Source organism: Oryza sativa, chromosome 5, assembly GCF_034140825.1.
Source record: "Oryza sativa Japonica Group chromosome 5, ASM3414082v1".
NCBI lineage: Eukaryota > Viridiplantae > Streptophyta > Magnoliopsida > Poales > Poaceae > Oryza > Oryza sativa.
In genome coordinates, this window is record NC_089039.1 from 20,841,548 (window position 1) to 20,911,059 (window position 69,512).

At 46.1% G+C, this 69,512-nt stretch overlaps 6 protein-coding genes, 1 long non-coding RNA gene and 1 other non-coding gene across 12 annotated transcripts; 5 read left to right on the forward strand and 3 right to left on the reverse strand.

Moving 5' to 3' along the window:
• The first annotated feature begins 376 nt into the window (after positions 1-376).
• Positions 377-8,835, forward strand: LOC9271383 (uncharacterized). 2 transcript variants are annotated; one of them, XR_001546219.3, is made up of 6 exons: positions 377-1,308; positions 2,833-2,961; positions 3,287-3,369; positions 5,430-5,512; positions 7,058-7,245; positions 8,522-8,835. It is a non-coding gene; the product is annotated as an uncharacterized lncRNA (long non-coding RNA). The 2 variants fall into 2 exon arrangements; XR_010741431.1 differs by lacking the exons at positions 5,430-5,512; positions 7,058-7,245; positions 8,522-8,835 and having other exon boundaries at positions 3,287-3,531.
• A 2,481-nt stretch (positions 8,836-11,316) lies between these two features.
• On the forward strand, positions 11,317-15,156 carry LOC4338840 (uncharacterized). 2 transcript variants are annotated; one of them, XM_015782066.3, is made up of 5 exons: positions 11,317-11,610; positions 12,462-13,211; positions 13,295-13,526; positions 14,104-14,183; positions 14,673-15,156. In XM_015782066.3, the coding sequence occupies exons 2-5, from the start codon at positions 12,474-12,476 to the stop codon at positions 14,796-14,798; spliced, it is 1,176 nt and encodes a 391-aa protein (XP_015637552.1). In that variant the 5' UTR covers positions 11,317-11,610; positions 12,462-12,473; the 3' UTR covers positions 14,799-15,156. The 2 variants fall into 2 exon arrangements, with proteins under 2 accessions (XP_015637552.1, XP_015637551.1); XM_015782065.3 differs by lacking the exon at positions 11,317-11,610 and adding an exon at positions 11,806-12,310.
• Positions 15,157-15,519: 363 nt separating this feature from the next.
• On the reverse strand, positions 15,520-15,592 carry TRNAR-ACG (transfer RNA arginine (anticodon ACG)). The gene has a single exon. It is a non-coding gene; the product is annotated as a tRNA-Arg (tRNA).
• A 6,113-nt stretch (positions 15,593-21,705) lies between these two features.
• LOC4338842 (MADS-box transcription factor 4-like) lies at positions 21,706-24,435 on the forward strand. Of its 2 annotated transcripts, none has more exons than XM_015785224.3 (7): positions 21,706-22,241; positions 22,393-22,459; positions 22,556-22,617; positions 22,784-22,883; positions 23,011-23,040; positions 23,153-23,194; positions 23,838-24,238. In XM_015785224.3, exons 1-7 carry the CDS (start codon positions 22,054-22,056, stop codon positions 23,976-23,978), a joined length of 630 nt encoding a protein of 209 aa, XP_015640710.1. In that variant the 5' UTR covers positions 21,706-22,053; the 3' UTR covers positions 23,979-24,238. The 2 variants fall into 2 exon arrangements, with proteins under 2 accessions (XP_015640710.1, NP_001407446.1); NM_001420517.1 differs by having other exon boundaries at positions 21,771-22,241; positions 23,153-23,197; positions 23,838-24,435.
• LOC4338843 (probable receptor-like protein kinase At1g11050) lies at positions 24,326-26,613 on the reverse strand. Its single transcript, NM_001420516.1, has one exon. The coding sequence runs from the start codon at positions 26,489-26,491 to the stop codon at positions 24,557-24,559; it is 1,935 nt and encodes a 644-aa protein (NP_001407445.1). The 5' UTR covers positions 26,492-26,613; the 3' UTR covers positions 24,326-24,556.
• Positions 26,614-40,033: 13,420 nt separating this feature from the next.
• Positions 40,034-43,731, forward strand: LOC4338844 (amino acid permease 3). 2 transcript variants are annotated; one of them, XM_026025802.2, is made up of 5 exons: positions 40,034-40,194; positions 41,626-41,757; positions 41,839-42,072; positions 42,149-42,242; positions 42,326-43,731. In XM_026025802.2, exons 1-5 carry the CDS (start codon positions 40,059-40,061, stop codon positions 43,356-43,358), a joined length of 1,629 nt encoding a protein of 542 aa, XP_025881587.1. In that variant the 5' UTR covers positions 40,034-40,058; the 3' UTR covers positions 43,359-43,731. The 2 variants fall into 2 exon arrangements, with proteins under 2 accessions (XP_025881587.1, XP_015637472.1); XM_015781986.3 differs by lacking the exon at positions 40,034-40,194 and having other exon boundaries at positions 41,441-41,757.
• Positions 43,732-54,925: 11,194 nt separating this feature from the next.
• On the reverse strand, positions 54,926-56,698 carry LOC4338845 (cytochrome P450 71A1). Its single transcript, XM_015782172.3, has one exon. The coding sequence runs from the start codon at positions 56,631-56,633 to the stop codon at positions 55,074-55,076; it is 1,560 nt and encodes a 519-aa protein (XP_015637658.3). The 5' UTR covers positions 56,634-56,698; the 3' UTR covers positions 54,926-55,073.
• Positions 56,699-66,462: 9,764 nt separating this feature from the next.
• Positions 66,463-67,337, forward strand: LOC4338846 (copper transporter 2-like). The gene has a single exon (NM_001420417.1). It carries the CDS (start codon positions 66,537-66,539, stop codon positions 66,990-66,992), a length of 456 nt encoding a protein of 151 aa, NP_001407346.1. The 5' UTR covers positions 66,463-66,536; the 3' UTR covers positions 66,993-67,337.
• The last annotated feature ends 2,175 nt before the right edge of the window (positions 67,338-69,512 follow it).

A 69,512-nucleotide genomic window follows, 5' to 3' on the forward strand; every position in this document is an offset into this window, starting at 1 on the left:
GGTCAAAACCGCCAAGGGATCTAGTTTGCACTGGTTTTGTAAGTTGGGAATACATTGTATCCGGTTTTGTGGTTCAAGGACGATTTTGTATCTCGATGATAAGTTGAGGGACCTTCGGTGTACTTTTTCCTTTAGTGTTCCTTCCATGCCACCTAGACTAAGAACACTATTAGCCACCCACAAGTTTCACAGTGCAACTCCACAAGACCACAATCTATCTACCCTATAATTCACCAACTGATGTTTACATCCTTCGTGCTTCATTCATCAAATCCAACGGACAAAAATCATCCACCGCTTCAGATCCGACGAACCATACCTCCCTCAGCTCCCACCGCGCACCATCATCGCCGCACCCTCGCTCTCCCCGCGTCGCGCCGCCCCCCAATCCCAAACCCCGCAGCAGCTCCACCTGCGCCGCCGTCGGATCGACGGGAAAGAACCGCGGACCGCCGCGCTTGCACCAGCATCCAGATCAGCGCCGCCTCGCCGATCTCCTCTGCGCCGCCGCCCACGATTTGCTGCCGGCGCTCACAAATTGTCGTCGTCACGAAATCGCAACCCTAATCTCCCCACACCGCGCCGCCGCCCCTCGCCTCTCCACCGCACCGGTCTCCTCTGCGAGCGCCGTCGCTCCCTGCCTCTCCACCGCGCCGTCGTCCTCGCCGCCACCCTACGGCTCTCCACCACACTGCCATCCACTACGCCACCCTCCGCTCGTCGTGCCGCCCACATCGACGGGAGACTGCCCGTTAAGGGCGAGCCCGTCCTCCGTCGTCTTCCCGTCGCACGCGGAGGCAGCGATATTCTCCTTCGCCCACGATTTTCTTCGTCTTCTTCGTCTCTCTCCCCTTCTCCCACGGCTTGCTGCTGCTGCCCATATCAGCCGGACCCCATCTCCGGCGGCATCCCTCCCCAGGCGGCAGGCGACGGTGTGTGCTGATGCCCCCACGTCGGCGGTGTCCTGGCGGTCGTCTCCCGTGGCGGCGGCGTCCTGTCCTGTCAAGCGGCGTGCTGACAACAGAAACACTTATAGGATTTGGCGCTGAAAATTTTTTATGCCCTTTGAACAACAAAGCATGTTCATTATATTGACATCAACAAAAATTTCTGCTATCAGATGTGCTGCAAAAATCGAGATGTTGAGGTTATATAATTTAGTGCTGAAAAGTTAATGTTCTGTTTCAGGTGCCTGCAATGATTTTATCTAGACATATGCTGGTGCTGAGTCCATTGCTTGCCTTGATGTCGGATCAACTGAGGAAGCTCCCTGCATTTATGCAAGATGGCCTTTTTGCGAGCAGTTAGGTAAGGGCAGAATGTTCACAGTTGCTGCTTGTGCTATTAATTCTAATTTTGATCATTATGTTACACTAATGACTATGGGAGCAGCCGCATTCTGCATCGCACCGTTGGGTCGGATGCTTTCTGCACGCAGCATAGGGGCCCATATGCTTCCAGACAACTTGCTATCACCTAATCCCATTATTCTAGACAACTGCATTATAATTTGACTTTGTGTTGTTTGACAAATTTGTCAGATTTAGGCATGAGTTATGAACTCCTTGTATGGTGCTAAAAAATTTTGGGCATATATATGACGTGCAAAGAGTAGTTTAGACCCAATGAAACTTTGTAGAGTATTATTGTTTATGCCTGCAGTTGCTTCAAAGAGAACAAATTCAATCTATCTCTGTTGATTGTGTTTCTTTTCAAGCCACCTTATAATTTTTAGCACCTAATGAAGCCAACTCTTCTATTGGGTATTTCAAGGAAGATATGTGGATCTAGCTTTCAAAATAGAAATTGTTTCTGGTGGCTGTGCCTGTGTATCCTTAGTTGCTGCTTAGGATAAATAAGTCTGCATGGCTCATATCATCATCTGGAATATTTTTGTTTCATATCATCTGAATTTCAATTAATAAAGTCTGCATCCGGTTCTATTTCACTATTGGTGGTTTCTAACAGTCAATGATACTTGAAATCGAGTTTGTAGTCTGCATCTGGTTCTACATTCTTTGGTGGCCTCAAATTGTTATCACATATGCAGATTCACTATTGGTGGCCTCAAAGTGTTATCACATATGCAGATTCACTATTGAGTCTGTGATAATTAATTATTTGTTATGACATTTCTGTTATATCTTATATACTCCCTTCTTTGTAATTAACAGTAATGGAATTATTGTTAGTTCAATTTGAACCAACCAACATATCATATAATAAAAACAAATGGAGCATGAAAATAGCATTTTTCGAGGTTGTGACTAAATCCCTTGAACAAAGAACTTTAAAATAGAAAGGGAAACAAGAACTAATTCAGCTTATGTGACTGCTTGTTGCAGGCCGTTGATGTTTTGTGAGTAAGAGCTGGAGATAAAATTTGAACTTGTCAGTGCTGTTTTTTCCGTTTTGCTATTTGCCCAGCCAGTGCCCAATGCTGTTAATTGTACTGTTCAATGCTGATTTGTTAAAAACCATAAATTTAACTAACACAATTTTTTTGGAGACAATGATTTTTTTCTAAAGTAGGGGAATGACACCCTAGAGTGAGTTTGTTTTTCTATGTATGACATCACTCACCAGAGTCATCTTATATGATTATGAGTTAATCACGATATCTTTTTTATAGATCAGGAGAACATATTCTTATCATCTCTATGGTTAATCTGTATAGTTATAGATAATAGAGGGTTTGTCCATATTCCACATATAGGAAGTTATTTTTATTTTCATTTTACTTCTCAGTATTAGCTGAAATGTTAATTTATTTGGCTGCTTCAAAGTGAGTCTGACTGGTGTGTACAAATTTACATAAAACTGAATATGAAGGAGCACAAGTGGACTAGGACTGAGCATGCTAATTCAAACAGGCATCCAGTGTGAACTATGTGGGGCTGTGGGCAAATTCAGTAAATAACCTGCTCGTGGCAAATTGAGGACTAAAATTTTGATTTTGAGGTATACGATCTGATCTCTTCGCACCTTCAATTTTGTCTTCTTAGGTGTGTCATGTAAGTACCAGATTAATACGTGATAGATTGAGGTATAGTCATTGACAGTTTGCCACTGAAATGGAGTCTTTTGGGTGATGGCTTGCATTTCAAAATGCACTGGTATAATATGAAAATTGCACAGAACAAGCATTGACATTTTTCATGTACAAACAAGTTTAAAAATGTTATGCAGCTATGTTGTTTCCAAGTTTAGCATATGTATCTAAGAAAGCTATGTTATTACTTATTGTAAATTGTGGAGATAACATGTAATGTTTTGATTTATGCAGCACCATCGGTGCCTTTTTGGTGTGGGCTGTCAAGACCATCGACAGCTTCCTCCCTTGTCCCCACCGGCCATCCGCTCCGCAAGGTGATAGACGTTTTCCTTGTATCGTGACGTTCATGAATAATGTAGTCATGCCATATGAAGCAATTGTATACTTGTATGTGACCTTTTTGGCGGTTGATTGAAAAGTAAATGATTGGATCTGGGTGATTGAATAAAGTGCTTTTAGTATTCAGCTTGATTTCATGAAGCAGACTCATCATGAATTACTATGTGTTCTCCCAATTGCCAAATTCAGTTCTATTTCTCAGTAAAATTTAGATTTCCAAACATTTTCTCATTTTCTTTTCATGCCAGATCAAAGAAGTCATATGAGATATAGATTATAAACTTGAATTTAGCAGATGGTGATGGATGGTTTGGACATGTAAACGAGATAAACTACCTTACCACATCAAATACTCCGACATTAGATAATGCATACTATTATAAACGATATATAGATCAAACATTAGATGATTATATCCGGTTTGGACTTTTTTTATGTCTATGTGTTAATTGTGAAGTTGTACATTACCAATTAGATTTTTACGAAAGATAGAGGTCATGATATTTTACTCACATGGCTAAAGATTAACAATATAATAACTTGCTTTGTCATTCAGTTTTTAAATTTTAACTTGTCTCATTTAATGCTTGATTGGCAAAAAATATATATTCTTTTAATTATTTATTTTGCATTTCTAAATGCTACCGTAGCGTTAGCACGGGCCAATTACTAGTCTACCCTATAATTCACCAACTCACTCTTACACCTACGTACTCATTCATCAAATCCAACGACCGAGAATCATCGAATCCAATGGCTCAGCTCCTCCCACGTATCTCCCCGCAACCTCACACTAATCTCCCGCACGCATTTCCCTCTCCCCCTCCACTCTCGCACAACCTCCTCTCTCTCTCTCTCTCCCCACGCCAACCGCAGCGCCGCCGCCGATGCCGCCGTCGATTCCGACGCGCCGCAATCGCGCCGACGCCGCCCACGTCCCGCCATCGAGCCGCCGTCGACTCCCGCCTTCAGATCGATGCCATTGATGCCCCATCACGCCTTCACATCGACGCCACCGGCGATTCCCGTCTCTCCACCTTGACCCTCACGCCAATCGTCACCGAATCCCGCCTCCATATCGATGTCGCCGACGCCCCAACCAGCACGTCGATTCCCGCCTCCAGATGACACCACCAGCGCCCCTCACGACGATCGTCGTCGATTCCCGCCTCCAGATTGACACCGCCAAAGCCCCCACACAATGCAGATCGTTGTCACGCGCTGTTGATCCCCGGCCCCTCGCGCCGCCACCGGGACTGCTCGCCCACGCGCCCCCTTCTATACCGCGACGCCGCCGCCGACTCCCTCGTGCCATCTGCTCTCCTTTGCGCCTCCACCTTAGCCCTCTCCACCGCGATGCGAACAAGGTAATCATCGCTCGATCCTGTTCCTTCGTTATTACAGTGTCATGGCTATTATGTGTGTACGTGCATAAACCTGTGAGAAAATAAATTATTATGCGAATGTGTGGCAAAGAAAGTGATTATCTTCATATGTTTGTACATGTCAAAAAATAAACTGAGAGGATATTGATTCTTATGTTTGTTGAGCTTGCAGTTTAGTTGAGACCTTGCGACCATAAGAAACTGATGTTTGATGACCAAGTCGTGCTTCACTGTCCAGTTCTGCTCTATCATTTAGGATTTTCATTGCCCAGCCAAATGAAAATGCCATTAGTCTACACATGTTTCCTGTTTTCTTCAAACTTATATTGATGATAGAGGAGACTATGTGAATGCTGTTGGGATTATACAGAACTTTGGGTGGCTGTTGGATAGGACAGGATAAGGTTCATTTGGTTTATGTTTAGCGATAGGACGTACCGGTTCATTTGGGTGCCTGTTGAATGCCTCATTGGGTCAAAAAAATTTCCTTTATTGTGTTCATGGATTTAAAATTCAAATGCCAGTAGCAATATTTATTATGTTTTTTTCGTGAACCTTTCCTAGACAGACGCATTTCTTTCACTGGGAAATTTGCAGGGTATATTTTCATCCCACAAGGTCATGCATGGTCAATTTGTGTTCATTTGTAGGGTCATGTATGGTGGATGCAAGTATGGATTCAGATCATGGTGGATGTATACATCAATTTTAGGTTTTCGTACATGAACCAAAGGTAACAACAGTTAGTTATATACTTTTCAGGAAATAATTTTGAACATGAGCAGATAGACGTAAAATTATATACCCTAAGAGCATATGATGACAATGTAGCTAACTACTAAATTTGGACCATGCTGAATATTATAAGATGGAATATCTTGGTAGTTAGTAGTATTATGCTGAATATTTAGTGGCTTTGATTAATCTCTCTGTCTTCTTGCATGGAGTAGCACAATTATATAAGAGCAGTCCCAACCCATAACACTAGACATTGTTTCCATAAACTCCACATCATGCAGAAACTAGTACTAGACACTACTCTTCCAATGCAAATACCACTATTCCATACTTCAATTTAATGCTACTTATCTCACATGATGTCTTGAATGTTGTGTAGAAACCATGTCTCATACAAGACATGGTTTCCTTCTCTTTCCTCATTTATTCACTTGCCACATCATTTTTTGTCCTAGGTGGCAACTTATTTAATGCTATGGACACCATCCTAGTCATTGGGTTGAGAATGCCCTAACCAGCTGGGTACTTGGTACCTTGTTGCCACCCTAAAAAAATGATGGCACCATAGATAAATTTGCTTGTGTTAAAATGTATTGCCATCATAGCGTTGTAACTTATACCTTGCCTTCATGGAAGATAGTAGTTTATTTTAAATGGAAGAGAGTAAGATGCTTTGTACAAATTGATCTTCAGATGCATAGGTTTATAAAATGCTATGATCTAGATGAATAGGTTTCCTAACTATTGTTGTTCATTTAAAATAGAACCAAATTTGCTGAAACTATTCATCATTGAAAAAGGTCAAACAGAAGAATTCTACTGTCACACTGCACTTTCATAAGTTTCTATTGATACTGGATTTTATTCTCTTTATGTTCCTTCAGCATTTTATCTTATATATCAGAATTAAATAGTTTACAAGAATATGAGTGAGAATTATATTATTATTGATCCGTTTTTGCTGTTTGCCACCGTACCACCTATGCATGCTTGCCTATTCTCTTAATGCAATGGGCTCGATTGCCATTCATCCAAATTAGAAATTAAATGGTGCATTTTTACTTTGGGGTTTGATCATATATTTCCTGTACTAAGAGATGGTGCTGGCTCTATTTGGCCCTTGATCTCTTGGTTTGTTTAATTTTCTTTTTATTCCTTCCTTGCATCTGAACAAAGATGACTCTGAGCTGATCTCTCAGTTTGTTTAAAATGCCTTTAGATTTTTTTTTGTCATGCAAAATTTTTTAGATCCATTTTCTTAACTTATCTCAATATATATGGCCCCTGTTACACTCATATGTTGTCAGAAGGGGTAATGAAATTGGTGTACTAATTCAATCCCGCTTTTTAAAATGGTTGAAATATGAACCAATCCTGTGTAATCTTTGTTTCAAGAAAGGTGGTTAAATTTTCAAGAGTGATCTTTCTAACTTTGTGCATAGGATTATGCCATCAATCCAAATCCCTGATTTCTGAAATCCCTTTTAGATGGCAAGCCACATGACATGGAGTTTATACTTGACTCTCTTTTATATGGCAGGCTGAAATTTTTATGGGACGGGGCAACATCTAATTTTATGGAGACAAGCTCCATCGCCGCCCCATGGAGACACCATTCTCTGCCGCTGGACCACCGTCGCCCTGCCTCGATCGGTGGCACCGACACGTAGCTGTGTCCTCCATCAATGTGCTACTGCCCCCATTGCCTCAAGATCCACCGCTGCCCCTGTATGTCACACTCAAACCGTTCCTTCGACGTCAAAAAGTCCAATGAACATTTCCATTAGTGCAATTATATATTTGCAGTGTTCGTTTTTATTCAACAGGGTCATGCATGGTGGATGTATGTATGGTTTCATATTGTGGTTTTGGAAAAAAAATATTGAGTTTAGGGTTTTTAATGCAACCTTGTATCATGCATGACTGGGGATCGTTGGGTCTTAGGGAATGCACTACAAAATGAATTTTGGTAGAAAAATGGAACAAAACAAACATGCATATTGGAACTTCATGGAAGAGAATATGCGTGTGTGTGTGTGTGTGTGTTAGTTTATCTGGTATGATAAAATGGTAAATGGACCCGGCTAGCTTTGTCAAATCAGTTTATTAAAAACTGATATAAAAATTAGTGTCTTCTACATCTTAATGTGTCATATATGTAACGGTTGTACTTGAGATTCAGGGTTTTCTAATATGGGGTCAATAGGGATTGAGGTTCTGTGAGATGGACCTAACTGATAGCCTGAGCATAGGGTAGGAAGGGGCCACATTTTTTATTAATGATCTCTATATTTTAGGGTCGGCATTTAAGCTTGTAAAAAGCTGAATACTTGAGATAAAGCACCATAGTGGCAATCTGGTTTAATTCAAAAAACAAATCTATATCAGTCATTGACCAGTTTCATGTTGGATTCGGTGAACTGACTTACTCCCTCCGTCTCAAAAAAAGACAAACCCAGACAAACCCAGGGTTTGTCTTTTTTTGGGACGGAGGGAGTATGTGCTTAATTTTGAACATCAGCAGGTTTGGAACACATCTTTCCACACCGCTGGTCCCCTGTCCAAGCCGCTGCCTTGTCGCCGATCCCCCTTCTCCTGAACCACATCGTATCGTTCTTAATTTTCCTGAAATGTCGCATGCATTCTATGGTTTTTTCGGACTGCTTTCTGTGGTGCCTAGCTGTTGGTAGCGTGCAATATTGATGATTTACGCGTCCTGTGTATTCGTAGGGTATAATGAAATTTGATCTGAACATATGAAATTTGACAAATGCATTTCCATGATCCGAAAAGTTTATCTGCAGATTTAACAAAGTATTCATGTTCATTTTACCTTTTTCAACTCATTAACATGAACAAAATTGGAGCCATGTAAAAGCCTATATATTTGCTTTGCTACATATTCTTGCCTTAATAGAAACCGGGATTTTGCCAAATATTTTGGGAGTTAAATTACTAATGCCAAGTGATGAATATGTCTTTATGAGCGTGTGTCTCGTGGTAGGCGAACACATTGTCTTCAATATGGTGCTTCTACTAATATGCGTTCGATAGAGAAGTTCATATGGCTTCTTGAGGTGCTCTATAAGGAGGAAGGTGACCAGTGAGGAGCAGAAGTTGCAGAATGTTTCTAGGCGATGCATGTATTGAAAAAATAACACCTGTAGAACTTGCAGGTGATATTTGTATCTATATGTGGTATAGAAAGTTAGACACCATGAGTTATTGTTTGTGTTTTGAAATGTTAAAATATTGTAGAACTCTATTCATGGCCAACTTTGGGAATTTATTAACAGTATAATAATATTCATGAGAACAATACACATCTCTCTATCGTTATTTTATTCGTGAATCTTAAATATTACCTTTTGGTTTTTGCATTATCGATTATCACCGTTGTGTTAGCACGGGCATAGCGACATAGGTAGAAACGTCCTGGTTCAATTTTCTATTGTGTATAGGTTATTTTATTTTATTCTTTTCATTTGCACGACTCTTAAAGTTATCTAATGCTCACAAATTTAATAGTTTTCGGGGAGAAAAACTGTGCTGTGTTTTCTAGCAATTTCGTTAATAGAAAATGGCCTCTTAAAGAGGAGAAGAAAGATAAACCTGAGACAACTGAACTGAAACGGATGGTAGATAGGAAAAATATATGGTAGAAACTAGTGAAACCCTAAAAACTATCGTTGGATTGAGAATTGATAAATAGATATTTAAGATTCGTCCACATTTTTCTTAAACTTAAACAACCATTAATATAAAACGATAGAGTTCACGGGAATAAATCTACATTGCCAAACAGATAAACTGAAAGCATAAAACCATCCGTTTCTAAAGAATGGGGACTGCACTAAGGCCACAAACTTCCTAATGAAACCACACAACGGAGAAGGTGCAAATCGACAGGGAGGTGCGGCAATGCCGCGACGATTGCGACCTTGGGCCTCCTTTGGCGTGCACAACGCTTGACAAACCAGCAATCCCCTTCGGTTGCCTCCACGATGACGGCACAAAATAGAGGTATGCTACTGAGTCACAAATTTTGGTGTAAGCATCCCCATGCTCAGCAAGAGTTGTCCACGGAGTTCGTCGTTAAATCTAAGGAGAGTAAGCTCAACCCGAACAACAAACTCTGCATGGAACAAGCTGTTAGGAAACACATGGGAAGATGGAGCCCAAATCCAGGTTCCCATAACCACTGAAGAACTCGAATGGTGGCAAACGAACTGTTGTCTTCTTGGATCGACGTACGTGGTTGGGGAAGCGTGTGAATCTTGACTAATGGAACCTTGGCATTGGAAGCTCCCGTTCAGGCACTAGAGAAACCACCGCCACATCCATTGGATGTACCAAGCCATCATCGGGTTGTCATCGCGCATCACGAGCTGCGAGCTCCGGGCGAAAACAAATCCACGACGTCTAAGAAATCGTCGCTGCAACCAGTGAACGCACTAGGACCTATCGGCTTGACATCCGCGAGTAGCAAGCTCCGGGAAATAGTAGGGCGACATGGACATGTGCTGCCAGCGCTAGCCAACGAAGGCCTCGAGAAGCCGCCGCAGCAGCCAATAGGAGCTGGGTGGCGACCTCCCGGGCGAAGACGGTGCTGCAACCAACACTACCACAAGGAGCCATCTCCACCCGTCGATTCGTCCACTGATCTTCGGATCTCGCACCGCCACCACCACCAACCATCACCGCCGCCGTCCACACTGGCATCCGTGGAGACTCACCGGCAAAAGCACCAACTAGCCCTAACTACAGGAAGCACCTAACGACCTAATAACAGACCTAACCACACTACACTAGTAGGGGGAGGTGGCCGGACCCCTCCTCCAACCCTCGCCGGCGGTGAACCGTTGGAATCTGGGGGAAGGAGGGGATGGGAGACGAGGGAGAGAGAGAAGCTACTGTAGAGAGGGGAGGGAGAAGAATATTGTAGCCAAGATTCATCCACGTTACAATGAGTAAAAATTTTACTACATTTATTACTTATGAGTAATGGTGATGTGAACAAGGAGTAAAATTTTTACTCATGGTGATGTGGACGAATCTCATAGGCTCGTTTTTAGATCTAAACAATAGTTTTTAAGTTTTTGCTGTATAAGTGGTTTGCAGTATATATTTTCCTAGGTGGATACTTGGTAATGCACACCCGTGAGTTGGCTACTTTCTCCTCTCCTCAAACAGGTCGTCCGCTGGGTCACCAACCTTCGCTGCCACATCGTCTCTCCTCCTCCTCCTCTTTGCCTGCGGCCACCGCATCCGCTCTCTCCCACTGTAAACCTCTCCCACTGTAAACCCCCACCCATTTCCTGCCAGTCCCCCTCTCTCTCCTCTTCGAGAGATTAGGTTGTTCGACTGTGCTGCTGCTCATGCAGCAAAAGGGATCAAGAACAGGGGCAGGGGTCATGTGGTGGAGGTAATCAATTAATCAATTCAGGTAATGCGGGAGATCATCATCTATCTGGCTAACCTCCGCCGCGTGCATGGCCGAGGCCTACAAGCTGATACTAGTTCTTATTGTGGACTAGTTTTATTGTGCATTTAATTGGTTAACTACAACAGTGTGCCGATTTTTTCGAGAATTTAGAGTATTTACTATCAAATTCAGGTGCCTCAGCTTTTTTACCACTCAGTTCGCATGCCCTCTATAATATATATCATTAGGAGTGCTAATTTATCTATTTGATACCACTTTCTCTGTTTTTCATGTATTTCTCGTTTCTTAATTCCATTTGTATATTTTTTACTGGTTTGTGGACATTTCTACCCCTAGGCCCACCTGTCAGATCCAAAGTGAGAGACTCCTCTGGATCGATCGATCCCTCCAGGCATCGGCGCCGTCGACCGCGACCACCCTGCCGCCGAGCGCCATTACCTCACCACCAAGCGCCGCTGCAGATCGCCGCCGCCGCCAGGGTGCGCAAGCTCGCCGCCCCCGAGCACCGCCCCAACCGCCGAGAGCTGCCGCCGCCGCGGCTGACTCGACGCCCCACCGCCCCCACCGCCGAGCGCCACCACCCCCGCCGCCCCAGCTCGACGGCCCCACCGCCTACACCGCGGGGCGCTGCCGATGGTCTGCAAAGAGTAAGTAGCTTTCCGATTCCTTTTACAGGCAAGAACTGGAAGATGGAGGCGATGAGCAGGGCAGTCCCCAGTAGCAAAGCAGAAACAAGGAGATAAGATGGTGGCAAAGCTGCTGTTTCTCTTTTTCTTCAGTTTTTCAATCGCTCCCAAAATCAATTTGAAGATCATATGGTTGCAGCAGGAATTGGTTGAGGCCATTTTTGCTCATTTGCAACGCCTGATTCCGTAGCAGACATGTATATTGTAGCAAATTATTGTAAACTGTAGACGCCTGACCGGTAAATTGTTACGCCTGAGCGTAATAGACATGTATATGCTGTCGACCTGGGGGCTGGGGCGGCGAGCTTGCTCACCCTGGCGGCGGTGGCGATCTGCGGCGGCGCTTGGTGGTGGGGTAGTGACGCTGCGCAGCGGGGTGGTCGCGGTCGACGGCGCCGATGCCGGTCGGGGGCGCTTGCCTGGAGGGATCGATCGATCCAGAGAGAAATTTCTCTCTTTTGGATCTGACAGGTGGGCCCAGGGGTAGAAATGTCCACAAACCAGTAAAAAAATATACAAATAAAATTAAGAAATGAGAAATACATGAAAAACAGAGAAAACGGTACCAAATAGACAAATTAGCAGTTTAGCACTCCTAATGACATATTATAGAGGGCATACGAATTGAGTGGTAAAAAAGTTGAGGCACGCGAATTTGATGGTAAATACTCTAAATTCTCGATTTTTTTCTCTTCTTTTCTTTTTTCAACACCGTGGTACTACTCTTGATGCAGCTCTCAGTAGGTTGTATCCGTGCTTGTTGCTCTTCGGATTGATGTAGCTGTGGTTTTTTACACTTCTTGGATTTCCAGGGGAGTTGCCAGATGAAGGCCCAGGACATGGTGAGCAGATCATCATGCAGCAAGAACAAAGTGTTTGGTAGTCTACCTGTTGATAGTATCCCAGAAATAGATCCAAGTTACAGGCTTTTCTTGGAACATCTGAGGGAAGATGGGAACGGCTATGTACTTGATGCGCCGAGAGGGGACCATGGCTCGCCTGTTTTTCTAAGATATGCACAAGATCATGCATCCAATGGATATGCTAATGCCAAATCCGGCACAAATATCACAAAAAGTTCATTGCGTAGAAGCCATTGTAATCAAAACAGCGAGGGACCAGGTGTAACATCAGACAAGGCTGGCAGTGCAAATGCGGGGCATTGTTTTTCACTAGGTACATCATTTGCGATGGAGACGTCAGAAATCGATGAGTCATATGCTACATTTCTGAGACTTCTGAAGATCAAGAATGGTCTCATGGTTATTGAGCCAGAACCAGGCGTTACCATTGTATATGGGCAAGCAGAGGAGACACCGGTTGGATATGATGAATTGAGAATAGCCACTTCCACAAATGGAAGAGATTCTTTGATGACTGCATTTGAAAACATGGGTGAAGAGAATGCTATGAATACTGATGGAGATGGGCTTGGGAAGATCAATAATTCTGCATCTGAACGTGAAATGGATGGCCTTGCTTTAGAGAACATGGGTGGTCAGGATCTAGTCTGCATAGATGAGCATGGACTTCCACCTTGTACTGAACTTTCTGATTTGAATGTGAGTCATTTGTCTGCTTAAGTTCCCTTGGCAATATCTTTAATGATGTTTTATTTATTATGTACCTTGCTTTTTGGACCCAGGTATGTGGAGATGAACAAGGAGAACCTCTTGCTCTTAGTTGTGGCATTCCCTCTACATTTGATGAAAAACTTAATGATGTTTTAAGTAAGCCGTATGACCTAAATGAATATAAAGAGCTTTTGAGAAAAGCTACAGATCGGAAGCTTGTGAGTAGACAGAGACACTTGCGAAATGCATCCAAGCCCTATGCCACAAGGGCAGTTGGGTTGTCATTTCTTGATCACTACCCAGGTAATCACTAAATTCTGGTCAGTAATTTCGTAATCCTCATGTCTAACAGTCCAAGGGCTTGATTTTGTCCTAAATTTGAGCGGCGTTGACAAGCTTTGACACTCGTTGTACATTATATGATCTAGTAGCATCACATAATTGATCTGTGCTCCAGCCTGTTGTTGTATCCTACGGATTAACTTTCAAGGCCTTTGTCTTTCGCCAGTTGCAAAGGATCAGTGGAATTTATTTGTTAAGTCAATAGGCTAGACCTCTGACTAGTTCATTACTGCAACCCCTCAATAAAATGAGACATAGGCACATATCACAGGGAAAAGGAATTCTTATTTTTTTTATTAGTAGCTTACCATTGAGGGTTGTATTATATGATGTCAATTTTGAATATAAAATAAATTTACGGCATCCATGCATTTGTGAATAACATTTCCCTGGTAACAATTGCTGAAGTCTGATTTTTATGGCACGATGTATAATTGCATATTTGCAAGTTACTTGGTGCTTCACATAAGCCAGATTAGCAGATTCTGCTTAGTACTTGATTTCTTTTATCAACACTAATGTTTGGTCTCTCATACAGATCTAGCCATACAAATAGATTCTGCTGACTCTGATGAGAGAAAACTTTGCCTCCTGCGAAAATTCTTCTTCTGGTTGGAGGTGATCTCTAAACTACCCTATAAGTGGAATTGAGATTTAATGTTCTTCATTTGACTAATGGCTGAAACTATGTCAAAATATTAGGTGTCTGTCTCTGTGATTCCGTTTCGAAAAAAGAAGAAGATATAAATCACAGTAATTCCTTTTATGGTGCAATGACTAAAATGATTTCACTATAAAATACATTAAACAAGGAACAGTTGTCGCTAGCATTTTTCACCGCATTGACATAGAGGGAACTAGTCCGTCCGATCTTCCTTCTGTGCATGTTACTTCTTTGATTCAGATATTTCACAGGGTACTAATCTTTGAAAGATCTGGCCACTAATCAATGAATGCTCACAACATAACTCTAGGGAACAAGAATGATGTTCTTGATGTACTCCTTATTATGTTCTTCGTTTGGGAATTAAGGATAGCTATGCTGAAGGCATTAATAATAAGTTATTAAATTGTTCCTAAAGCCTAAATTGTTTTAACTGTTTCCAGAACCTGTGCCACGAGGGGGCCTACATGCCATGGATCGACAAGCCACTAGCTTGCAATCCGATCGACGCAGACGACTACGAAACGGATGACCCGACGGCCATTGAGATTATCCAAGACGGAGACTGAGTCAGTCGGCATTTGTCTCCATTGCCAGGTCCCAGTTTGGAGCTGAAGGAACATGAGCTTCCATTCCTCCAGTTGGTCTCTGTTGTGCGAACCCACCTTTGCTTTCTGCTCAGCCCTGCGACTTCACTGCACTACCTGCCTGGTTGTAATTTTTTCTTTTACCTGTAAAACCCTCCTGAAATGCCAGTTTGGGTTTCAGAGATTGCAATCTTGAGTGGCCTGGTTTGGCTGTGCTGCACTGCTACTCTCTGAACTGGTGTTGGGTTGGGATGGGCTGCGGGAGTGGGGTGGAGTTGCGTGGGCAAAATTACGTACAAACTTTATATATATATTTATATAAAAAATATATGTATATAAATCTTATGCGCATACATATTTTGATGTATCATTTTTTTTATACATGCGCGTATAATCGTTTTGAGTATATGTATAAAATTTATATCCATATACATAAACTTTATATGTTACGTATAAACTTTGTATGTACGTGGCTGATTGCTAATTAGCGATTCTGATGACCTATGCTTGGAAGAGACAAGGGAAAAGAGAAATCATCATCATTTGCATGAAGAGGTAATACCTTTTGAACTGTGACCAACGTGAGTGACAAAAAAATGGGAAAAGATTGATTTCGAGCAAGTGGCAGTGTTGGAAGTGAAACCTCCAGGAGTCCAGGTAGTAAAACAGAAACAAAAGACATAGCAAAATTAATATGCTATTTCGACTCCGCTGGGGATCGAACCCAGAATCTCTGGTTCCGTAGACCAGCGCCTTATCCATTGGGCCACGGAGTCGTTGATGCTACAGAAATTAGATTTATTTTGATAACGTAGTTAGTGTACGCTTTTTTATTTTTTAGTTACCAAGCCAAGGAAGTTTCTGTGAATTTCAACCTTTTACGGATAATTTTGTACCGGAGGAATAGTTACATGACTGCAAGAGCAAGACCTCGTAAAGTCATAATGGATTTCACAGGTGATGTCCTCCGAACAGCCACGTTTTTTCAGATGTTTTACAATGGAATTTGGTCTGAGTTCACCAACACAAACAACTGTTGCGCATTATACAGTAGCAGTACTAAGAGCATCTCCAACAGCCTATCCAAATTACTCTCTAAGCAAAATCTTAGCCACTCTAACAAAAAAAACGCGCTCCAACAGTCTCTCCAACCCTCCCTCCACTAGCCAAATTTAGCCAGCCAAAAATCGCTGGGCAATTGTGGGCCCCACACACATTCTCCTCCCATCTTCTCTTTGCCGGCTGTTCTCTCTCGCATAGCCCCCAGCGCCGACGTGGTCACACGTGACCGCCGCCGTCGTCCGCGCCGTCGCCCGCCGCGACCTCCACCGCAGTCGACGGCCGCGACCTCTGCCGCCGTTCGCACCATCGGCGGCCGCGACCTCCGTCGCCATCCGCGTCGTCGCCAGCCGCGACCGCCGCCGCCGTCCGCGTCGTCGCCTACCTTTCCCCGCAGCGGCTCCCTCTCTTCCTGATCTGCCCGCCCAGTGCCGCCGTCATCGCTCTCCTAGTGCGGCGAGGGAGGGAGGGAGGGAGCGGCAGCGGGGCGGCTCGACGCCTTCACCACCTCCTCCGCAGTGTTGCCGCAGCCGACCCGCTGGCACGAGCAGAGGATTGGAGAGAGAGGAAGAAGAAAGAGGAGGAGAATGACAGGTGGGGTCCATTGGTTAATAGAGAGTGGAACGGGAGAGTCTGTTGGAATAGAAGACAAATTTGACTCTCTAAACTTTTATTAGGCTGGCCAAATAGGCATTTGGAGAGCCAAAAATGGTCACTCTGTTGGAGATGCTCTAAGCTACTGCATCTATTGATTTCCTGTTGATTGACATATTTTTGTTAATAAAAAGAAAGATGTTCCTAAGACTGCTTTCTAGATTCCAGATACATTTCCATAAGATAAACCCAGCGCTCATGCCCACCTCACTTGCATCCCTTCCTGACGCTCGCGACCTCATCTCTATCTCCAACGAAAATCGAAGGCGGATTCACTCTACCGCTGGATTTGTTCAGCGGCCTCAAGGCTAGGGCCGATGAGCTCATTGACGCCTAGATCCATTACGAGGGAGGGGGCGGTTGTCGGAGTGTGAACCTTGATAATGGGGATCTGGTAGGACCCCCTTCTGTGAGTTCGGTTGAGGAGCTAGTCACGTGTAAGGAGGTGACTTGAGCCCCTCAAGAGCGCAAGAAACAAACAAACGAACACGATCGAAGTATACAGATTTGGGCTATCCGAAGGTGTAATACCCTACTTCTCTTATGGTGGTGATTTCTTGCGCTTGAAGGATTTTACAGGTTTATCGACTACTCGGAGTAGTTCTGCTTCCTTTCTTTTTGGGGTTTATTAAGAGAGCTTGACATAATGTGTTGAAGTCTCTCCTTAGTCACCACCATCCAATCCGCTCTCCTTTGGTCTCGGTTTTCCCCTTATACCTTCTTTGGGGGAAACCACATGACTAAAGTTCGAGGAAATATCTTTTTTCATATCAAGATCAAGTATGATAAGTCTTCTCAGTAACTCCTCTTCTTACCTACTCCGTTGACCTGGGGGGTACACCTGGCAGGGCCTACTATTCGCGAGATATATGTGCGAGAGCTCGGCATGCTACCGTGTCGAATCCACCGAAGCCTCAAGGCAACTTTGAGTAGGGTCTACTCTGAGTGGGGCATCACGGAACTTGCCACACACCCTACTTAATCCACGCAACGACACGATGAATAGGATTCACCATGCCTAGCTGGACATGGGGTCCGCCTGCCATTGCCCAATAAAAGGCATGGGTCTCGATGGGGTATGGTAGAACCTGACCACATCTCCTTAGCCGTGTTGAACCTGGACACAGGGCCCGCATGCCATTGCCAACACTAGTGTCAGATTCAACACGACTAAAGTGACAGGCGTTGTCTTCCATACTCATTGCCCTGGGGTAGATAATCGTCCTATCATGAATAAATGGAAAAGAGTATGAGACCCAAGATCAGCCTGAATACGATTTGGGATCTTCTCTCGGGGTGCCCCGAAGGCAACGTCTTTTGCAATCTGAGATGGGCCACGTGTCGCCCCCAAACTGTTCCCCAGCGCGGGTAACGAGCTGGGTGAGCTGACACATGTCATTTGCCTTGTGCGCGTTGTCTGCTATGGGAACCCTAGTTCCTAGGTAACCGACAACGACGGATTGAGTGAAGACCTCAACAAATATGGCCGTAGATTGTGTGATAGACTCTGTGATGTCTGGAGACAATACACTCCTATTCTCTCCTTCTCCGTTGTGCTAGTTCTCTTCCCCAATGACATTTGTCGCACCACTTTATTTTGGTCACCGCCATTTGAAAGAAAGAATGGGGAACGAGACCGCCCGGCCTCACGAGCTGTACCTTGAACACAAGTACCCCTCAACCCTATCGGGACACTCACGCCCTCTGCAAGGAACTAGAAACCTCACAGAGGCACGGGTTTAGTCTAGCTGGAGCCACCAGCCTGCCACACCAACATGACGAGTTGGAACCACTCGCCATCTCGGTGCATTGTGAATGGCTTTACCGGTGCCTTACATGGTTGAGCAATGAAGCCCTCATAGTTTGCATCCTGAATGGTTCAGAATCTGCCCAACCTCATGCTCATTCCTGCTCCTTGCAGAAGGAGTGAATGAAGATCACAAAAGAGGAGTGTGGATTTTAAACTCTCGAGGGAACATCATCTCGTTGTTTGTATGTTGCTCAAACAGTTCCCTCGAGCAAGAATGAGTGAATGAAGATCACAAAAGAGGAGTGTGGATTTTAAACTCTCGAAGGAACATCATCTCGTTGTTTGTATGTTGCTCAAACAGTTCCCTCGAGAGCTCAGAATAGTTTCCACACAAAAGAGAACGACTAGAGGAGAAAAGATCACTAGTGGATAAACCATCTTTGCCCGGTCGACCAAAAACCACATTAGTCCCGGTTGCAATAAAAAATCGGGACTAAAGATGGTTTTTAGTCCCGGTTTATAAACAGAACGGGACTACGTGATCTTTAGTCCCGGTTCACATGCTATGAGGTGTTGTCAGGGCCCTCCAGGATCTTTAGTCCCGGTTGGAGAACTAAAGTTCGGATCTTTAATCCTGACTAAAGATCACGATGATCTTTGGTCCTGGTTGGTGTTACTAACCGGGACTAAAGATCAAAACGCACTATATAATCCCTATTACTTATCGTCTTTTCCCATCCACACAAACTCCTCTCTCTCTCTTTTCATATCTAATCCTTATCTCTTTTCTTTCCTTATCCCTTCGCGTGTGGCTGAAGTGCGCAGCAGGAGGGGGAGGGTGGGCCGGACGGTGGCGGCCGGCGCTGCGGCGCGGAGGGCCGCGCGGTTGTAGGATCGAGATGTCGACTAGAGGGGGGGTGAATAGGCGATTTAAAACTAAATAACACCTAATCAAATCTAACCTAAGTTGCTAGGCTTGGTGAGGGTGAACTCTAACTAAGCAACTAAGTTATGTTTTGCAAACCTAGGGTGATAGTGGCTCAATTATATCTCTAGGAAAGTAAATCACGCTCCTATGTCGATGTTTTGCAATCCTAGGGTGATATGATCTCAAGTGTGTCTCTAGAAATGTAAATTGCACAAATGTAAAGGCGACAATCAAATGAGACAATGAGACAAGAGATTTTTCACTGAGGTTCGGAAACTCGCCGGTTTCCTACTCCCCGTTGAGGCGAGCCCAACTCCACCGCTCAACCACGAAGCCACCGCACGCCCCCTTCATCAAGGGGTGGGCAAGGCGGGAGCCGGCCCACGGAGAGGACTACCCAAGCCTCGATCACTCGGGGTAGTTCTTCCTTCACTCTGAAGGTGGTGAACTCCAAACCACTCACAAACCGGCGCCGGGCCTCCTCCACAATCTTCTCGGAGAGGTCACCGAGCAACTCCTCCACAAGCCGTCTAGGAGGCGGCAACCTCCAAGAGTAACAAGTAATGACCCGGTGTGGAGATGATCAAGTGCCACACTAGCTCTACAATGGAAGCAAATGGACTTGACTCTTGGCTAAACAACCCTCTAACACACTAGATGGATGAACACAAAGCTCAAGTGAGTGTGAGAGAGGTGCAAGGAGTGTATGCAATTGAATTGGGTGCCAAGAGAGCCCCCTTGCTGCTGGTGGGGGAGTATTTATACTCCCACCCACCAAAACTAGCCGTTGGGGGCGAAATCCCCCAACTCTGTGCTCTGTCGGTCTGACCGGAGGTATGTGGCCGGTCAGACCGTGCTACTCTGCAACGGCTAGAAAACTAGCCGTTGTAGCCCTGTCAGAGGGCCCCATCGGCCTGGCCGGTCAGACCGGCATGGGGTGGCCGGTCAGACCGGCCTCGGCTCGGTCAGACCGCCATCAGTTCGGTCTGACCGAATACGGCTTCGTCGGCTCTGTATCGGCCATCCCGAGCAGCACCATCTCGGCCTCCAGGGGGCCGGTCTGACCGGGAAAGTGCCGCCGGTCAGACCGTCACTATGTAGCCGGTCTGACCGGCCAGGGCACGCTGGTCAGACCGCCACTATGTGGCCGGTCTGACCGCCCCTGGTCAGGCCGAACCCAGTGAATTTGCAAGTGAATGTGTGTGTAATGAAAAAGAGAGCACAAATGAAAATGCAATGACCTAATGTGGCAATTAAAATCATCTCTTTGCTAGGTCATTACCCCTCTTAATAGTACGGCGAAACTAAAATTAAACTGGCAAATTTGATCGCCCTACACCTCGATCAATTCTAAATTAAAGCGCTAGTTTTACCGTCTTCTTTCCCTTTGCTTTGCGCCGTCAATTTTAATCCATCGATAATCATCCATGCGCACATATGACGTGGACCTAACTTAAAATATATAGCTCAAAGACAACGGTTAGTCCACAATTAATGCTTGTCATTAATTACCAAAATTAACACCGGGGGCCTAGATGCTTCAGCGGTGGCACGGCGAAGTGGCGGCCGGGGAAGCGGCAGCGGCTGAGCCGGCTGGCGGCTTTGCGTTTTTTCTCTTTTTTTTTAAGAATTTGTGATCTATGTATAGGTTGAGATGAAGAATTTGTGATTCATTGCATGAATTGAGATGTATAATTTCTTTTTTAGAATCTGTGATTCATTGCATGAATCTGAGATGTATATGATTTGTGTATTTGGGATGTTTATTTGATTTGGGGTTTGATTTGGGATCTATAATCTGTGGTGTATATGATTGATTTGTGTATTTGGGATGTTACTTTGATTTGGGGTTTGATTTAGGAATATGCATCCCACATAATTTGGGAGAAAATAAATTAGAGATTGAGTAGTAAGTAGCAATAAATGAAAATAAAAAAACTAACCAGGACTGCCTCTCCCATCTTTAGTCCCGAGTATTTGAATCGGGACTAAGGCCCTGTTTGATTCAGCTTAAGATTATTATAATCTGGATTATTAGGAGTAAGCTGAAACAAACAAGTAGATTATTATGCTATATTATTATAATATATAAGTCAGATTACTATAATCCAATAATCTCCTCTAGGGAAGCTTTTTCCATATTATTGAGTGGCTAAAGACCCACTATCCTTAGATGCCTCTAATAATCCAGAGAAACAAACAACTCGTAGCTTATTTTATATTAGCTTATTATAATTCAGCTTAGAGCAATCTGATTTAATAATCTAGATTACAATAATCTTAAGCTGAAACAAACAGGGCCTAAAGATAGGGATCTTTAGTCCTGAATTCGTAGTCCCGAAACTACAAGGGGTTACGAACCGGGACTAAAAACAATTTCTCCACTAGTGGATGCTCACCATGTGTCATTCTCATTTCCATCTCAGTCCCACGCAAACCAGGTCAGCTCAAGCTCAAGCACCGAGCCCTACCCCTACGTCGATCGATCTGCACGGACTGCACCCGGTCGAAACGTAGCCAGGCAATGGCGCAATGCACCACGCGAGAGAGAGAGAGAGAGAGAGAGAGAGAGAGCAGTTTCCATTTCCGGCGCTCCAGCCCTGCCCCACCGCGAAAGCCCCCCTCACCTCCATTCCTTCCATGGCGGCCTCCCTCCTCCTCCTCCACTGCACCCTCCTTTACTACTCCACTCCAACCATGGCGTCCAGTCGTCCACACCCCCCACCATCCCCACCTTAAAGACCGGAAGAACGGCAACTCCCCAACCCTCTTGTTTCTTCGAGAGCGAGGTGAAGATTTGTTTCTTGGTTTGTGTTCTTGGAGTGGAGGAGGAGGAGGAGTTGGATATGGGGCGCGGCAAGATCGAGATCAAGAGGATCGAGAACTCGACGAACCGGCAGGTGACGTTCTCGAAGCGCCGCGCCGGGATACTCAAGAAGGCCCGCGAGATCGGCGTGCTCTGCGACGCCGAGGTCGGCGTCGTCATCTTCTCCAGCGCCGGCAAGCTCTCCGACTACTGCACGCCCAAGACCACGTCCGTGTTTCCCCCGTCTCTCTCTCTCCTCTTCCTTGTTTTTTTTTCTTTTCTTCTTTTCTTGCTCTTAATTTCAGTGTTTCCTGAGATATGCATGTTCTCTTTGCATTGTGTTTGGCCTTTAATTTGATTTGTTTTTTTGGCGTTTTAGGCTGTCAAGGATCTTGGAGAAGTACCAGACCAACTCCGGGAAGATACTCTGGGATGAGAAGCACAAGGTGCGTGCTTTTCTGGATTATTTTTTTTCCAAACTTTTATTCCTACAAAATCGAATAGAAATGCTTAAAAAAATGTATTCTTGGAAAACGTTTCAGAGCCTCAGCGCAGAGATCGATCGTGTCAAGAAGGAGAACGACAACATGCAGATCGAGCTCAGGCTAGTGTCCCAACTTATTACTATCATGCATCTTTATTTCTTTCACTTCCTATTAATTAAAGAGACAACTATAAATCACCCATTGTAGCGTTTTCAGCTTTAGATTTTGCTCTTGTTGGGGACATCAGGGATGGTGGTGATTTGTCAAGCCTGTTCCATGTTGCAGGCATATGAAAGGGGAGGATCTGAACTCCCTGCAGCCCAAGGAGCTGATCGCGATCGAGGAGGCGCTCAACAACGGCCAGGCCAATCTGCGGGACAAGATGGTGATTACTGTCTTTGAAGCTTGATGTTTACTTCAGCATGGCATGCAGAGATTGCAAGTGCCGCATCTCTTCTTTTTCAGAGAGAGTTTTTGTTTCTGATGTCACCTTTGTTTCCATGATGTTGCAGATGGACCACTGGAGGATGCATAAAAGGAATGTATGAGCTCTAGATATCTGGATGATTCTTGTGCTTCTTTTGTGGATGATGAAGTCAATATCTTTTGCAAGCTCTGATCACTCACCTCACATGTCTCTGTGTTCGGCTTCAGGAGAAGATGCTGGAGGACGAGCACAAGATGTTGGCTTTTAGGGTGGTAATTTCCTTCAGAGTAACTTGTTTTTCTATTGAACTTTCACTTGAAAAATTCCTTGTGTTCTCATTTCTATTTCTAAAAACCATCTGAAATTGAGGACAAATACCATCTGATATAACTGCTCTAACTGTTCAACTAGGTTCGATAATAAGTGACCCTTCGTAGTTGCGCCTATCACTACTTTAGCTATTTTTCAGTGCCATGCTCATTCTAATGCGGTCACTTAGATCACTGGTCAATATTCAATCAGAACCATTCTACGCAACAAATCTCTAGACTAACTACCCCTGCATTCAGAATTCATATAGCGATTGAAAATTGAACTCCGTGCACGGTAGTAGTAGTAGTCAGATCTATTGTTTCTAATCAATTGCTATATGGATTCAGAATGCAGGTGTAGTTTGTTCATATATGACAAAACATCCTATTGAATCTTGACCAGTGATCTAATTGACTGCTCCATTAGATGTTATCATCTATGAACAAACTACCCCTGCATTCTGGATCCATATAGCAATTGATCAGAAATGCCAGATCTGATTACTACTTCCCTGCACAGAGCTCAAACCTCAGTGAGGGAAGCTTTACTGAAAGAAGCCTGAAAGCTGAGAGTTCACTGAGCTCCTCCCCGTGTTTTCAGCACCAGCAGGAGGTCGAGCTGAGCGGCGGCATAAGGGAGCTGGAGCTCGGCTACCACCACGACGACAGGGACTTCGCGGCCTCGATGCCGTTCACCTTCAGGGTGCAGCCCAGCCACCCCAACCTCCAGCAGGAGAAGTAGGCTGCTGAGCACTGCCAATTTGGCTGAACCTCCTGCTTGCTAGCTTTGCATTTCCTCATGCGCTGCTAGATGTATCTGTGGTTTCTCTCATGCCTGTCTGAATGAACTCACACTGATGAGAGGGTGTCAGTTGTTTTGTGCTCCTCCCAGCATTAGCACTCAGAATTCAGAAATGACTCAATGTCAGTTGCTTTTGTGCTTCTCCCAGCATTAGCACTCAGAATTCAGAAATGACTCAATGTCAGTTGCTTTTGTGCTTCTCCCTGCTTGTTTAATTAGCCACTGTTCTTGTTTCCAGATGGTGAACAGTCAGTTTGTATTATCTAGTTATCTTGGCAAGGATCAGTAAAATTCACAAGTAGCAGCCAACTCTGATAATAATTCCATCTGTTTCATCGCTTGGAATGAATTGTATGGGAAAAAAAAATCAATGCAAATCAAGAGATAACGAAACATATGATTCTGGAGTTCAATTGACCAGAATTTGCAAGAGCACTACATCCATATCGGCTATTGTTCTTATCTAGTAGGCTGTATGATTCTTGAATTCGCCAAGAAAAAGATCACCTCCTCCTACATCACCTGAGCATGTCGCCATTGTCAATGAACGGGCCACTGAACGCCGGCGAGGCGCTGAAGTTGCTCCCGGCCTCGCTGAACATGGCGCTGTGCCCGTACGGCAGCGGCCGGTCCGGCAGCTCCGGGATGTCCATGTCCCCCTCCAGCATCTTCACCGCCTCGGTGATGGTCGGCCGGAGCGCCACCATGACGTGCGCGCACAGGATCCCGACGAGCACGAACCTCTCCATGGCGCCGCCCCGGGGGCTGTCCGCAGTCGACAGCGCGCCGTCGAGCACCTCCCTCGCCTGCCCGGCCTTGACGTGCGCCCACGCCCAGTCGGTGATCAGCACGGGGCCCGACGGCGCCGACATGTCCAGGACGCGCCGCGCGCTCAGCACCTCGAGCACCAGCACGCCGAAGCTGTACACGTCGCTCTTCTCCGTCAGCTGCCCGTACAGCGCGTACTCCGGCGCCAGGTAGCCGTGCGTGCCGGCGACGCGCGTCGTGAGGTGGGACTGCCCCTCCCGGCTCCGCCTCGCCAGCCCGAAGTCCGCCACCCGCGCGCGCATGTCGCCGTCGAGCAGGATGTTGGTCGCCTTGATGTCCCTGTGGTAGATCGCCGGCTTCACGCCGTAGTGCAGGTACTCCAGCCCCTTCGCCACGTCCATGATTATGCTCCGCCGCTGCGCCCATGTCAGCGCCGGCCGCTTGCCGTCCCGGAAGATGAAGTCCTCGAGCGCGCCGTTGGGCATGAAGTCGTAGACGAGGAACTTCTGCTTCCCTTCCTCGGCGTCGTCGTCGACGATGCAGCAGCCGCGGAGCGGCACCAGGTTGCGGTGGCGGAGGTGGCTGATGATCTCCACCTCGTTGGTGAACTCCTCGTCGCCGCCCTCCACGTCCGGGTCGAGCATCTTCTTCACCGCGACCACGGACCCGTCCGCGAGCACGCCGCAGTAGACGGCGCCGAACCCGCCGCGGCCGACGAGGTTGCGGTCGGCGAAGGCGTCCGTCGCCTTGGAGAGCTCGGCAATGTCGTACAGGATGGAGCCCGTGTTCGGCCGCGGATGCGACCGCCGCTTCGCCGATCCCTCCTTGGAGATCTCGTGGATCTTCTTCTTCTTCTTCTTCTTGTCATGCCTCCTCCAGACCAAGAACGCGAGGAGCGAGGCGAGCAGGAGGAATGCGACGGGGATGGCGGTGGCGTAGATGACCGTGTCGTGGGATTTGGGCGGCGCGGCGGGAGGGTTGGAGAGGGCGAGGCCGAGGGTGCAGGCGGCGGTAGGTGGGTTGGTGGGGCCGGCGACGTTGGAGATGCCGGCGGCGTACGTGACGGTGAGGTAGAAGCAGTTGCGCGTCGTCGCGGCGCCGTCGGTGGTGGCGTTGGCGGAGATGTTGGCGGCGGCTTTGAGGCGGGAGGTGGCGGCGATGCCCGCGTCGAGGCAGCGGAGGCAGTGCGGCGTCGAGGAGAGGTCGCCGCACGCGGAGTCCAGCGCGGCCACGGAGTCGTTCCCGACGACCGCCCTGTACTCCGCGGCGGTGGTGACGCCGGCGCAGAAGGACGGCGAGGAGACGAACTGCTCCGGCGAAGGGAAGCAGGTCTGCACGAGGGACGCTCCCGGGAGGGAGAGCGGCGCCGCCGACAGCTTCGCCCCGTAGTCCTTGAGGCAGGCCGCGGACTCCCCCACCGACGGGATGCGGAAGTGGCCCGTGGCGCGGACCTGCTCCGCGAGGCCGATGGCGAGCACGGACAGCAGCGTATTGCAGCACCTCGTCATGTTCCCCGCCCCGCCGGCGCACAGGTCGGCGTCCCACGGGAACGTCGTCACGTAGCTCAGATCGAGCGGGCACGTCGCGTTCCCACCCCCGCCCGCCCCATCCACCCCCTCCATCGAGCGGGCGAGCAGCAGCAGCAGCGCCATGGCGACCGCCCTGAGCAGCGCCAGGCTCGGCATTTCCGCGAACAGTTGCTGCGCGCGGAAGACGAGTGGTGGAGCAGAGCAGCTTAGCTAATAGCTAGGCAGGGGGTGGGTGGTGTGGTGGTGGTGGGCAGTAGTAAAATGCGGCGGCTATAGATGAAGGTGGCGTGTACGGGATAAATAATTTATACGTTGCGCGGAGCTTTTCGTCTCGCTCCGGGGAGGATGACAGGTGGGGCCCACCTCGCCGGGGAGGCTTGACGGCGACGTAGGCGACGCCGATGGCCGCCGGCGGGGTCCACCGGAAGGTCGCTCGAAATGAGGAGGACGAGAGGTGGGCCCACGTGGTGGCCGAAAAGAAAGTTTCTGATATGAGGTCAAGGTTTTTTTTAATGACGTGGCGTAGATTAGAAGATACATGATGACGTGTCAGAGTGGATTAGTGCTTGATTTCTAGTACTAAATTCTAATGTTCCTGTCTTTTGGCTCTAAGCTATCCATTTGTTTACTGTTTGTACCATCCTACTCTTAGATTGATATGTAACGTTAAATCACTAGCAGCCTCATCGTTTGGCATATTTTCTGAATATGGCATATTTACAAATAAAAATTAATTTGTGAATAAAACTTTTATATATGTGCTCTTAGCGATCTAAAAGCAAAGGCTGAAAAATAAACTTCGATGAAAAAACCTCAAATTCAGCTCCAAATTTAATGTTGAAAATTCAAATTTGGCTGATAAGCATATGAATATGCCAAACGATGAGGCCCTAGGAGGCTATTTCGTTTGAATAATCAATGTAAAAGAAATCAATTAGGACTTTTGTAATATCGAACTTGTTTACTTTGCTACCATTTTCAACCTTACCAAGTTTTGACATTGCCAAATTTTAGTAAGCTAAGGTTGTCAAAATTTTGTCAATGTTGCTAAATTTTGGCAAGATTTCATATGTATTTACTAAAATTTGACAACAAACTAAATATAGCCATTCTACTTTACCAAAAAAAGATAAAGTTAAAAATGATAGCAAATTGAACAAGCCCATCAAGTTGGGATGTTCCCAAATACTTCTCCCTCATCCACCATAACCCGAATAATCTTATAATCCCCATCTCACTACAACAAGTATGCCTTTATTTAATTATTTATTTCTGGCCCTTGTAGCTTTTCAGCCTAGCTCGTTCTCGTCGTCATCCTTACCTCTCCACGACTTTTGCCATAAAAGCGATACGGAGTATTCTTTTTCAGCTAGCTTCCATCACTCTTGTGGAAAATCTACAGCACCATTGCTACTTATAGGGATAAAACGGTTCAAATAAAAGCTCAAACTAATTCTTTTTGGAAACGTGATTGAACGGTAGATCCAGATTCAATAGTAACGATATTGGTACTATTGAAACATCGAAAAAAAATATCTAAAATAGAATTACCAAAATAGAGCATCCAAAAAAATATATCAAGGGGTAAATAAGTCATAGTCATGTTTACATTACAAATTAACGTCACATGAAACTATTAGTGAACATTCAAAGCTATAACTGGTTTGAATACATCATTAAAATAGAATAATCGATAACAGATAAAGATTATGCTTCTTTATATTCGGATCGGCTGTCGGTAAACCGTATACTATTAAAACGATTAGAATAAAACTCTTGAATATTTCGATAACAGATAAATATTATGTTTCTTTTTATTCGGATGGGCAGTCAGTAAACCGTATACTACTAAAACGGTTCGAATAAAACTTCAACATTTCCGGACAATATACAATCGAAATTAAATGGTTGGCACAAATCAACTGAAAGGTAGGCGGTATGATCGGGAAATTTCCTACCATTTTCACCTTGTGTGAGGTTCTATAGAAGTATAGACATAATAGCGTATCCCCGTCCCATGGTGCATGCCAGCAGAGCCCGATACAAAGCGTGCATGGTACAACCAACTGCGACTCACAAACTACTATGTTTTAGCGATTGCTAACCTTCTGTTGATGAAAAATTCATCCCTAAATCTTGCAGGTTTTAGGCCACCGAACGTGCTTTGGGGTTGGAGGGAGGAGGAAGAAGGGGGAGATCCCCAGGTTTAGAGTGATGACCGTAGGAGGCAGCGTAGCGGGAGGGTGATAGTTGGCGGTGGATTGGTATTAGCGGCGATGGTAAAACGGAGCAACGGGTTAGAAGTTGCTGCCCGATGGGGATGGATCCTGTGGCGGGGATCCGCCGGAGATGATAAAGATGATAGAGCGGGGATATCTCGTCGGCTAGCCAGCGAGGTCAGGCGACAGCGTGCTGGGACGGTGGTGGCGGCGACGAGGAGTCTAGACTCTATGTAGGGCATCGGGGGGTTCGAGAGTGCAGCACTAAGGGGAAAAAGGATTAGGGTTTGTGTGTTTGCATGAATCTTAAAGTGATCAAATGGTTCCAAGATTGTAAGATTTTGATAGGTATTTTCTATCAAATGTGTAATAGACCGTCTTTTTTTTAGTCAATTGTTATGTGGTTAAGAGATGATACTGGTGTATCATAAACCACGAGACAGGGATTAGTTTATAGCTTTGTCTTCTAGGAGAAAAAAAGGTTTATCACCCTGCAATGTTTAGGACTGAAAACAGATAATAGGTGATATGTAAACTAGCCAAGCATTCTTTGCCATGTGCCCACGCCCATGTCATGTGTGGACAGGGTTGATATATAGTATATCACGAGTTCACGACAGAATTTATATATTAGTCAAGCAATGTGGCAAGGGGCAATTAGTTTACTCAGAAACTGCACTTTTACTCACGAGCTCGTTGGCGCACATGCATTATCATCAGCATTGACGCATGCATTGTCCCTGGACTGCGAGAAGAAACAGGTCCAAATCGAATCTGCTTCTGAACTGAACAGCGAGGTGTCTGTCTACTTTGGGTCCATTCAATCAGTAAACGGGGCATCCTGATCCTCCCTTTATTCCCTTTAGACAAATCTGCCATCAAGAGGACAAAGAGCTTAGCACAATAGCACCGAACACCAGCTTGCACCCTTCTGGCCTCATCATTTCCTTAGTACAACACATCAGCTAGAGAGTTGCTAATCCAGACGACGATGAAGCCATGAGACAGCTGCTGTGCTACTGCTACAATACAACGGCATGCAGGATGCAGTAGCAATGCAAAAGTTGACAAGTCGTCGAGTTCTCAACAAGCCCACATGGGCAGCCAGGCAACCTTCCGGTTCCGGTCCAAGCAAAGTCCAAAAAGGAAGATCACGACGTTCAACACAACGACCTCAAGAAACTCTGCCTCACCACCCTATGCATCCATTCGGAGAAACGATACTTCATTTGGCATCTTGTTCTCAAGGTGACACAATTAGTTCACAGGAACTAGTAAGGGTCCCTTTGAATCGCAGGGTAGAAAAAACAGAAGAATAGAAAAAACACAGGATTCTGACAGGAATTGAAGTGTAAAACAAAGGATTGCAAAACACAGGAAAAACACAGGAATGGTCGTTTGATTGGAGCGCAGGAAAAACGCAAGAATCGGATGAGAGAGATAGACTCAAAGGAAATTTTTCAAGAGGTTGGAGCTCTTGCTGAATTTCCTCTAAAATCCACATGCAATGTGCCATTCCATAGGAATTTCATAGGATTTGAAAAGCTTCAATCCTTTGAATCAAATGGTCAAATAGGAAAATTTCCTATAGGATTTGAATCCTATGAAATTCCTATATAAATCCTTTGATTCAAAGGGGGCCCTAATTAGTTACTACTATTACGTGTAGACTGTGTTTAGTTCCTGAAAAAAAGTTGAAGTTGGAGGAAAGTTGAAAGTTTAGAAAAAAAGTTAGAAGTTTATGTGTGTAGAAAAATTTTAGATGTGATGTGATAGAAACTTAGAAGTTTTGGATAGTTGAGAGTGAACTAGACACGGCCGTAATGTAGTAACTATCAGTAACTACCAGATAACAATGACATATCCGTAATGTAGTACGAAAGTTTCGCCGCATCAATCTCGGAGAGAATCAGTGAAACCGCCAGAGCACAAGTCGGAAGGACGAATGCTGCCGTGAATCCTTTTTCGTGAAGAAATGTTTGCTCTCTCTCGTCGTCGTTGTCGGCGGCTTGCCCTTTAATTTGGACGAACTCGCTCTGAAGCTTCTTTTCACTCGTTGAGCAAGCAGCAGTGCAGGTGCAGCACAGAGCCGCACGCGCGCGTGCTCGCTTGGACGACTTCTACTCATCGACGGAGGAACGAATCTGGGAGCACACGTGTCCGAAAATGGGCCGGAGGCGAAGTCATCAGATTCTTCGGCGGCGGCAGCATCGTTGGGCTGGTTTGCCGAGCTACCAATTCCAGGATTGGAAAAAGTACACCCAAGGTCCCTGAACTTGTCATCGAGTTACAAAATCATCCCAGAACCATAAAACCGGATATAACGCATCACTCAACTTACAAAACCAGTGCAAACTAAGTCCCTCAGCGATTTTCACTCCAGTTTTATCCGACGTGGCAGCTGACTCAGCATGAGACCCACGTGGGTCCCACATATCCATCTCTTCTTCCCCTCCCCGCTCCACCTCTCTTCCTCTCTCCTCTTCTTTTCTCTCACAGGCAGCACAGCCGGCGGGTGGGGAGGAGGCCGGTGGGGGAGGTGGGAGTCCGGCGGCGACGAGGCAACGACGCGGCGCCGCCGACGGCGCTGGCGCGGTGCTCCATCTGCTCCTGCGCCCTGTTGCGGTCGCGGTTGGCGGCGTCGATCTGGGAGAGGAGGTCGTCGACAACGTCGTTGGCGCGCTTGAGGACGCCGTAGGCGATGGCGGGGAGGCCGGAGAAGAGCTGGCCGTAGGAGTGGGCGAGGTAGGCAAGCGCTCCGACGAGCGGCGAGTTGATGTAGGTGGCTGGCTCGGAGTGCTCGTGGTCACTGCACTGGTCGGGGAACTAGTCCTGCATGTTGGGCCCTCCGATGGCAGCGCCGACGAACATCCCATCGGGTTGCTCCCCAGCAGGTAGTCCACCTGCCGACGCGCGATGGCGCGGAGGCGCGTGGGCGTGACGGCGGCGCCGCCGCAGGAGACAGTCGTCTTGGAGAAGGCGAGGTACTTGGCGTAGGTGAGCAGCAGGAAGGAGCTGGAGGTGACGTACTGCATGTTGCTGTCGCTGAGCTTGAAGAGGAGGCCGCCACGGCTGTACTGCGTCTAGTCCGTGGGGGTGCCGGCCTGCCGGGCACCATGGAGCATATGAAGCTGTCGGGTTGGGGTTGTGAAGGGGATGGCCGGATGGGGATTTTTGGGAGGAGGAGGTGGAGGGAGGGGTAGGGGGCGCGAGAGGGTCCTCGTCGTCGCGTCGTCGCCGTCGCCGCCTCGCTGCCGGACTCCCGCCTCCCCCGCCGGCCGCAGCCGCGCGCCATCTCCGACGGACTCCCGGTGATGATGGCCGCAGCCGCGCCGCCATCGCCGATCGCACGAGGGGGACGGGGAGGGCGGCGAGCTCGCGTCGCCTTGAGCCCGCGCGCCGCCACCCGGGAGCCGTCGTCGCCGGCTGCACCACCCTGCGGTCGCGCGCACCGCCTCTTGTTGGAGAGCACAGAGCGACAGGAAGGAAGGGAGGAGAGAAAACAGAGAGAGAAGAGAGGAAAGAGAGCAGCCGCTGACGGGGACACCCTGACATGTGGGGACTCAGCCGCCACGTGGGATAAAACCGGAGTCAAAACCGCGGGGTCAAAACTACTAAGGGACTTAGTTTGCACTGGTTTTATAAGTTGGGGGATGCGTTGTATCCGGTTTTGTGGTTGGGGGACGATTTTGTAACTCGATGACAAATTGAGGGACCTTCGGTGTACTTTTTCCTCTAGAATTTTGTTAACAACCAAATTTGGTAACATCGGCATCGGAAAAGGAGATTAGATCGAAGTGGAGTCGGAGGCGGAGATCGATCCGATAACAGAGCAAGAATCGGCTGGAGTCCAGATCGGCTACGATTAGGATCGGTTAGGTCTGAGTCGGACTAAGTAAGCTGATGGAGCCGATTCCGACAGTACAACTTGGTGTATGACATCAGGTTGAGTTGAGGTGCTTCAAGATAATTGCCGCACATGGATAGAGTCCTAAGAAGACAATTGTATCTATTAATTAGGATATTTTATATAATTTCCTTAGAGATATGTTTGGGCAAAAGTCTGCCGCAAAGACTTATGGTATCTTAGAGTTTCTTAGAGATAATGGTCGTGTCCGGTATGGACATATCTTGTAATTCTCGGGTATAAATAGACCCCGAGCCCTATGTAATTAAACACACACACGTTCAATACAATTTCGGCGCATCGCCACCCTTTTGCTTTAGTTTTATTTTGACGAGTTCTTGCTTTTGGGCTGAGCTGCATCGGTTTCGATCTTCAACAAGAGGTAAAACTTGTTATGACGGCTTGCGTTCTCGGGATTAGTGCTTCCATATTTATGATACTCTAATCTTGTTTATGTAATTCGTCGAGTTATCATATATCTCACATAATCTTTGGCAATATCGCTATCTAATCTATAATTGGCTAACATCTGCTAGTAGAGGGCAACCGATTAGATTAGATTTTGACGTTGATTTAGATTATGTAAGATATCTACCACTTTATGAAACTTCCAGCGGCTTGATTGTCTAGATATTGTTCTTCTTTCCATACTTAATGCTGCATCAGTTGAGTTTGATCTATTAAATCATGATTAGAATATCAATCTCTAGCCTGCCTTCTGGTTGCCGATTAGGGTAGCATCGGAGTTTCAGCCGATCTTATTTGATTTAACTATATTTGCCTCATATACTTCATTGACATGTTAAATCTGCCCTTTGTGTCAAGATATCGTCGCAATCTAAATATATTAAACTTTTGTTTAATACATTGTACCTGTTTTAATATCTTGATATAGAGTAGTATCGGAGTATTAGCCGATACACGCTAGATCTATTTGATCGGCTATGATATAAACATATATAGTTCCGTTATTAATATATATTTCAATCTAAGTGATTTATACTGTCTCGTCATGGCGACCGATCTATCCCAATTACTTGATTTAAGTATATATCGATATAAGAACTATATATTCGTAATATCTACAGCCGATCGAGTAGATTTAGTTCCTTATTATCTATTTATAACCGATGATCGATTCACATATGACATCGGCTCAAAGATAAATGATATGTCATCGGCTCAAAGATAAATGATATGTCATCGGCACTTAGCCGATCGGCTATCATTTATAGATTTAACCATGGTTTCTTTGTTTCTATTTCTTGTTGATTGCAGGATCAAATCAACTGGCACGCTAACACACCCAAAGGCGAGCTTTGGACCTGCACTGGAGTTAAGCAGATCTCCCAAGCCTCGTGTTTTTCGTCAACAGATTTCCCTGTGATTTGGCCCATATTGGTCGCGTAGTGGCCTATTTTGCTTCCGAGTAAGTTCACTTGAGGTCCCTCGGTTTGTCGTCGGGGTCTAAAATTTGTCCCTGAACCGCAATACCAGATATGATGCGTTCATCAACTCCCAAAACCAGTGCAAATAAGGTCCCAAGATGGTTTGAACAACAGTTTCAGCTAATGTGGCAGCTACGAGGCATTGACAAAGTTAGATAAAACTGTGGGACCTATATACCAGTGAGTGATTGGTTAAAAATAATAAAATTATAGTGGGACCCATGTACGTGCTGGAGTGATGTCTGCAAGGAGGTGGCCGGAGAGAGGCAGTGGAGTGCAGTACCGTCACGTCCTGCTGCTTCTCGTTTGCTATGGTGGAGCAATTGTCGTTGTCTGTGGCGCCGCGACGCCAAGAGTAAGAAGATGGACGAGCTGTCGATGTGCGCACGCACGTCGAGTTGGTCCACACATGACGGCCAAGGGGTCTTTACGATGAAGAACATCGAGGCCGAGCAGCAAAAATAGCACATCCTCTGCACCCCACAACAACTTACTCAAATCTGATCGGCACCTATTTTCTCTCCTTCCACCCTTGGTAACCATACACAAGTTCATAGGGAAGAGAAAGGACGGAGCATAGAGAGCAAAGACCAACACAAGGCTACCAGCAGAGGAGCACGACGCCTGGGAAGCAGTCGAAGGGTGGCAACACATTGGCAGCGCTGGGGCCCCCAAGGGCGGCGGTTGCGGGCACAGGAGGGAGTAGGAGCAAGGCCCGGTCGATGACGGTTGTCTAGAGCAGAGGGTGGAGGAGGGGCCTCAACGGGCAGAGTCAGCGAGGGCGGTGGCCGCACCATGGGCGGCACGAGGAGGGGCCTATCCCCTGGTCGACGATGAGGCAGGCGGAGCATCGATGTAGATAAGGAGAGTGGTGTATATCTGGATACCCACAACGACCACGGGTAGCGGCCGGCATAGCCGGTTGGAGCTAGCACTGGCAAGTTGGGTGGCGGCCAGTACTCGAGGGCGGCAACCCAGATCTAGAGCTCGTCGAGGGAGGCACGACAGAGGGGATATGCTAGGGCACGCTAGGCATGGTGAAGCAAGGACTTAGGTGCGTGTGGAGATAGGCATATGTGCTATTTTTGCTGATTCAAATCTCTCAATTCACACACGGCCAATGACAAGTGGGGCTCACATGGGTCCTACTCACCACGTAAACTAAAACCGGGCATTATAGTGCTAAGAGACTAAAGTTAACATGGTATTATAAGTTGGGAGATGGGCTATATCTGGTATTTCGGTTCAGTGACGAATTTGAGACTCGGCGACAAAAGTGATCTAAAGTGAATTTTTTTCCTTTTGCTTCCACCGGTAGGTAGTTTACTTCTATCTAGGTTGGAGTAAGTACGTGGGCCGTCAGAGAAGTGGTACACGGACAGGTTTGTCTTGGGCCGTTGTGGTTGCGGTGCTAGTGCTACACAGAAAGGAAAAAGTACACCGAAGGTCCCTCAACTTGTCATCGAATTACAAAATCAACCTCAAACCGCAAAACCAGATACAGAACATCCCTCAACTTACAAAATCGTTCACTTTAGGTCCTTCGGTGGTTTTGACCCCGATTTTGTCCGATGTGGTGGCTGAGTCAGCGTGGAACCCACGTGGGCCCACATGTCATGGTGTACCGTCAGCACCTCTCTCTTTCACCCTTCTCCCCCTTCCTCTCATCTCTCTCTCTCTCTCTCTCACTTTTCTCCCCTCTGCAGGATGCCCCGCGGGTGGGGAGGTCGTCGGGGTGAGGTGGGAGAGGACATCCGGCGGGCCGGCGATGCGACAGCGGCGGCGGCGACGATGCGGGAGAAGGGAGAGCGTCACCGGCTCACCGCGCGTGCGACCTCGGGGTCGGGCCGTCGGAGAGGCCCGGGCGGCGGCGGCAAGGACGCCAAGGCACACGACTCTGGGTGGCGGTGGCGGTGTACGACGCGTCGCGGGCGCAGGTTTGGGACCGATTAGAAGAGCAGAGTGGATTAGGGGCAGGCCGTCGTTTCCTGACGACGGTGGCGCGATGAGGAGGGCTCAATGAAGAAAATGAGGAGCGTGGCGCTGCGGGAGGCCATGGCGGGGCTCCCGGAGCACAGCGACAACCGCGTGAGGTACGGCGACGCATGGCGGCGGGCAAGCGAGGGCAGCGAAGGAGAGCCCGTAGCAGCGGTGGCTAAGGAAGCAGTGGACGGCGACGGGCGGGAGCAGGACGACGGCGGCAAGGGAGTTGGGCGGCGACATCAAGCGATGCAGTGGAAGGCGTCGGCGGTGAGCCGCCTCGTCCCCGCTGCTCCTCGTTGTCAGTGGAAGGTGTTGGCGGTGAGCCGGAGACACCGCCGCCGCCGCCATCGCCGTTGCCTTACCCCCCCCCCCCCCCCGCCGCCGCCGTCCACTCCTACGCCATTCCCTTGAAGGGGAAACGAGGGCTCGAGGAAGAAGATGAGGGCACGAGGAAGAAGAGGAGGAGCGTGGCGCTGCGGGAGGCCATGGCGGGGCTCCCGGAGGTACAGTCGTGGTGCCTCCCTCCTCTTCTCCGCTCTGCTCTGTCGGCCACCGCGCGCTCGCACGCCGCCTCCGCCCTCTGCCGCTCGGCTCCGCTAGCCGCCGCGCCCTCGCACGATGCCTCCGCCGGCCGCCGCTCAGCCCCGCTCGCTGCTACCCGTTGCTACTTCACTATGGCAGAGAGAAGAAAAGAAAGAAGAGAGCAGAGCTACTCCCCTGCTCAGCTCCGCCTCGCTGCCACCACCACCCCTGCCGCCGCGGCGTCGCCGGTCGCCAGAAATCCTCTCCCGCCACACCCCATGCCCCCATCGGTCTCCTCCCCACCTGTCGACCGATCTACGAGAGAAAAGTGAGAGAGAGAGAGAGGAGGCAGGGAGAGAAGGGGAAAGAGGGAGGTGCTGACTGTACACCCTGACATGTGGGGCCCACGTGGATCCTACGCTGATTCAGCCGCCACATCGGACAAAACCGGGGCTAAAACCACTGAAGGACTTAAGTGAACGGTTTTGTGTAAGTCGAGGGACCTTCGGTGTTCTTTTTCCACACAGAAAAGCGCCTCCGGGCTCCCGCTGCTTTGTCGCGCTCGGTCATCGGACATCGGCTTTGACTGCGCGCCAGCGCCCGCCACTCGACTACGTTACGTTTTGTTGACTTCCCGTCGTGGTGTCGTGGACCACGCACGGTTGATCGATCCATACATCCACCAGACCACCAGCTAGCGGATGATGGAGCCCAGCCCTTTTCTCCTACCAAAGGAACCGTACGATGTGATCAGGCCGGCCAGACATACCTAATTTTGCTGATACAGTGCAGATCCCGTAAATAGGGCCCGATATATACGTACACAGATCGATCGACGATCGATCGTCCGGTGCACTCCCGCCGCAGCCGCGCAGCGAGCGCGTGGCCAGCGGAAGCGATCGATGATGCCGACGCTTTGGCCTCTGCGATCTCTCAAACGGCGAGAGCGAGCGCGTACGTACGAGAAACACTGTGCGCGGCGAGGCTGAGCAGGAGCGGAGCTGATCGATCGGCAGGGGGGATGTGGCTGGAAAAGCCGGCAAGATGAGCTGCTGCAGTGCAGCACTGCATGCAGTGGCAGATCGATCGCACGCACTGATAGCAGCAAAATCCTCTCGGATTCTCATCCCAGAGAATCCACAAACGCTTGATAAGGAACCCCGCGCGCGGCCGACTCCTCCCCCTCCACACGCTCTCAAAAAGGTACTCCTACCACTACTGATGCGTAGTGTTAGATTAATACATGTCGAATATACTAGTCCTATTTAATTATAGTTAGACTTAGAGTTATAATAGGTGGTAGGAGGTGCTCTGTAACTATAATATAACCATGCATAACGACTACAATGTAGCGTAGACACATAGGGAGATGATGGCGGCGAGGCCATGAACTCGTAGCTGCTAGGAGCTATATTTGTTAGGGAGGAGTGCCTATAATCAGAGCCTCGGGGATGTAGGTTTTGATTGAATCTCGTTAACAAATATCGTGTATTCCTGTGTCGTCATCTGGCGTGTCTTGGATGATAAATGTCTGAAGCGATCGAGAAGGTTAGTCGTCGTGCCGCTACACACACACAAACTTTTATAACATATAGTAACAGCTACTATTCTGAATTTCTGATTGTCTGAACCGGGCCTGCATCAGTGCATCTCGTCTGCTGTAATGGGGAATTTAGGTAAGGGATCGAACAGACGAACAGCTACCGGAGCTATCATACTCTCTCTGGTTGCTGTTGCCAAAGCTTTCCCAGGTGGCTGTACATTGTGTGCCTCGTGCATGGGGGCCCCTGTGATGACCTTTTTACAAATAAAAATCCACATATCCTCGTCAGCTTTCCAAGTTTATTACTGCTCGTAGCATATAACATGTCGCCCTATGAATGCATGCGTAGCCAGCCACCACAGCTGACTTTGATATTCCAAATGGTCAGAAGTTCAGAATCTTCGGTGTACTACCCCAGCTAGTTAATTGATTTCTAATTAAGTGAATTAAACAGCAGCAGCTGGCGGCTCGTAGGATCTAATTAAATTAAGCCGACAACATCGAGCGTTACCCGTTGATCCACGTGTGCAGGGTACTCTTGATTTAATTCTCCTTTCCGTTAAGTGCTCGAGATAAAGTGATACTAAACACTAGCTCTAGCTCAGTGATCTATCATCACTGTGTGTAACTTATATATGTGCAACTAGCTCGGCTGTTATTAATTTGATAATTGTATCTAGGTGATCCCACGGCCCGCAGCTGCACACACACACAAAAAAAAAATATTGTGTTCAACTTAATCCCTGCAAAAGATTCTCATATCGAGAAGGAATGTTGCGTTCTTGCCACTGCTTTTCTTCTCTCTCCTGATCATAATGTGTTTAATTAGGCTGGTCAAATTAACAGGGTTTCATCATATGAATCGAGTGGAATCTCTCAGCCAAGCAAAAGTAGGGTGATATTCGAATTTCAAAAGGCGATAAAGGGGAACTAGATTATTTGTTATTTTAGTAACATATTTAGTAGTAGTGTAGTGAAGTAGCTTATGATTTGAGGTGTGCGTTAGCTATGCTGATGTCGGCATTCTAGTTACGAAAGGAGGAACCATGCAAGGCATTAATTTGGCAACGCTTTTGTGTCATCGCTTTTTTTGTGAGTATCAAACTAATTGTTGTTAAGTTACTATTTTGCTGTGCTTTCATAGGCTAATTAATTCATCTCATGAAATAGATAATCCACCGGAATTAGTTATCAAAGATGCATTGATCATTACTCTCTAGTAATCAACTTCAGAATTGAATGAATTCGTGCATTATATATACTACTCCAAATTAATACTTGAATATTTTGGCTTTGGAAAACTTATATATTTGTTCTGGGATCAGTAGCATTTCAGTTTCTCCACGACAAAAGAAAAATCTGAATGAAGCAAAGCTACATATTCACGAGTCATGCATGACAATATATATGTTCTGTATCTATGAACATGAGTAAACAATTGCAGTACAGTAAGTTGATCTTATGCATGATACGGATCATATATTATTTTGAAGCTATCTATTTGATATTAAAATTATATTACAAAGTCATGTTTTTTTCTAAAGAAAAAAATGAAAGGGAAGGGGATGCACAATCATGAAGAGTTTGCATTGGGCTCAATTAACCGAGCCCTTCACTAACATGCAGCTAGGATGCAAAATGGATGGCCTAAATAATACACACTTGGGCTCAATTATATTAGGTCTCTCCCAGCACTTATAAAACTATCACATAAATAACCTCTTTACTTGCCGTTAAGGGCCATTTTGACATAACCAGAATGTGCAAAACCATCTCCACAAAGTCTTCCCTTTTCCTTTGATACAAGGGGAATGATCCAGCCAAGAGAACAAGATCATTGATATGATCTCTATCCCTAGTGGGCACTGAACTTATTAAATTTCATGCCAGAGATGGGGAACACCGAACATATTCCCTCTAAAACTAAAGGGTGGTCGAGAACCATGGGGCACAAAAACACCTTAGGATGCAAGGACCTCCCTAGCTAGTTCTCTCAGTAATTGGTATACTAATTAAGTACTACCATTATGTCGTACAACTAATTATAATGCATGTAGTACACCACCCTCTCCCTATAAAAACCCATCCATTGTGCACATAGATGACACACCACACCAAGTTCAACCCCAACTATATCTCTATTTGTAACCCTGCTTCTTCTCTCTCTTTGATCTTCACTTCTCTCTTCCTCAATTGGAAGAGGGTTAGGGGATCAAGAAGAGGAGACTTTTGCAAAGGTAAATATGCATGGATGCATATATATGCATGATCAAAATTAAGCTAGCTGTACAGTGTGCTAGCAACATATGTGTACTACTGTACTGCTGCAATCTTTTCTTTGCTAGCTATGATAAGTGCATATATTCCTATAAGTTACCTGTCTTGATGTAGTGGGCATTGTAACACCGTGATATTTGATGATCATGTGTGGGGGCATATGCAGGTGAAATATAGGTAGGTAAGCTCGCTGATAACATCATTGAGTCATTGACCACCGTGAGTCCAATGTATACTGCATGCAAGTACCGGCTAGCTAGCTTAATAGAGATCTAAGTCAGGAGCAATAAGTTGCAGACATGTGCCTTTGGGCCCTGGAGGGAGGCGATCGATTTACTTTGGGCCCAACTATTATATTCCACCACGTTTTGTTTTTGCGCCATGAAGTTTGTGTTTTGTGTGTGGTCCACACTCAACTCTCTTGAGAAAACCTTAGTTGGTGCTTGATTTCGGAAATAGTCTTAAAAAAGCTTTTGGAAATATGTTTGTACAGCATGGACCATATATAGGTACTTATATTGGATTGACTATACTCGAAAAATCTCATATATTATAGCATTAATTATGGACAACTGCAACATGTACGTCAAAAACACAGTGGTTGTTTTAAGAGGTTATGGTTGGATAACTGCTATAGATGCTAGCCCCTCAATAAATAAAAGTAGCTTATAATAAATTATATATTTTTTTCACATATGACCTTGCAACAATAGATGAGTCTAACTACCACTACTAGTGAGCCGTCCTAAGGGTTTGTAGTCATTACGACATCAAACAACCACTAACTATACACATGGTTGCATTACCTTTTGTGAGTAAATACATTTAGTTCAGATATACTTGGATGTGCTTTGAATTTAAAACTTATTTTAAGAAAAAAAAAAGGTTGTTAGAGGTGTGTGCTAGTCACACAACTAGGTTTTATGCCAAAACATGTCAGAACTACCACCATATTCAAGTACTATCATGCTCTTACACGTCTATATTATACGAAAGCGGGAACATACAAGTGGTCATATATTCCGCACACATGCCAGAGGCATATACGTCAACAAACTCAGCCCCTCAAGTCCCTCACATTATTAACCCTTTACATCGATTTCTTCTTAAAGATAGCAAGGGACAAATGCTAGCTAGAAAACCATAGGGCCACTGCACAAATAATTAATATTCCCTTTGAATTGCCTTCTACAATTATCCCCCAAACCCGAACCCTTGGCCGCGTGAGCGAGCGCAACGGCGTCGCGGCTATAAATTGCCGCGTCCACTCTGCATCTCTCACTCGCACGCACAGTCTCTCCCACCAACAAACACGTACGACTTTGAACGCAAAGTCTTGGCGCCACTCGATCGATCACTCTCTGCTCATCAGGTGTTTGTGGAAAGTGCAGAGATGGGGGAGAACGGTGTGGTGGCGAGCAAGCTGTGCTACCCGGCGGCGGCCATGGAGGTGGTCGCCGCCGAGCTCGGCCACACGGCCGGCTCCAAGCTGTACGACGACGACGGCCGCCTCAAGCGCACCGGTAAGGATCGGAGCTCGCGCCTCGAGCCAAGCTTCATCCATGGACCATGGCTGTCGTTGCTGACATTGATGTGTTGTCTAGGGACGATGTGGACGGCGAGCGCGCACATCATCACGGCGGTGATCGGCTCCGGCGTGCTGTCGCTGGGGTGGGCGATCGCGCAGCTGGGTTGGGTGGCCGGCCCCGCCGTCATGCTGCTCTTCTCGTTCGTCACCTACTACACCTCCGCGCTGCTCGCCGACTGCTACCGCTCCGGCGACGAGAGCACCGGCAAGCGCAACTACACCTACATGGACGCCGTGAACGCCAACCTGAGTACGTATCATTGTCAGAGACGGCCTCGTACGCGCCCATGTCGTCGTGCTCACTGTGCTGGCATTTCTTCGAACAGGTGGCATCAAGGTCCAGGTCTGCGGGTTCCTGCAGTACGCCAACATCGTCGGCGTCGCCATCGGCTACACCATTGCCGCCTCCATTAGCATGCTGTGAGTATCGATCCGCACGAACTCTCCATTGATGGTGATTCGTGGTGAGCTCATGTCGCGTGTGGTTGGCATGGCATGAACAGGGCGATCAAGCGGGCGAACTGCTTCCACGTCGAGGGGCACGGCGACCCGTGCAACATCTCGAGCACGCCGTACATGATCATCTTCGGCGTGGCGGAGATCTTCTTCTCGCAGATCCCGGACTTCGACCAGATCTCGTGGCTGTCCATCCTCGCCGCCGTCATGTCGTTCACCTACTCCACCATCGGGCTCGGCCTCGGCGTCGTGCAGGTGGTGGCCAACGGCGGCGTCAAGGGGAGCCTCACCGGGATCAGCATCGGCGTGGTGACGCCCATGGACAAGGTGTGGCGGAGCCTGCAGGCGTTCGGCGACATCGCCTTCGCCTACTCCTACTCCCTCATCCTCATCGAGATCCAGGACACCATCCGGGCGCCGCCGCCGTCGGAGTCGAGGGTGATGCGGCGCGCCACCGTGGTGAGCGTCGCCGTCACCACGCTCTTCTACATGCTCTGCGGCTGCACGGGGTACGCGGCGTTCGGCGACGCCGCGCCGGGCAACCTCCTCACCGGGTTCGGCTTCTACGAGCCCTTCTGGCTCCTCGACGTTGCCAACGCCGCCATCGTCGTCCACCTCGTCGGCGCCTACCAGGTCTACTGCCAGCCGCTGTTCGCCTTCGTCGAGAAGTGGGCGCAGCAGCGGTGGCCGAAATCATGGTACATCACCAAGGATATCGACGTGCCGCTCTCCCTCTCCGGCGGCGGCGGCGGCGGCGGAAGGTGCTACAAGCTGAACCTGTTCAGGCTGACATGGAGGTCGGCGTTCGTGGTGGCGACGACGGTGGTGTCGATGCTGCTGCCGTTCTTCAACGACGTGGTGGGGTTCCTCGGCGCGGTGGGGTTCTGGCCGCTCACCGTCTACTTCCCGGTGGAGATGTACATCGTGCAGAAGAGGATACCGAGGTGGAGCACGCGGTGGGTGTGCCTGCAGCTGCTCAGCCTCGCCTGCCTCGCCATCACCGTCGCCTCCGCCGCCGGCTCCATCGCCGGAATCCTCTCCGACCTCAAGGTCTACAAGCCGTTCGCCACCACCTACTAATTCATCGAGCACCTCGCGTGCATGCACATACCGTACGTTATTACGCGTGGTCGAGATGAAGTACAGATGATTGTATCCTAATTAATCAATTAATCAACCAAAATTAATTAACTAATTACTATTTAGTTATTATTGTCACACGTGTGGTGAAAAAAAAAGTGAAAAGAGGAATTTGAGACAGGTTGCATAGAGTGTTGTTTATGCTATTGTTGCTTGTATACTGCCTGTATTAATTCCAACCGATGCTACTAATTTTGATTGTTTCTGGTCCGTGTTAATGTTAACCAAAAGGAGGTAGAATGGTGTATTTCCAAGTGAAGAGATGTGTTTGTAATTACATAATTAAATGAGAAATGCACTTTCTTATGGCAAATTCTTCTTCTGTGGTGCTCAAAATTATATATTCTTCTAGAAATTAAGATCCCATTCTTTTCTCCAACAAGAGTTGGATGAAGATTAAGATTTTCGTGGAACTCTTTTCAAACTGCTAAACGGTGCATTTCATGCGAAAACTTTCTATATAAAAGTTTGCTCTAAAATATCATATTAATCTATTTTTCAAGTTTGTAATAATTAAAACTCAATCTATCATACGTTAATACCACCTCGTTTTGCGTAAAAAACTTAATCTTCATCTTCATCTTTAGGAAAAAAAATACCACCAAACAGGGTTGATAATATTAATATGTGGTAACCAGGCTTACCGTCTTGGTACGGTAATGGTAACCGTGCAATAACCATATCAAATTTAAATAAATTTTAAAATAATTTGAACTATTCTAAAAGTTTATCAATATAAAAAGTTGTTAGCGCGTATTAACCATGCTTACCACAGGGGTGCGGTATAACCCAGCCCTCGGCAGTAAGGTAAATCCATTCATTTAGGAAATATCATCCTAATTTTTCATGCCATCAGAAAATTCAATAATTAATGCATGTTTCTTCCTTTACAAGAACCTTGTGTGTGTATAATGGTTTCAATTTCATTTCCCTTTTTTGCAAAAAGGTTTCAACTTATTTCGTTTGACTTATTTAATATGGGGCTTCATTATTACTACAACTAGCCAAAAGAACATATGCAATGCAGTACGGGAGGCTCTCAGCCTTGGTCCAAAAGGATGGCTCACAGTCTCAGACATCCCACTACTCTAGTATACTAGTATTTATGCTGTGTACAACTGTCAAGTGCAGAATTGCAGATGAAATAGGAAAACAGAGAAGGAAAGTCAAAGAAATAATTAATCAGCAGGAAATTAAACAAAATCTTGTGAACAGTGCTTAAATATATAGAACATGTTGCAATTTCGAACAAAGTAAAGCATATATGACTTCCAAATTACTATATATACTCAATACTATAGGTCGCAATATCTTCGTGGGTTATCTCCTTAAGTATGTGTTAGGGGACTCATATGGGTGTGTGAGTGTGATGTGTGCACGCCATGGTTTGAAATTTTCGGTAATTTCGGCCCTCACCGGCAAGCACAAATCTCCCCGAGATTTTCGTTTGTTTGTCAAATATTTGTAAATTTGGTCAAAACTTGTTCAAATTTAGTCAAAATATGTTATAAATTCAAACAATTCAGTCAGAAAAACCTAGAAATCAGGAAATTTTCAAATTTTCAGCAACCACTGAAATTTCAGAAATTTTGGCGGCAACCGAAATTGCAAACCCTGGTGCACGTGCGTCTTTCACACGAAATCGAAAAAAGTCGTTTAGGTCCGTTTGAGTTGAGATTATTCATGCTGAGGCCGGCCTGGCCTAGTAAGTAGTAACGGACATGCACTACTATTAGTAAGGAGTTTTTGTATCCGTTATCTAATAAACCTAAACCATTGTTCCCAATATATTGTAAACAATTCAAGTGGCTATCCATGTGAAGTTGCATTACCAACAATAAAGATCACTGGGGAGCCAGCTAGAGACGTACGTAACGTACGAATTAAGGACAGAAAAGGAGACGCTAGGATTGCGAATTTTCTAGTGAAGTGGAATCAGGAATCTGTATCATCATCTTCAGTTAGTTGGCTCTGCAGGCCCCGTCCATGAATCCGACCATACACACAAGCACGACAGGAGGATTACTTGGAAGCAGCTGGCCAGATTGCTGCACCCTGCACCAATTAAATCTCTTCTCTACATATCTCTTTCGTTTTCTTTTACCGTCAACCAATCTTTCGCCCGCAATTCATCACGCGGATCACGAAATTCAGGTTAGTGGCGTCAGTTAGGGGTCACTGCAGGGGGCAGCCAACAAATTAAGAACGTGCTATTCAATTCGAGCCGAGATCTCAAGCGGCTGGCCGGTCAACTCTGATGGCGGCCATGAACTGCATTTTCGCTGCCATCTCATGGTTGTCACTTGTCAGCATCAGAGAGTCTCCTGCGATTTTGACGTGGCATGACCAACCCACGATCGATCCAGACGATTAAAGCGAAGGAGAAAGAGAGATTAGAGAGAGTACCTCGTCTCCAACCTTGTTGGCCTCTCGATAATATATCTAATCCAGTCTACTTCTCCCTCCCTCCGTTAATGGCAAGAATGGCGGGGGAAAAGGAAGGATCCTGGAAGAATCTCATCATACGGAGGCCGGCCTCGTCCCTACCTTTTGGCGGCAGATTCCAGTGTGTTGCGTCGAGCTAGCCGCCTTGCCCATTTAGTTCCAACAGTAGTGCGGTTGTCCGGTGGTGTTGGCCGCTCTGCATGTTCTTCTGTCGTCGCCGTCACCAGAAAAAAGGATTGCTAAGATTTAATCAGTCACTTTCAACCTTGCACTGGATCTGGAAGGCAGAAAAGAGAGACAGAGGAGGAGGAAGATGCTGTGGACTCTAGAGGATGGATTCTAATCTCTCGGGTGAACGTACACCCGTTTCTTGCATGCCACTTAAATAATTATGAAAAAATTCCAAAAAAAATCACAAGATAGGTTAATATGTAATATATCACTTCACAAACATGCAAGTTCAAATTCGACTTCTACAAGTTGTAACAAAAATAACAAATCAAACTCTAACTAGTATACGTATATTCACAGTCAAATTTGTTATTTTTGTTACAATTTGTAGAAGTCGAATTTAAACTTGCATGTTTGTGAAGTGATATATTACATATTAACCTATCTTGTCAATTTTTTTGAAAAATTTTCATAACCATTTAGATAGCATGCAAAAAACGGGTGGACGTCCACCCGAGTGTTTAAAACAGTTTCCTGTGGACTCTCCAGCGTCAGCGAAGGTAAAAGTGCCAACGACACCGAAACTTCAGCAGGCTTTCCTCGGATTAGGGTTTCAGGGTTGAAGATGGTGACTATAAAGTAGTGAAAGATTAGCGGTATGAGTTTAGAGGTATGACTATAAAGTGATGAAAAATTAACGGTAGGTGGTGGACACAGGTGAATGGCGAGGTGTCGAAGCCGCGGGATGGATGCTGGTGGTGGGAGGGGGTTGACGTGGGGTGGCTCGTAGAAGATAGGAATGAATTTGACGGTGCGAGTCATCAGACACGAGAAGACTAAAAAGAAGTGTAAAAAGAAGACTAAAAATTTATAGGTATTTTTAGACGACTGAATACTTAAAAAAAAAGTAAATTTTAGAAATCTGCAACTTTAGTGATAAAACTATCAGTTTCCTGCAACATTAGCGACATGTTTCAATTTGCTGCAACAATAGCGTGGGAAATTATCACAAAACTGCAACTTTTACGTTATATGCTGCTACAGGTGTCACATATATGTACTGTAGCAGCATATAACGTAAAAGTTGTAGCTTTATAATAATTTCCCCGCTATTGTTATAGCAAACTGAAACATATCACTAATGTTGTAACAAATAAATAGTTTTGTCATTTTTCTGAAATTTACTTAAAAAAAATTGAAATTGAAGAGAATATCGAGGAGACGAAAATATCTCTCTCCTATCTCGGCCAGTAGCTAACCCAAGCGGCCGTGGCGCACGTGTCGTTGCTTTGCTGCACCTGTCGATCGGAGGATGCACGCAGCTGTTACGTGGTTCTGTACTGCGTAAAGTTAACAGCGATTCCGGCCAGGTTCTGGACGACGACGACGACGACGACGGCCGCCTGAATGACATGCTCGCCGGATGCTACACGCCGGCGTGCCGTTCAATCGACAGATACGTACTTACGCCTGCTTGTACGACACAGTTGAGTGTAACAGTGACCTCCTCTCTGATGCCTCCTCCTGTCGACACTAGCTTGCGTGCCTGTCACTGTATGCATGGGAATTTGTACTGCTGAAAATGTAGTACCAGTAGCATTCTCATCTGAGCAGTAACTTCTGTCTTAACTTCAGACCGGTAGCTTCTAGTGTTTGAATCTAGGGAGTTAACTTTAGTCTCTATATTTAAATAATAATTTAGAGTATTAAATATAGACTACTTACAAAACTAATTACATAAATGAAAGCTAATTTGCGAGACAAAATTTTTAAGCCTAATTAATTCATAATTAGAGAATGTTTACTTTAGCATCACATACGCTAATCATGGATTAATTATGCTCAATAGATTTGTCTTGCGAATTAGTCCAAGATTATAGATGGGTTTTATTAATAGTCTACGTTTAATATTTATAATTAGTGTCCAAATATCCAATGTGATAGTGACTTAAAAGAAGTTTTAGTCCCATCTAAATAGGGTCTTAAGTAATACATATACACACGTAAAACCGGCCTGTTCATCGGAGGGCAATGCCAAAACATAGCTGAAATGCTGATCATAGCTCGCTAACATGGGACAAGACAAACGGGAAAAAGAAGAAGCCAAAAAGGTCGCCTCTGCTGCTAGTTCTACTCATGTTACTTCTAATTGTGTGTACTCTATGTGTGCTAGGGCCCTTGATTTGAAATAATCTTAAACCATGGCCAGAGAATGTGCGCACGATCGATCACATGCTAAAGCAGAAAGCACTGCCTTATCTCAAGATTAAAGCTGCCCAAATAAACAACAAATTAATCAAATAAATGAAATTCCTAGTAGTACTACAAAGGTCAAAAAAGGGCACGATCGATTAGACTGAATTATTGTGGCCGTGAAAGCGACCAGGGGATCGGAGCCAATGCATGCATCCATCCATGCACGCGTAGGTAGGTAGCGATCGGCGAAACGACGGGAATAATCCGGATCAGAGTGGGATTTTCAGCAATTACCTACTTGTTCCTCAATTCCCTTATCTCATCGGTACAGGATGCCATGATGGCCGGACTACTGCTTATTGATTTGCCTCTCTGATTAATTGCTTGTGTTTACTGGAACAGTGAGTGCTTTTCCACTGTGGGATGCGATGAGATTAGGAGGCATCACTCGCTGTCTCTGCAGACTGCAGTGGAACAATTTTGACAGTAGAAAAGGTAGTACAGAACATTGCAACCGTGCAAGTCCTGGGCAGTTAATTTGCTTAATCTCGCTACTGTTGCTGCGCAGTTTGGCTGACGCTGATCGGTAGATGCTGCACTGCTGAAATGGAGAGCGACTCCAATTCATGAGGAATTTTTGACGGGTCAAAGCACTCAGGCTCTTTTGTTCAGAAAGAGTAGTTTTTTTCCCAGTCGATGCTTATGCTCTCTGCTTCGCAGCTTCGGTTTCTCATTTGGTACTTGTTTCGTAGGGTTGATATCCCAGCCCAGCCCATATCCAGAGATGTCCTGGAAATTTCTAATCAATTCCCAGCCCATCCTAGGTCTAGACGCCTAGTTAGGAATGGGCTAATTACGGGGCTGTTTAGATTGATGTTATTTTAAACCATACCATTTTTTGGTAAAATTGATGAAAAAATGTCTATGCTTAGTTTGTTACCAAATTTAGTAAATACATAAGAAATCATGCTAAAATTTTGACAATATTGTCATCTTGCAATACCAAAATTTCAAAATTTGGTAAGATTTATTTTGGCTACAATCTGTACGTGCCCTACAGTTCCAATCACAATTATTATGGCCTAGGATTTGGCCCATAAAAATATTTTTACATGCATGCTCTTAATTTTGGAAAATTCTATTTTGCATTCCACGACTCTAGTCCAAGGCTAAGACGGCTTATTAAGAAATAAAATTAATTTATTGGTAAAATTTTTATATATGTACTTTTAGTGACTTAAAAGCCATTGTTGAAAATGAAACTATTGAAAATATCTAAAAACATTTTAAAATTAAATTTGAAAATTCTAATTTTAGCTTTGGCTTCGGCTTATTTGACCAACGGATGGGCCCCTAATGATCTTCCCTCAACTATAAAACATGATGTGGAACTCCCTCATCTACCAATACGGTTCAATTTACCTCTTTCGCACTGGATTCGTCCTATGTGGTGTGTTGACTGGGTCAATCCGAGTTAATTTGATATTTATGTCTCTCACGTGGCATTACGAGCAAAAATTAAAAACAAAATATTCACTGAGTCATGTACACCTACCTCTCAATTCCTCTCTCCCTACTTTCCCTCTGACATCAGCTCTTGGGACGAAGTGGCGTCACGTTGCCAGGTGAAGGAACGAAGAAAGTCGGGCTTGAGCCCACGGTGCTTTGGGAGATAGATCGATGAGGAATTTTTTTCATTTATATATTTTTTTATTAAAATATTTACAAAAATAATTTTTTGTTTTGAAAATTTACAAATCTAATCCCCTGCCGTCCTTTGGGATCGCCCTTCCAAAGGGCGACAAGGGACCTAAATGCAAATTTTCCAGCACAACTTTTAGCTCTATGATTTTACAATTTAAAATTATATTATATAAAGTCAGATGAAATAAAACTTTATATCAAAATTGTAGAGCTCAAGGAGATCTACAACTTTGTAGTTAACAACTTTTTCATTTAAGATGTTTTAGATATCCAAATATTCGTTACAAAATATAAAACATATTTCAAAAAATCTCAGATCTACATTTCAAACGATATTGGATGGAGATAAACTTTATATAAAAGTTGTAGATCTTAATGAGATTTATAACTTTGTAGTTTATCACTTTTCCATTTAAAATCATAGAGTATCGAATAAGCATTATTAGTTTTTAAGCAATTAAAACCAGTGAAAAGGGTTTGAACACAAATAAAAATTTTGCATTTAGGTCCCTTGCCGCTCTTTGGAAGGGCGATTTTTAAAAATCGCCCACCCAAAGAGCGGCAGGCAATTAGATTTGTAAATTTTTGAAACAAAAAATTATTTTTGTAAATATTTTAATAAAAATTGTATAAATAAAAAAAAATTCGATCGATGAGGCGCCTGAGGACGGCCTACTAGAGGTCCCCATGAGCAGTGCTGACCTTGCCCTCAATCTTGCAATCGATGGCCTCGAGCTGCACCTGCAACATGCGGAAGGTGTGGGCAAGAGAGATTTCAATGTCGGTGAACAAAGGGTTGTAGCCTGCATGCGGGCATGGTCGACTGGCACCGGTAGGGCAGGGTGCATCCAATGCCAAGCAAGGTTGGTCCTCCTATCGATGGGAAGAGATGAAAGAGGGTTGACGACAAAGAGATCATTTACATATGGGTCTCACTATAATTTTTATTTTCATTCTTGACTGTAATGGCACGTAAGTGCCACATCCGATTTTTTTTAAAGAAAAAATTTCCCGCTGATGGAAATTGTCGTGTGAGCATCATGTAGGATGAAACCACAGTCAAAATTACTCATGATGGCAAACTGCACCAACATTGATTATTGAGGGAAGCGTTGTATTGAGGAAGGAAATTAGACTCGGGCTATAGTAGAGGGACACAGTATAAACTTTATATGTTTATTATCCCCTGAATTTAACAGAACCACATTTTGGCCCATTATTTGTTTATTCCCAGATTGAATAAGTTTGAAATTCGTCCCTAAACCGAAATACCATATATATAACAGGTTGAATCCAACACGAACAGCGGGCCGTGCATGATGTCAGAGTAGCTGGAGAAGGAGAGGGAGATGTTTCGGCTAGCGGTGGGCGGTGGAGAGAACGGTGCTGACATGATAGAGTAAGAAGGGTTGGTTGCTGACATGTGGGTCCCACTCACTACATCACCCAAAACTAGCCACTATATCATCAAGGGACCAAAGTTGACATGGTGTTATGAGTTGAGAGGTAGGTTATACCCGGTATTTCGGTTTAGGTTTCAGACACAGCAATAAATTGAGGGACCTAAACTGAACTTATTCCTTCCCAGATTAATACAACCCATCAACGCATATTACGATCCTTTTCTGGCTATGCACGCAGAATGCATACATGAGTTATTATATTTGGGCGTCCATTTATTTGGTACGGAGGAAGACTGATAAATTAGCACAGCCCATTTCAGAGATGACCAGGAAACAGGAATAAGTTCGTCCGAGGTTCCTTTAACTTGTCAACTGATCCGATTTTCATCTCAACCGGAAAACCACATACAACAGGTCTCTCAACTGTCAACCAGTTCAATATAGGTCCCAAGGCAGTTTGAACGGTGGTTTCAGCTGACATAACGCCTACGTGGCTAAGGCTGTGTTTAGTTCCCTTCAAACTTCCAAAAATTCCGTCACATGAAGTGTTTGAACATATGCATTGAGCATTAAATGTAGATAAAAAAAATAATTGTAAAATTTGCATGTAAATTGCGAGACAAATCTTTTGAGCCTAATTACACCATGATTTGACAATGTAATGCTACAGTAAATATTTACTAATGACAGATTAATTAGGCTTAATAAATTTGTCTCGCAGTTTACAGGCGGAATCTGTAATTTGTTTTGTTATTAGTTTGTGTTTAATACTTTAAATGTGTGTCCGTATAATAAAAAAATTTGGCGCACGAACAAAACACGGCCTAATTTTACTCGGTGCTCATTATATGAACTTATTCGGTTATTCCCCAGGAATATCAACTAAATTTCCAGCCCATTTCGGGTCTCGTTACTCGTTAGGCATGGGCTAAATCCAGGTTTATTTCCATTGGTAGGCCGTGATTTGGCTCATGCCAATTAGGAATAAGTTCATCTGAGATCCCTTAACTTGTCAACGAATCCGATTTTCGTTCCTCAACCGAAAAACCAGACACAACGGGTCTTATTAAAACCGGTGCAGATTAGGTCACTTGGCGGTTTTGAGGGCGGTTTTCGTTGATGTGGCGCCTACGTGGCTAATTTGACTCGGTCTTCATCTGACGTGGTATTGACGTGGCACTTACGTGGCAATTCGATCTAAGAAAAACAATATACCCCGTGGGACCCACGTGTCAGTTTAACACGCATTAATAAAAAATGTGGGGGCCGTGTGGGCCCCACGTGTCACTCTATCACTCTTCTTCTCCTCTCTGGGACTCCGAGCAAGCCGGCCGACGGGTCACGCCACGCACGACGGCGTCGAGCCCGGGGGCGGACCAGGGCGAGGGGACAAGCTCAACCTCGGCGACGGCCACGCGGTCGACCCTGGCCGGGAAGGACCCCGTCACGGCATCACCGAGTGCCGCGGCGTCGAGCTCCATCCCGCGTGCCGACGAACGGCGGCGCGAAGGCGTCCCTAACGCGGTCAGTGTCACTGAGGCCCAGGTTGGTGCTGATGCAGCCGGCCCGCAACTCGGCGAGGGAGACCGCCTGCGCGATGTACGTGTCCAGGGACTCCCTCGCCGCCGGCGGGATGTCCGGGAAGTCGGCGGCGTTGTTCTTGGGGCGGTGCTGGACGAAGTAGGTGGCCTCCCAGTCCTGATGAGACCATCAAAGTTCCATCTATCTCTATCGATGCTTCTACATGTTTGCATAATAGCTCATCTAGGAGTATTGTTCAGGTTGGATCTTTCTTTTGTACCGTGCAACAACAAAAGAAAGGAGAAGGCCTAGCTGCGAGCAGTACTTTTATAGGTTAATTAAGGTAAGTGTTATTAGCGGCATCGTTACCATTAATCACATAATTAGATTACTTTTTATTTGTTTGTTTGGGCCTGCTCGAGTAGGACTTTGGTCCTGTATTGCCTGCGTGCAACATAAAAGCCCAATGTGGCCTGTAATGAGAGTTAGTTTTTGCTTTTGGTGAAGTCGTCTAGGGTTTATTCCTGTGGAACTGGAGGATGGCGATCCCATCCTGTTGATTTGCCGCTGCCGCCGTGAGGTGTGGAGGGAGCACACGTCCAGGATACTTCTCCAGGGAGTGTTGCTTGGAGTCAGGATTGGTTCCATCTTCTCTGATCGTGTGTGTTGCCACACGGGTGGAGTTGCAGATCGTTGATCCGTATCAGTGCTTTAAAACTACTATCTGGTATTGCTGTTTGTTTTGAGAGACAAAATCAATTCACTGCGACGCTCATATACATACTGCCGGTTAATATCGTTCTTACTGCTTTGGTCTGCTCATTTGTTTAAGTTGGAAAAATAATCTGGTTGGGTTATTCAGTTGTTGGTACCGTGAAAGAGAGGGAAAATCAGGGCATTCACCGCCGGGTGCTCATCAAGTCCCAGTCGACCTGATCGGCGAGGGCGTCGTAGTCGTCGTCCTTGTTCAGCTGGAGGTTCTTGGCGAGGTCGGAGGCGTAGAACTTGTTCTCGAGATGCTCGTCGTAGTGGCGAGCCCCTTGAGATCAATCACCGGAATCTCCATCTCTCCCAAGGCTAGCTAGCTACTTCTACTTGTACGTGTACAACTGCCTAGTAGTACTGTACTACTGCTGATGATGAGCCAACTTATATGCAACAAGAAGATGATTTGCTTCCGATGAGCGAGTGGCATGCAGCTGGGCAGCGAGAGGCGAGGAGGCCGGCAGCGAGCGCACGCGAAGAGGGAGGAGGTGGGGAGGCCGACGCGAGCACACGGGGAGAGGGAGGCGGCGGCGCGGGAGCAGGCCGGGGCACCGAGTCCACCGAGTCCACCGCCGCTATGTAGCCCCTTCTCCCATGTCGCCCGCGCTGCCGCGTCGCCCCTTCTCCCGCATCGCCGCGTCACCTGTCGATGGCCGCCGGCCACCGGACTGCATTCTCTCCCCTCTCCTCTCTCTCAGACGCGACGGAGAGGGAGCGGCGCATGGCGGCACTGGCGGGAGAGGATACCGTCGAGGTCGAAGGGCCGCCCGGAGGACGGTGGAAACGGGGGCAGGGGCCACGATGGTGAGGGCACGCCGGCCTCGGGCCACCACGCCTCTGCCGGCGCTGTGCCGCCGACGTCGCCGTCGCACCCCGGCACGGCGGGAGATGAAGCGAGGGAAGATGGGGAGAGGAGAGGGGGAGAGAGATGAAGAGAGGGAGATGGGTGAGAATGACATGTGGGGTCTACGTGGGCCCCTACTATTTTTTTTATTAATGCGTGCGAAACTGACATGTGGGTCCTACGGGGTTTATTCTTTTAGATCGAATTGTCACGTAAGCGCCACGTCAATGCCACGTTAAAATGAAGACCGAGTCAAATTAGCCACGTAGGCGCCACGTCAGCTAAAATCGCCCTCAAAACCGCTGAGGGACCTAATCTGCACCAGTTTTAATAGTTGAGGGACTCGTTGCGTCTGGATTTTTGGTTGAGGGACGAAAATCGGATTCGTTGAAAAGTTAAAGGGAACTCTGATGAACTTATTCCTGCCAAAATTACTGCACACACATGAACTTGCAAACTAGAACCAAGATGGGCTGGACAAAAAGCTCCCAGCGATTAACACGCGCGATTCGGCCCATTATTTATTTATTCCTAAATTAACACAGTCCACGCGGTCTCCCGTCTCCCAGACAAAAAAAAAAAAAACACACAGATCACACTATTCGGCTACTTGTCGTCTTCTGACCCGACCGGCTTGGCGACGAGCCGGAGAGGGATCCGCCGCCGCACGGTGAATCCCGGGTCGTCGGACATGTCGAGCTCCCCGGGCGGCGGGATCTCCCAGTCGAAGAGGCGGACCAGGCTGGCCAGCGCGAGCTCGACGGTGGCGAGCGCGAACTGCATCCCGGGGCACACGCGCCGCCCGGCGCCGAACGGGACGAGCTGGAAGTGGCCGCCCCTCAGGTCCATCGCCTCCGCCTCGCCGCCCCCCGGCAAGAACCTCTCCGGGCGGAACTCCTCCGGCGAGCTCCAGGCGCCCGCGTCGCGGTGGATGGCCCACGCGTTGACGAACACGCGGGTGCCCCCGGCGACGTGGTACCCCAGCACGGTGGCGTCGTCGTCGGTGTCCCGCGCGCACTCGCGCGGGACGAGCAGTGGCACCGGCGGGTGGAGCCGGAGCGTCTCCTTCACCACGGCCTTGAGGTAGGGCGTGGCGGCGGTGGTCGCGCCGCCGCCGCGGCGCACCTCGTCCTGCAGCTTCCGCATCGCCGCCGGGTTCTTGACGAGCTCCGACATGGCCCACTCCAGCGTGATGAACGACGTGTCCGTCCCCGCCGCGAACATGTCCTGCAAGAGCGACTTGATGATGTCCCTCGTGAGCTTGAAGCTCCCATCATGGCGTTGGCTCTCCTCCTGCAGCGCGAGCAGCACGTCGACGAAGTCCTCCTCCCTGTGCTCTTCGCCGCCGCCATCGTCTCCGCCGCGTAGCCTCGCCTCGTGCTCCGCGATCACCTCCTCGAGCAGCTCGTCCCACCGCCGGAGGTTCCTGCACGCCCTCGCGGCGAACCCGGAGAGGAACGCGTCGGCCCACGCCAGCGCCGGGAAGTAGTCGCCGACGCAGAACCCGCCGAGCAGCGTCGCGTTCTCCTCGATGAGCTCCCGGAACAGCTCGCTCCTCCCTTCGTCCTCCCGGGAGAGCCTCCCGGACACCGCCCGGCAGATCACGGCGTTGGTGAACGCGTACAGCGCCTTGCTCACGTCCACCGCCGCCGCGGCCGCCTCGGTCCTGATGGCGTTGACGAGGAGCGCGACCTCCTGCTCCCTCATGGGGCCGTAGCGGTGGGAGCGGGCGGCGCTGAGGACGTGCTCGGAGCAGAGGCGGCGGGCGTGGCGCCAGTGCTCGCCGTAGGGCGCGAAGACGAGGTCCTTGAACCCGTAGGTGAGGATCTCCGCCGTGCGGAAGTAGGGCCGCGTCGCGAACACGTGGTCGTGCTCGCGCATGACCGCGGCGGCGGCGGCCGGCGACGAGGCCACGAGCGCGGTGACATGGCCGAGGCGGAGGCGCAGCAGGTGAGGCGCGCCGGTGGCCGCGGCGAGCGCGCGCAGGGCGCGGTGAGGCAGCGCGCCCACCTGGTGCAGGTTGCCGATGACGGGCAGTCCCCGAGGAGCCGGAGCGAGACGCCGCCGCGCGTTCCCGCCGGAGCGGAGCACGCCGCCGGTGAGGTAGAGGAAGCCGAGGAGGAGGAAGGGGAGGAGGAGGAGCACGGGTGAGAGCTCGATCTCCATGGCTGTCGCTGCAGATCTTGCAGAGCGCGCACTCGTTTCTTTGATTTTTTCCGAACTTAAACTCAACATCGACGTGATGACAGTAGGGCCCTGTTTATTTCACAAATATAACTTTTTCACTATGTCATATTAAATGTTTGTACATATGTACAGTGTTAAATATAGAAAAAAAATTAATTACACAGATTGCGTGTAATTGCAAGACGAATCTTTTAATCCTAATTGCGTTATGATTTGATAATATGGTGACATAGTAAACATTTGCTAACGATGGATTAAATAGGATTAATAAATTCGTCACGTAGTTTTCTGGCGGAATCTGTTTGTTTTGTTATTAGTTTATGTTTAACACTTTAAATGTGTGTCCGTATATCTGATGTGACACGTCAAAAATTTTCGTTTGCGAACTAAACATGGCTCTAAGTGCCCACTCCTCGTGCCCAAAATATATAAAGGATTTTTACGAGATGTGATACATTTTAAAACTACGAACCTGAATATATCACATTATTAGTATTAGGATGTCACCTCCAACTAAAATCCAAAAGTTTTGTCATTGCCGTCATTTTCTTAGTACTAGTAGTAGGTGTTTGCCTTATCTTATGGAGTACTCCTCCGTATTTATTTGGCTTTTGGAGATTTTGCGCAGAGGATTTGACATGTACTCCGTATGTAGTCGACTCCGTATGTAGTCGTCATTAGGTCACTGACTCACTGGAGATCGACCAGTTGGCTCTCCATCTGTTCTGTAGGCGGCTATGCGCCTATGCCTCATAATTTTTGTGGTCGTATAATATGCAGTTGTATTTGAGTTATTCATAAGATTTTGTAAATAAAATGTTGTGTATCTTTACGCATCCGTAAGACCGCGTCTCATTTGATTTAGATATTAAGTATATTATTGCTACTCCTTCTATTTTATATTATAAGTTATTTTTCTTTTTTCCTAGTCAATCTGTTTTTAAGTTTGATCAAGCTTACATAATATTCCCTCCTTCCAAAAGTTTATGTCCTATTCCATTGTTTGGTCTTTTCAAAAGTCTAAGTTCTATTTGTAGTCACTATGTGCCATATTAATTTTTTTATCAGAACCTAAGAAATCATTTTAGCACTTATTGGTTGCATGTTCACTAGTTTTATCACATGAATGAATTAACTACACCTTAGTTTTGGTAAAAAGAAATATAACTTAGACTTTTGGAAGGAGTGAGTAATATAGTACTAGTATTTTACTATTTTTAACATAAAACAAACATATTATCAAAATATACTCAACATTAAATTTAATGAAAATAATTTAATATTTTAGATATTGCTAAATTTTTCTATAAATTAGATCAAACTTAACTAGAAAAAAAGTCAAGCCACTTATAATATAAAATAGAGGGAGTACTTAAAAAAATTATCTACTTGATTATAGAGTAAATTAAATATTTTTAAAAAATAAATATTACAAATAGTTTAAAATAAATAGTCTAATGAATGCAATGGAAGAAAATATTCAAAATATTCATGGAACGAACAATCTATTTCAATAATGAGAAGAGTTGGAGTTAAGTGTTCAATTGGTCTCGTATAATTATGTGTATAAATATTAGATTTGAGGATAATTAACTACCGTTTTAATTTTATATTAACAAATTTTATTGCCTTTCGACAGAATCCACCACTTGAGTTGCAAGGAACACGTATGATGGAAATGAATTCTAATATCACGAGGAGATGTCTTCTTATTCTTGTATGTCTTCCAAACAGTTATAATTGCTTTAAAAAATTAACAATATAAATTAATGTGTGATATATTATTTTAACATGCAAGTTTAAATTTGATCTTCACAAGTTCTAAAAAAAACATATTAAACTCACAATTATTTTTTTAACTTGTAAAGTTAAACTTAAACTTGTATATTTACGTAGTAATGTACCACATATTAATTTAGATTTTTTATGTTTTTATAATTATGTAGATGATACGAAAGAAACGTCTCCTCGAACGATTAAAAGGTTTCATGGTTCTGAAAGAGAAAACAAAAGAAGCAGCCAGTAAAGCGTAGCTGACTTAAGAAATAAAGTATACTTCTGCTATATTATCGTGTTAAGCAAGACCTGTAAACAAATTTAGTGTCAGCATCACCTTTTAAGGTCTGTGACCTGAGTTTTTTTCATTTTAGCTTCAGAAGGATTAAAGAATGATTTGGGGCAGACTTTATAGGGATTGTTTAAATCCCACCCCAAAACTTTACACCCTATCACATCGAATATTTAGACATATGCATGGTGTATTAAAAGACAAACCCTGATTTCCGTATCCAACGTTTGACCGTCCGTCTTATTTGATAAAATTATGAAAAAAATTAAAAAGATAAGTCATGTATAAAGTATTAATCATGTTTTATCATCTAACAACAATGAAAATACTAATTATAAAAAAATTTCATATAAGACAGACAGTCAAACGTTGGCACGGGAACACACGGTTTGCCTTTTTTGGGATGGAGGGAGTATAGTCTAAAAGAATAACTAATTATTTAGATTGCGACTACTCTGCGAGACGAATCTTTTAAATCTAATTTGACAACGTGGTGCTAAAGTAAAACATTTGCTAATAATGAATTAATTAGGCTTAATAAATTCATCTCGTGATTTACTGATGGATATTATAATTAGTTTTTTTAGTACATAAATACCTCTATATGACACCCTCGTATAATAATTAAGGTGACACGCTCAAATTTTACACCCAATCAACAAACCCATACCGGAGGGCTGGAGCCATGGCTGTCGACTGTCGTCACTCATGACGCTGAGTGCAGGTTCGTTTCTTCGATTTTTCTGGAGCTCAGAGGTGATGGCAGCAGGTGGCAAGCCATTGCCGTCGAGTACATATATTTTCCTTAGCTTATCTCTTTGTCCTTTGGAGTTTTTGCACAGAGGATTGACAAGTAGATAGTCGTCCATGTCACTTGAGATCGGGTTGTTGACTTCCAATAGTTTTGTCGGGGCAGTACCGGCTACAATCAGTGGTACACAGAGAACAAAATGCGCAGGAGTCGTGTCACATGTTACAGCTGATCAGGAGTATGTTGTTTGCGCAGGAATAATTATTTTCCGTTGCTTTCAAAAAAAAATTCATGGCTTATGAGCTGTAGAGCCATGCTGATGGCGTCATTACGCAGAAGACAAGCATCGCTTTATTTTATCGACAAATATACTCTATTTTTTATTCTAGAGAGATTTTAGCTTTAAGTGATGAATACTAGTAGTTACTTCATCCGTCCCAGAATATAAAGAGTTTTAGACTTAAACACGGTTATTAAGAAAACAGCTAGAAGTGAATAATGGATGGTTGTGATTGGATGGGTAGTGGAAGTAGGTGAGAAAAGTAAATGGTGGAGGGTTGTGATTAGTTGGGAAGAGAATATTGGTGGAGAAATTGTTATATTTCGAGACAAATCCTTATAGTTAAAAGTTGTTATATTTTGGGACGGATAGACTAATAATAGTAACTCTATCTTAATATATAGCAATATAGTATCAAATGGGATATATTTTTGTAATAGAAACCTGAACCGAACTTATCTATCAATATTAGTAGTAACGAGATATACCTCATTTGATATTAGGTTGTTTCATTTTTGGTCCATGAGATGGATGTTTGATGGGAAAAGTTTTTTATCTACTGGGGTAGACAGCTGCACACCACACGATAAGTGATTCGTGCGTACACCCGACCACTTCCCGGTATTTCCCAACTTGCCCGTATTTTGCCCATTTGTTAGCGGACCATGGAAATACTTTCATGCTTGAGGTCACGACTATAGTATTTACATGGCATGAAGATCATTGATACCAGGGTATATGCGAGATTGAGATAAAAAAGATAGAGACAATGATTTTTATACAGGTTTGGGCCCCTTCACAGGAAGGTAACGACCCTACTCCTATTGGCCGTAGTCTGTGTTTTTCTTTATTCATCTGAATCACACTAAGTACAATATTTGAGATAACCTATCTAGATGTCGTTGACTTGGCGGCATGGATCACCAACACATAGTCAACGACAGGGTAGTTTTACTCCTCGAGTACGAACTCGTCGAGATTAGAGATGGCGCTAGATCTCTCTTGTTGGCCTCCGCAGGCACCAGATTGAGTCTGTTTAGGCTTATCACTGATATCAATGTCTGGTGGCGTGTGTTGGTGTCTATTCTGACTTGTGTGTGTGTTCCCTCTCTCCCCCTATGGGTCTTGTATTTATACCTATAGATGTTCCCTTGTACAAGTAGTATTAAGAAGACCAATATAGATACAATCCGAGTAGTCCTTGTCGTTTTCATATAGAACTCTACTCGTACTTCCTTATCCGGAACTCCTTCTATATATGAGGTACGATTCCGTATAAGATTTGGTATATGGTGGGCCCCGCTGAGCTTAGCCGATTACTATTGGGTACGTGGTATCCATAACCATGACAAATACGACTTTATACGCGGATCCTACCTCGTACAATCGCACTGGCGTTCACGGGGGCATACTTCTCCCTCCTCTTCTCCTCACTGACGCCTCTTTCCCTATCACATCGCCCTCCGTAGTGCATCTTCCCATCCTAGACTATGCATATCCCTTCTTTCTATAAAGTTAAGGCCAAAAGCTCAAACCTCGTGCTTCCACGTCATCATCAAATAGTGAACCGTTGGATGAATATATTAGATTGCTTCTCAGACGTTGGATGGAATGCAGCATAGAGCCCAACCCATTAGTCACCGGGTGAGTCTCTTCGCCTCCTCAGTGCCAAATATAGCCCACATGAACACATTGGCCTATGTCCACACACATATACATGTATCCAGCCCGTCACTCCGTATAAAAGAGCTTTATGCTGAACGCTCTTTCAGTTGACATGTGTTACCTAAATTATCTACAAATTTTTGATAGGGCTGCTAAAAAGAATTTCTCCAAGAAAGCTATTTGTTTCTTCTTGATATTATACTTCTTATCTAACAAATTGATGTTAACCAAGTCCCACAGCAACACGTGGGGCATCCTCTCGTTGTATATACTCTTCCCATCCGTTAGGAATGCTGGCGTTATAGTTGGCCAAATGGGCCGCCCGGCACAGCACGGCCCAGGCCCCGCCGTGCCTGGGCCGAGGCTAGTCGGGCTAGCACAGCCCGACCGACACGCTGGGCCGTGCCGTGCCAGCCCATGTGCTGCACACATGGCCCAGGCACGACCCAATACGACTCGGGCCGTGCCGGGCTGGCCCGAAGGTACAACAGTCCATTGTGCTTGTCCATAGAATAAGTATATTTTTCATCCCTCAACTCTGTGGGCTGAGTTCATATGGCTAGAAATAAGTCTATTTTGTATTTCTCTTCTCATTGGGCCTTATCTTATATGGTTATTTAAGTCTATTTTTCATCCCTGTACTTTGTGTTTGTCCACAGAATAAGTATATTTTTCATCCCTCAACTCTGTGGGCTGTGTTCATATGGCTGGAAATAAGTCTATTTTGTATTTCTCTTCTCTTTGGGCCTTACCTTATATGGTTATTTAAGTCTATTTTTCATCCCTATACTTTTTTTCTTCAATCGTGCCGTGCCGGGCCAGCCCACCGTGCCGAAGGTGCAGCCCAGGCATGGCCCGACTGTCGGGCCAGGCCGGCACGGGCACGACCCCAGTCGGGCCGTGCTTGGGCCTGGCCAAAACGGCGTGTCTTGGCCTGGTCCACGGGCCTCGGGCCATATGGCCATCTATAGCTGGCGTGCTCTTCGCCAACCAGGAACGAAGGAACCACAACAGCGCACAAACAGTCCAACGATTGGTTAGTGACGATTTACCCATTTCAACATTTTGCTCCTCTCTTTCAATATTTTTCTCCTTTCTAGAAGGGTTTTTTGTTTTAAAGTGGCATAGTCCAGACAAATCCGTTTACCTGAAATCCATGTGTAACCTCATCTCTCCCACTTTTTATCTGTAGCCAATTGAGTTAGGGAAGAGGAGGGTTTCGTGGGACGAACGTTCACGGCCTAGAACTACCAGGAGCAAGACGTGGGTGCCCCCCTTGAAGCTGACGAAGAGGATTGCGATTCGGTGGTTGATATCGCGCTCGACAGGGGCGCCTTGGAGGCCCTAGTGAGAGAAGTAAACCATGGTGTTGATGAAGATGAAGATGGAGCCACCAGGGTTGCTACAATGACAAGCTCAGTTAGGCATGCAGTCAAGATAATCACGAAGTTTGACGACTACAAAAGAGACGGCGGCTCGACGACGCCGTGTGCGTATTTTGCGCTTAGGTCCTTGCCGTCCCCCGCAATGCAATTTGCGCCCGACGAAAAAAGCATTTGGCTGGGTTTTTTTTGCATCTGGGTCTAGATGCAAAAAAACAAGCCAAATGCTTTTTTTTTCAGCTCTATTGATAACAGTTAAAGAATTATTTATTGGTAAAACTTGTTAATAATGTTTTAAAAAATGTATTGAGGTCGGTTGTTTTGCAATTTCATATTTTAAGTAAGAGTTTATGGTGTAACTTATTCGACGTATTAGTGTATGAAATTGATATAGGCCTATCATAGTTTCGGTCGTAGAAACATTATATACAATTAAACAAGGAGAATTATGTCATGTATAGAAATAGTAGTAGAATTTGAACATGATACATCTGGTTCCATTGCAGTTACATATATAAGATTAGATTCAAACTAGGAGGGAGGTAGTGCAAGAGTTGAACACAACGATGATGTAGTAATAGGACAAGGAAGCATGACATTACAAATTTCAATAAGGTAAGTTGTCCGATAATAGCTAACCCCTACATGAGGATCCCTCTCCTCTCTCAAACTGCGCTTTAGTAACCCTGTATTCCTCTGATAGTTCAAGCTGCACCACACGGCTAGGTGGAGTTAGAACCCTTCTGGTGTCTATCCATTCTCTGTATTGACATCTCCTTGGTGGTTCCTGTGAAAAACGAATAGATGTGAAGCGAACAAAGTTAGTAAATGTTGGGAGAAAATAAGGATTCATGATAATCAAAATATTCTTACTATGAAATCGTCGTCTAGAATATTTGGACAAACAAAAAAACCTTCGACCCAAAGTCGTAGGCTTCATGGAACGAAGAACCTGACAATGATCATCGCATCTACATCTTGGACGGGCTTCCCATGGAGGGAGTGCCGTAGTTAGCACCCGCCAGTCGCACTGTTGTTCACGACGTTGTCGTTCGTAAGCCGCTTTTCTCTCCAAGTATTGCTCAGTACTTTCGGATGCGAAATACCAACGTCCTTATTGTAAACAAGTGGTTAGGTCGAGAACGGGATTTTCTGTATCGACCCACTCGATGTATCCGTAAGCCGTAGCGTGGGTCTGACGAATAGAGTAGTATGATAAAGAATAAAACAATTGCCCATATAAAATGAATAAGCATATGCAGATAATAAAATACCTTACGGTCATAGTTAGGGCACCTAAAAAAGTGTCTTCCTCGAATGTCAGGATTCATCGAAGCCATTAGTTGCCATCGGTCACCGCAAAGGCAAAGAGGCCGTTGGCACCAAGGTGGTAGCAGGTATGCACAAGGATCGCTATGCCAATTCGGATCCTCAACGCCCCAGCATCTAGCCATTGCCAAAAGCTGGTGGGTTTTGTAATGAAACCAGTGAGAAAGAGAGTATTGAATCTGACCGAGTTATGAAAGATTGTGAGGCATCGCTCGTTATGGCAACTTATAAAATCACAGTGATAACCTTGACATGTCTACATCGCAGGCCATGGTGGGTCAGCCTGATTGGCGCCGAAAGTAAGATTGGACGTATGCGGGCCATGGTGGGTCAGCCATTCCGCAGTCGTATCGCACGCGAATAAAGGAGGCTGCATCGGTGTGGCAGAAAGTACTCATGCATGCACCGAAAGGTATCATGCTTTCGTAAAAAGTAACAGCGAAGTTTAGGGATGCAAAACCCGAATAGCAACAACGTATTCATTCTACAAGCATACAGTACTAGCATGTAAAGTAAATAAACAAAGAGAAGTCTGCTCTACTGGCCCTGCCCCGCGCCGCGACCACGCTTGGTCCTCCGGGCCTGTGCTCACACGTGGTCCTGGGAGTACGTGAAGCGATCCAGTGGCACAACACGGGTAGCACGAGTATTTGGCGGCGGAGTGGAGGGCAACTGGTCCTGCGTCTACACCGACTGGTCCGATGACGTCCTCTATCGAGTGCTGGAAGTCGAAGTCGCTGATGTCGAAGTGCAAGGTGGAAGCCCACCCGTACTCCGACGATGTCCCGGCATGGTCCAGTGGTGGACCCTGACTCGACGTGCCGGCTGCCTGTGATGAAGTCCCGGCATCCTACTAGAATTGCGCAGAGTGCGAGGCCGACACAGTTGCCTGAGACGCTGACCTTGCAGCCTGGGAGAAGTGGGCGGCCTGTGTCGTACCGAACTGGGCGAAACCTATACATCGACAACAAGACCCTTGTAAGCTAACACATAAATTGCATGTAAATTGATTGTCGATATAGTGTTGTTTTTTTAGTACCTGTGGGGGCACAATAGGAGGCATACTCGTGGAAGGCGGGGTGGTGAACGGTGCACGAAACCCTGAAGCAATCGGATTAATCGGTTCACATATATGTGTGGGGCATGTAAAAATAAACCTTAAATATACTTACCTCCGTGGGGAGGGGGAGTTAGCCTAGGAACGTGTGCAGCTGGACGAGGACCAGTCGGTCGGGGTGGCCGCTGTGGTGCTGCGTCTGCCTGAGCAACGTCGACAGGACGACAGGTGGACGCTCGGAGAACCGAGCACACCGAGTCCAGTATTCGCGTGCACGTCGTCAGGTGCTCGTCTACAAGTACTGCAATCTCCTTGGTGTTACAATAAATTCTAACAGATCTATCCTAATCGGCCCGTAACGGACGTTTCCTGGGCCATGGTATAGTTGAAATATATGTTTGTTGGACATTTCTGTCAACGAAATAACTAGATCATTCTTTCATGTAATAAATGCCCAAAATGTAATATCTTGTTATGTATGCTAATGTAATGGTACTCAACAACATTTAAAACTACAAAGACTACAGATCTACGTAGTTACGTATATCTAACAATACGCAGTTCTACAGTAGTACAACTAAAACCCTAGATAATATAATACATTTATTCAAACAAAGTTTTAAAAAATACACACTAGTTAATTAAATAATCACATATATGATCTATGAATATTACCTGAAATCAGAGTCTCAAATCGGCAGGGCTTCGCCTTTTCTTCTCTTCTCCTCCCCCTCTCTTTTTTTTTCTCAGAGTAGAGGTGAGGAGAACTGAGGAGGGTGTGCAGGGCGGCAAGCCTTTTATAGGCTAGGAGGCCTGCCACCCTAGCAGAGGGCGGCAAGGGGCCGCCTGCAAAATGGCAGGCCCCGGGCTGGCTTTTTTGCATGGAGGCCCCTAGCCGCCCAGGCAGTGGGCGGCAAGGGTGTTAGGTGCAAAAAAAAAACTCATCTTTTTGTATAGGGCGGCCAAGTCAGCTTGCCGCGGCGGCAGGGTCTATTTTTGTAATTTTTTCCGACGATAGATTATTTCTGTAAATATTTTAAAAAAATAAAAATGAAAAAAATTCTCTGGACATAATCCGTGGTTATCAGGCTGTGGGCCATCGGGCCGGTGCTCTTGAGGGCCGAAACCTCGCCGGCCCAGCGCGCGGCACCAATCGCCCGATGCGCAGCCGCACCTGCCCGCGTCGTACGGTGTACTGCCCATCTCCGCCATAGCGTCGTACGTACTACACGCGACGGTCGCGTATATACATGTACGTCGTACTCCCCCGAACGCCAAGAGCTAACCCATAGAGAGCAACATCGACATAAACTATCATCAGCTAGCTGCGACAGCGAGCTAGTAGAAGCCATGGACATGGGCGGCAATGGCATGGCGATGCCGCCGCCGCCGGCGCCGGTGAAGAAGGCGCGGTACATGCACATGACCTTCTTCTGGGGCAAGAACACGGAGGTGCTCTTCACCCTGTGGCCGGGCGCCAGGGGCGGCATGTACGCGCTCGCGATCCTCTTCATGTTCGCGCTGGCCGTGCTCCTCGAGTTCCGCGGCTACCGCGTGCTGGAGGCGCGCCTCGCCCGGCGGCGCGCGCCGCGGGCGGCCGCGGCGCTGCGCACGGCCGTCCACGCCGTGCGCGTCGGCGTCGCATACCTCATCATGCTCGCGCTCATGTCGTTCAACGGCGGGGTGTTCCTCGCGATCGTGGCGGGGCACGCCGCCGGCTTCCTGGCGTTCCGCGCCGGCCTGTGCGGCGGCGGGCCGGCGCCGCCGCTGGAGGAGGACCGCAAGAACGACCCCGTGTGCTGCTAGTATGGCTTAAGCTGTCTCGCTCGTCATGGTGTTCACGTGGCCTTTTCGCTTAATTTGTTGATGTTTTGTGTGTGTGCATATAGGTTTCAGGTGATTGAAATCTTTGAAATTTGGGTCGGATGATCGAGTTTGTTTGGTTGTTTTGTTTTTCTCTCGTAAGGTCTACAGATGTGACATGAAAGTTAATTTCTTGATGTCATCTTGGCTTGGAATCTATTACTAGTGGTGTCTGTCAAACTGTAATTGTATAGCATATGTCACTCATTTGATTGATGCTGCCTCCCGGCTTTAGTTTCAATTGTCTCAGATTGGTTATTATAGTGTACCTGCAAAACTGTTCTTCAATCCAAACTCGACTTGTTTGCATCTGGATTCAAGCATTCCTATGATACATGTTCAATATAGAGTGCTTTCTAGGTAGTGCTACTATTTCCTTTTCTCGTTTGGAAGATTTTCACATTTATATGGCTGCTCTGAAATTCACAACTGTTCTATACAAAGAGTTGAGCTGGTCAAAATTAAAATCTTAAAACAAAACACACGAGATTGAACCGATTAGCATACTCCAGAATTTCAAAACTGTTTGATCACCGAATACCCTCTTCCGAGTTTCGTCGATAATAGCGACTGCGGTTTGCTATTAATGTGAGTATTTCTATTTAAAGAGTAGGATCCACACTCGGTTACCAACGAAACCGGGCGGAATTCTTGAAATTTGTTAAAACTTGAATTATAGTTTTCATTTTAAAAATTTGACCATTTACCGAGCGGTTTCTTGATTCGTACTGGTCGAATAAGACTGATAACCATGATAATGAATAGTTACCGTCCCACTTGTTAACCCAGCCCCGTTGAAGGTGGTCCTTTATTAACCTTTGTCGGAGCTCACTGTCAAGTGTCAACTTTCTGATGTTTTCTTACATTATCCACGGCTGTATTCTACGATAATGCACTACTAAACAACCCAAATAATGATTTTACCGTGCCCACTGAAAGCAGAATTAATCTATTTCATGGTGAGTGCGTCTCTGAACTCCTGGCTATGGATTGTAACCCTAATTCTGTGAGTTAATAAAGCTTCCTGGTTTTCCCAAAAAAAAAAGAATTAATCTATTTCATCATATAATTGTACTACTCAATTGGGCTAAACACCTCGGTCACACGTCATGCGTGACAATTTTAAATCACCCCCATCCATTTTGCAGATTGGCAACTAATTGGTAAGTTGTGCTTCATTGCTTCAGACTTAAAATCTGCCCACTTGTAAATTCTTAAATACTGTGTTGATAATGGAAGCCTCCATAGGGAAAGTTTATTTTTTCTTTCCCATGGTACAAAGGATTTTCCCCCATTGACATGCTGCATCCGACACGTTGAATCCACTTCTATCTTCTGCTTCTCGCTCTCTTGCAATTAGGGGTGAAAATGGTACGGAAATTTCCGAGATTTCTAATTTTTGAGATTTCCATATGTTGTTTCTAGTTTGCACTGATCGTTTCAGTCGGTGTCGGTAACCGTCGGTCGGAAATCGAAATGGTAATAACTTTTAGAAATGGTAGCGAAAATGGGATGGATACAACCGTTTTGCCGGTAACCGTATTTGTACGATAACCTCCATCAAAATTATGAAAAAATTCCGAAAATTCCCTAGCGGGTCAGCCAGCCCAACCCATCGGAAGCCCATGAGAGGAGGAAACCAGGTAGGTTTGCAGCCCATTATAAAGGGGAAGTGATTAGGGAAAAGCGTTGTTAACCCTAAGACGTGCCATATGGACTTTGTTGAACTTTGGTCTCCTCAACTTATTGATATTGAAATATTATTGAACTTTGTTTGTATTATTCGTCAAATTTATTATCATATCATTAATAATCATATAACGGTGTTATGTGGAGTGTAATGATGGAAGACTGAAGTTATAAAGTCCTCTTCATGCATAGTTAAATATGTGCTATGCCACACTCCGCTCATTCTGACATGAACTTTTGACTTCTGACCAATATCGGTGGATTCCGTTCCGACTACCCGTTTCCGATATTACCGATATCATTACTGTTTCGGATCCCATTTTCGAGAAAAAAACTGAAAATGAAAATGGCATACGTTTTTCCGACCGTTTTCATCCCTTCTCGCGAATACCTTCCATAGCTTGTCTAGGTGGGCGTGCCTTTTCATGGGCTTCACGCTCTCAACGTGGCTTAGCTATATCCAGCTGGAAAATGTCAAAGATTTCCTTAGTTCTAGGCAAACCAAAAATTCCCGGCTTCACCGCTGCGTCACGCGGTCACGGTATGGCCTGTTTTTACCCATGCAATGCAATGTTCAAACAAAGAAAATTACTAATTGGCTTCAAGATAAGGCCAACGAAGCGTGCTTTTATTTGTGATCTCTTATCAGATGAACCTCTGATGTATACGGGGGTTGAGTGACTTGTCTTGTGAACGGGATGTTCTTCCAATTTGAGCCATCTCAAAAAGAGGCAAGGTCAGAGAGCTGATCGGCTCCACGCCTCGACCCGACGA

What these genes read in the sequence shown, in the direction of transcription:
- LOC4338840 (XM_015782065.3), top strand. An exon ending in ATTTCTTGATCACTACCCAG is followed by an intron (nt 13,527 to 14,103) that starts GTAATCACTAAA and finishes TCTCTCATACAG; the next exon opens with ATCTAGCCATACAAATAGAT. An exon ending in AATTCTTCTTCTGGTTGGAG is followed by an intron (nt 14,184 to 14,672) that starts GTGATCTCTAAA and finishes AACTGTTTCCAG; the next exon opens with AACCTGTGCCACGAGGGGGC.
- LOC4338842 (NM_001420517.1), top strand. Translation starts at nt 22,054, where the DNA reads ATGGGGCGCGGCAAGATCGAGATCAAGAGGATCGAGAACTCGACGAAC. An exon ending in TACTGCACGCCCAAGACCAC is followed by an intron (nt 22,242 to 22,392) that starts GTCCGTGTTTCC and finishes TTGGCGTTTTAG; the next exon opens with GCTGTCAAGGATCTTGGAGA. An exon ending in AGATGTTGGCTTTTAGGGTG is followed by an intron (nt 23,198 to 23,837) that starts GTAATTTCCTTC and finishes CCGTGTTTTCAG; the next exon opens with CACCAGCAGGAGGTCGAGCT.
- LOC4338843 (NM_001420516.1), bottom strand. Translation starts at nt 26,491, where the DNA reads ATGCCGAGCCTGGCGCTGCTCAGGGCGGTCGCCATGGCGCTGCTGCTG.
- LOC4338844 (XM_026025802.2), top strand. Translation starts at nt 40,059, where the DNA reads ATGACACACCACACCAAGTTCAACCCCAACTATATCTCTATTTGTAAC. An exon ending in AAGAGGAGACTTTTGCAAAG is followed by an intron (nt 40,195 to 41,625) that starts GTAAATATGCAT and finishes TGGAAAGTGCAG; the next exon opens with AGATGGGGGAGAACGGTGTG. An exon ending in CGGCCGCCTCAAGCGCACCG is followed by an intron (nt 41,758 to 41,838) that starts GTAAGGATCGGA and finishes TGTGTTGTCTAG; the next exon opens with GGACGATGTGGACGGCGAGC.
- LOC4338845 (XM_015782172.3), bottom strand. Translation starts at nt 56,633, where the DNA reads ATGGAGATCGAGCTCTCACCCGTGCTCCTCCTCCTCCCCTTCCTCCTC.
- LOC4338846 (NM_001420417.1), top strand. Translation starts at nt 66,537, where the DNA reads ATGGACATGGGCGGCAATGGCATGGCGATGCCGCCGCCGCCGGCGCCG.